The sequence below is a fragment of the Microcaecilia unicolor genome, chromosome 1 (assembly GCF_901765095.1).
Source record: "Microcaecilia unicolor chromosome 1, aMicUni1.1, whole genome shotgun sequence".
Classification (NCBI taxonomy): Eukaryota; Metazoa; Chordata; class Amphibia; order Gymnophiona; family Siphonopidae; genus Microcaecilia; species Microcaecilia unicolor.
The window spans coordinates 653,351,858-653,423,946 of NC_044031.1; the positions used below are offsets into that span (position 1 = coordinate 653,351,858).

Genomic DNA, 72,089 nt, shown 5'->3' on the forward strand with positions numbered 1-72,089 from the left:
GCACAAGGGTTTTTCTGTCTGTGATGAGAACCCCCTCCGATGTTAGAAGAGCACTACGGCTCTCAGTGTGAAGCCTTATATATATACCAGTAAAAAAAGGCCCGTTTCGTAAACAAATGAAACGGGCGCTAGCAAGGCTATAGAGAGAGTGAGAGTGTGTATATGTATGTGTGTGTGTGTGACACAGAGAAAGTGTGTGTGTGTGTCTCTGTGTGAAAGAGAGTGTGGACAGGTAGGGTGAAAATGAAGAGACAGCAGTGAAATTTTACATAGGAGAGCTGAACCATTTGAGGCATGTTTGTGTGTCTGTGTGAGAGAGTGTGTATATGTGTGTGGGTGCGTGTGATGTGAGATAGAGACAGTGTAAGTGTGTGTGTGTGCGTCTGTGTGAAAGAGAGTGTGAAAGGGTAGGATCAAAATGAAGAGACAGCATTATAATTGTACATAGCACAGCACAAACATTTGAGGCAGTTCTTGCCTTATCTCCCCTGCCGCCCCCTCCATACCCAACAATTCGTTCCTTGTCTTCTATCCCCTCTGTGTCCCGTGTGTATGTGTGTGAGAGAGAGAGGTGCTAGCAGTCCCTGTGATAGTGGCAGGTCAGTTGCTCATTATAGCCAGTTAAGAGTGAGAGTGTGTGTGTGTATGTGCTGGTTTTTTTCCTTCCCTCCTATGCCCTCCGTGTCCGTTGTTTGTGTGGAGAGCAGAGATCTATATGGTCCTTTTAGCTTTGCTGTTGACGTCGCATAGCAACTGTGTGCTGCTGGTTTTCATTGTTCCGCGATGTGTCTTATGTCACGTTCCATTGCTTAGTAACGGGTTCGCGATGCGATTGATTGAGTGTCATTGGTCCGCCCTCGACGTCATGACGTTTGACGTGGGGGGCGGGGCCAACACTCATGGGCGAATTCCTGGTTTCACCACCATGCATTTAGAACGTTGGGACTTGTGGAGGCTTCAGAACGTTGGAGGTGCGTTTTATTTAGAGAGATAGGCTGGAGGTTGGGGAATTCTGAGGCTGTTCCCTTATTGTATTTTCAAAATTAGAACAGATACACTCCACAGAATCTTTAGTGGGATAGATTCAAGCACTTTTTTCTGTGCCACAGCTATTTTGAGAGCTGTTTTCTTTTTTTGATTACTTGGTAGTATTGCTGCCTTTCTCTTTTGTGATAAATTATTAGAATCCTGGCATATGGGCTTCTATGTGTCACTTACATGCCCAGAATCCACCTACGTGCTGGTCTGTAAGGTAGGCATACAGATGGAGGCGTCTGGGCAGGACTCACACTTATTTCGTTTCTTAAGTACTGCCTTTAGTTTATAGCCTATAGTTTATAGTTTATTAGTATTTGTTAGACTGATCTAAATGACAAGCAGAGTGGTGTACAGTGTTAAAATTACGAAATGAGAAAAGCAGGAAGGAACTCCAATAAATAGTAGGACATCATTACACTCATGTCAAAGAGAAGAGAATGTTATGGGGAGGGAAACCCACACAAGGGGGGGGGGGGGGGGTAGGGAGTTAGAGAAAAGTAGGGGAAAGGTCTATTTTAACCAGGGCTTTTTTTGAGGGGGTACTTGGGGGTACTGAGTACCGGCACCTTTTCCATTGTCTGCTAAATTTGACCCATGGACCCCAAATTTTAATGATAGAGCTCAGGCTCTACATGCCAATTCTGCCTTGTCATAGATTATGTGACTGGTTGCAGGGGACCTGGCTATTGTAAGGTGGGTCTGTCAGTGATCACCCCACCCCTGAAGGGTGGCTTGGCATTTGAGTACCGGCACCTTTTTTGCTAGAAAAAAATGCACTGATTTTAACCCAACTGACAACAACTGACACACTGCTTTTCCATATGCCTCTTAAATAGCCAGGTCTTCAAGTCATTCTTAAAGGAGTCAAAGTGCTGAACATTCAGGTACAGGAGGTATTTTTCACTGTTGGAGGGCTCACAATCTGAATTTGTACCTGGAGCGTTAAGTGACTCCTGAGATCACAAGGAGCTGTAGTGGGATTTGAATCTGACTCCTTTGTTTCTCAGTCCACAGCACTAACCATTAGAATGCAATATGTTATATGTATCTCTGGTATTTAGGCATAAGCGGTCGATGACTCAAATATTTGGGGAGGCTAAAGTGGGGCGGGGTAATGCAGGGTGAAATGGGGTGTGGTGAGATAAATTTAAAACTTTGGGGTTCCGACACCTGAATCTAAGGGGGTGCTTATCTCTCTCTCTCTCTCCCCCCTCACCATGCAGCTTCTCTCCTCTCTCTCCCAGCCATCCAAGATCTCCTCTCTCTCTCTCTCTCTCTCCAACTCACCCTCCCCATCCCACCATACCATCCAGAATCTTCTGTATGTGTGTGTGTCTCTCTCTCCACCTGCCATGCAACATCTCCTCTCTTTATCTCCCCCATTCAGCATCACGCCTCTGTCTCTCCCCCTCCTCTGCCATGCAGCATCTCTTCTTTCTCCCCCTCCCCCAGCAATCCAGGATCTGGTCTGTCTATCTGTCTGTCTCCATCCAATGATGCCCTTCTGTCTCTCCCCCATCATCCATGATTGCCCTTCCCTTTCTCTCTCTTCACTCTACCATCACCCCTCAGCCTCTCTTCCTATTCAGCATTGCCTGTTTCTCTCTCTCTCTCCTCCCCCCGCTATCCTGCTTTGCCCCTCTGTCTCTTCCTTCCCCCCCAATTGCTCTTTTTATTCTCCCAGTTCATGCCTCTAACATTACCCTATCTGTCTCTTTTTCCTTTTCCCGGCTGCAAAAAGAAAAACAAACTGGGAACTTCCCTTTTCCGCTGCCTGTCTGCCCTTCCCACTGTCTTCCTGATTCCGTGGCATGAAAAACAAACTGGGAGTTTCCCCGACCTACTATATCTCCGATTCGGTGGCCTTCAATAAACAGAAACTTTGCGAGGGCCATAGTGCTCTGCAAGTCGCTGACAGACAGCTCTGCTGATCCCACCCTCTATGATGCAACTTCCTGTTCAGTCAGGAATGGCAGAGCTGTCAGCAGTGTGCAGAGCTCTATGGCTCTGAGCACAGTATATTTATTGACAACCATTGAATCGGAGAGGCAGTGGATTGGGCAGACAGGCAGCAGAGAGGGAAAGATCCCAATTTGTTTTTCATACTGCAGGCACAGATTGGGAAGCAGCGGCCCATGGCAAAAAAGTGATGGCAGGGAGGAGGGCACCTATAAATTTAGGCATTAGTTTTTAGCCCAACTCTATGGCTGGTGTAAGAGTTTGCACCTATCTGCATAAGCAAAATGATAAGGAGGATGGAACTCCTTTCATATGAGGAAAGGCTAAAGTGATTAGTGCTCTTCAGCTTGGAAAAGAGACGATGAGGGGAGATATAAATGAGGTCTACAAAATCCTGAGTGATGTAGAATGAGTAGAAGTAAATTGATTTTTTACTCAATCCAAAAGTACAAATACTAGGGTACATTTAAGGAAGTTACATGGAAATAACTTTTATAACAAATAGGAGAAAATATTTTTTCACTCGACTAATAGTTAAGCTCTGAAACTCTTTGCCGGAGGATGTAGTAACAGTGGTTAGCATATCTGGGTTTAAAAAAAGGTTTGGACAAGTTCCTGGAGAAAAAGTCCATAGTCAGACATGGGGAAGCAAATGCTTGCCCTGGGATTGGTAGCATGGAATGTTGCCACAATTTGGGATTCTGCCAGGTACTTGTGACCTGGCTTGGCCACTTTTGGAAACAGGATTCTGGGTTAGATGGACCATTGGTCTGATCCAGTATGTCTATTCTTATGTTTTTATGTTCTTAAGCATGTACATACCCAATTACACTAGTCAAACATATAAATGGCAAGTGACCGACTCACTTGCAAATGCTCAGTAAAGACTTCCCTCTCTGTCCCGCCCCCGTGTCAAGATGAGATGACGGAACATAGAGGGAAACTGCGCTGAGGAGGGAACCGGTGAGGTTGCTACCGTTCCCCCCACCGAAGTCGCCGCTACCGCTCCCCCCCCGGGGTTGCCGCCGCAACCCCCCGATGTCACCGCCGGACCCCCTGCACCTGGGCCGGGCCCTCTCTTCTCCATTGAACTTACAGCGCCGAAACTGAAGCAGGCAGATCAGCTCCCGTCGGCCTTCCTTCCCTGCCTGTGTCCCGCCCTCGCCGACGTTACGTCACACAAGGGCGGGACACAGGCAGGGAAGGAAGGCCGATGGGAGCTGATCTGTCTGCTGTGGTTTCGGCGCTGTAAGTTCAATGGAGAAGAGAGGGCCCGGCCCGGGTGGAGGGGGGGCAGCAGCGACCCCGGGGGGGGGGGGGTAGTGGTAGCAGCGACCTTGGGGGGGAAGGGGTGGCGGTGACCTCGGGGGGAGGGGTGGTGGCGACCTTGGGGGGGGAGGGCAGGAGAAATGCTGGACATGGGAGGTCTCAGAAGGAGGGGAGCCTTGGAGCTGGCTGGGAGGAGGGTGGGCCTTGGACCTGGGAGGGAAGAGGGGGAGGGGAGGGGACCTTGGAGCTGGGAGGGAAGCAGGGAGGATGCTGGACATGGGAGGTCAGAAGGAGGGGGCCTTGGAGCTGGGAGAGATGGACAGAGGGGGGCCTTTGAGCTGGCTGGGAGGGAGGGACGGAGGGGGCCCTTGGAACTGGGAGGGAGGGAGGGCAGGGGCCTTGGAGCTGGGAGGGGAGGTGGGCCTTGGAGCTGGGACAGAGGGACAGAGGGCCTTGGAGCTGGCAGGGAAGGAGGGAGGGCGGGGGGCCTTGCAGCTGGGAGGGGAGGGGGGAGGGAATTGGGCCTTGGAGCTGGGAGGGAGGGAGTTACACATCAAAATAAAACATACCAATACTCGCCCGTTTTAACAGGCTTAACGGCTAGTAGTCTATAAGGAAAGTAGGTGCCTACTTTCCTTTATAGAATAGACACCGCATAGGTGCAGTTACAGAACTGTCCTCTAAAAACTGTTTGAAACAACAATTCTATACAGGGCACCTACAATTACACTGGGAGAGCACCTGATAGGAGCTTGTTCTATAAAGGCATATAGGCGCCTATTTTCCTTTATAGAACACTAACCTAACTGGGTTATATACACGCCTATAATTTAGGCGTGGGCACTACTCTGACCATAGACCCAGTGTTCACTCTAAATTGAGTGAGAGTCCTCCAACTGCTTTGCTGCCAGTGTGTGTGTGTGTGTGGTGGTGGTGGGGGGGGGGGGGGGGGGGATGCTTCAATATTGTATTTTCAATCACTAGAGACAGGCAGGTTACCTAGTGTCCTGCAGAGTTTGCCTGTCCCTCACTATTGGAAATATGATAGTGAAACATCACCACCCACTGGCAGGAATGTAAGTGGAGGACGCCCGCTCAGCTTAGAGAGAACATTGGGTGTAACTGCATTACTGCGGGCACTTAAATGCCAGAGATATGTGAAGACTTTATAGTATTCTATAAGGTATGGGTGTCTGCGTTGAGCTCAGATATTCAATGCCGGTCCATTTCAAGTGACTGGCTTTGAATATCTAAATGTTTTTTTTAGCCAGTTTCAACTTAACTGGCCAAGCCGATATTCAGCGCTGGTCGGTTAAGTTGAAACCGGCCAAAGATAGGCCTGCTATTTCGGCGGCCGAATTTGGCAGCCAAACTTAACCAGCGATGCACTGAATATTAGCAGATAGCTGGTTATATCACGCGATATAACTGGTTATCCACTAAGCACTAACCGGCAATATTCAGTGGGAGATAACCGGCGATCTCCCACTGAATATTGCTGGATAACCGGTTAAGTGCCATTTAACCAGCCAGGAGCCTTTTAAAATATCGGGCAGGTTTGTGAGCAATGCATATAAGTACATAAGTACTTAAGTAATGCCACACTGGGAAAAGACCAAGGGTCCATCGAGCCCAGCATCCTGTCCACGACAGCGGCCAATCCAGGCCAAGGGCACCTGGCGAGCTTCCTAAACGTACAAACATTCTATACATGTTATTCCTGGAATTGTGGATTTTCTCAAGTCCATTTAGTAGTGGTTTATGGACTTGTCCTTTAGGAAACCGTCTAACCCCTTTTTAAACTCTGCCAAGCTAACCACCTTCACCACGTTCTGTGGCAACGAATTCCAGAGTTTAATTATGCGTTGGGTGAAGAAAACTTTTCTCCGATTTGTTTTAAATTGACTACACTGTAGTTTCATCGCATGCCCCCTAGTCCTAGTATTTTTGGAAAGGGTGAACAGACGCTTCACATCCACCTGTTCCACTCCACTCATTATTTTATATACCTCTATCGTGTCTCCCCTCAGCCGTCTCTTCTCCAAACTGAAAAGCCTTAGCCTCCTTAATCTTTCTTCATAGGGAAGTCGTCCCATCCTCACTATCATTTTAGTCGCCCTTCGCTGCACCTTTTCCAATTCTACTATATCTTTCTTAAGATGCGGCGACCAGAACTGAACACAATACTCAAGGTGCGGTTGCACCATGGAGCGATATAATGCTCCCCTTTAGTGTGTGCCGTAAGTGGAGGAGCCTAATGGTTAGAGTAACTAAGACCCAGGGGAACCTGGTTCAAAACTCACTGTGGCTCCTGGTGATTTTAGGCAAGTCACTTTTGGAGCCAGCTCTGTGGGTGCTTGAGCACCCCTTAATATTGAGGAAACTCCTTGTCTTTGTCCAGGGAGGGGTAATTTCCATTGGGTTTAGCAACCCCCAATCATTTTGAAAAGTTGGCTCCCAAGTGATAAGCTTAGATTGTGAATCTTCTGGGGACAGAAATCTACCTGCTGTGTTTGAATATACATCACTTCAATAGCTTTCATGCTTGCAAGAAGTCTTTAAAATGAATAATAAAACATTTCTACCTTGAGTTGTATGCTAGAAACCCCAAAGTGATAAAAGGAAAGAATTGCAAAGGATAGAGGAGAGCACAAAGAGTTTTGGTGATATTTTATGGCTTTTTAACCATTAGGCAAGACTAGGCAGCCACCTAGGGCAGCAGCTTCTGAGGGTGGCAAAGAGCAGCTGCAGTCAAAGCAAAACAATAGATCCTGACAATCACAGAGTGAAAGAACCATCAGCACAAACTTTGACGCTTTTATGCCTTTCTAAGATTGGTTAGAACTAGAAGAGGCTGTAGGGTGATCATAACTGTTCAGTTTAATTATCACAATCTGATGTGGAAGAGGAGTCAAATGGCCTCAATTGAGGGGCAAAACGTTAAAGGTTGTTTACCTAGGTTGCCCAATTCCCTTGCATCAGCCCTTTAATATTGTCTCTGCTTTGGTCACTGGATTGGACTTGTTTTATTCTAGGAGAATGACAACAATATACTCTCAGTCGTTTGCCCCCAGTCCAGGACTGTAATGCAATCAGTGACAATACTGAGCAGCAGAACCTAGGAACTGTGCCTTCTCTGGTTTGTAACTTTATTTTGCTGTGAGACCATTTTCTTTTCGTTGGTGTGTTACTTTAACTACACATCCCAATTGTCCGGGCAATAAAGCTTCCCGACTCTGAATTCGGCTGCTCTCTGCTCTCTATTCTGGCTCCCTCCCTTCGTCCCCTGGAGCTCCTCCTTTCTCCTGCTCTGATTTGTGTCTGGTGACGTTGCCCGATGAGTCATTTTGTTGTGTTTGCTGTATGACAACACGCAAAGCCACATTCAGCAGACACGAAGAGAGACAGAGACAGAGAGAAAACTTCCCCCTTCATCTCGTACCCTACCAAAAAAAAAAATCAAGCAAATCCCTCCAAATCCAGAGCTGCCCCTTTTGCTAGAAAGAGCCAGGGAAGATGGGCAAGCTGGCGAGGTCCCTGGCAGGGCAGAGGGAGCCCTGAACCCGCAGGAGGCAGCTGCGCTGTGTGACCCGCTTCCAAGGTGAGGGTCCCACTTCGTGCTATTTATAGCTCTGTTGTGTTCAATACAAAGGGATAACATGTCCCCTCTCCCCTCTCCCCTTCTCCGGTCTGCAGGCACCCGTGTGTCGCCAGAGCGGATTTCCACCTCCTGTACTGTGGCACTCCATGGCTTTCTGCCTGGCTCTCTCGTTCTTCTGGCATGTCTGTCTGGCTGTCAATAGCTTCTCTACCTCTGCACTGTATTTCCTTTTATGCTTGTGTGTACAGCATCTGATAACATGTTCATTTTAAATGACATTTATTAAATGCTTTGGAACAAAAGTAGTGTCTGTCTGCTAGTTTATCTGAACCCATCTGAGTGGCCCAGGCCAGTGGTCTACTAGTTAGAACATGTGACTAGTAGTCATGCAGTGTCCTGGCATGTGAGATTTTGACACCTCTGTCTGTGACCTTGGGCAAGTTGAATTATTTCCCCTCTATCTTTAGGGAACTACCTTGAAAGATAAACAGGTCAATTTTGAATAAAACGTCCGGGGAAATAATTTGAAATCTCCAACCTAGATCTTCAAATTAGTCCTAAATTCAGCAACGCTATACATATAGCTAACGCCACTGCATATACGAGCATAAGTTAGATGTGTAATTAAATGCAGAGATAATGAATATCAGGGCTTTTACATACAAGTTGCATGTTTCTAGAAAGTTGCACCACAACTTTGCGATTACCGTGCAAATTTGTGCATGCAAGATGTAGACTAAGGTCAGTTGGGTTTATAATTTAATTTAATATTGAGTTGATAATTGGTGTTAATTCAATAAATGCATGGGAAAAACATGTGGAATCAGATTAGATGGCAACACCAGTAACTGGGAAGTGAAACCAGTGCTGGGCAGATTTCTACAGTCTGTGCCCTGATTGTGGCTGGACAGATTCAACTTCAGAAGTTGGAGAACAAGGCCAGTGCTGGGCAGACTTCTGTGATCTGTGCCCTGATCATGGCTGGATTTTCAGGGGCTTTGATGACAACTTCAGAACAGGAGCGTAGCCAGACTTCGGCAGGAGGGGGGTCCAGAGCCTGAGGTGAGGGGGCACATTTTAGCCCCCCCCGCACTGCTGACCCCCCCCACCGCCATTGCTGCCACCCCCCGCCGCCGCCAGCACCACCACGAACAACTTTGACCCCCCCCCCCCGGCTGATGACCCTCTCGACCCCCGTCCCCGCCGTTGCCTACCTTTGCTGGCGGGGGACCCCAACCCCCGCCAGCCGAAGTCTTCTTCGTTGGTTTCCAAGTCTGACGTCCTGCACATTGTACGTGCAGGACGTCATATTCGGAAACCAATTGACGGAAGAAGACTTCGGCTGGCGGGGGTTGGGGTCCCCTGCCAGCAAAGGTAGCAGACAGCGATGGTGGGTTGACGGTGGGAGGGGGGTTGGGAGGGTCATCGGCAGGGGGGGTCCAGGGCCAAATCTACGGGGGCCCAGGCCCCCGTGGCCCCATAGCAGCTACGCCACTGCTTCAGAAGTTTTAGAACAAGGACAGTGTCGGGCAGACTTCTACAGTCTGTGCCCTTATCGTGGCTGGACAGATAGACCAGAGCCAGGCAGACTTCTACGGTCTGTATCCTGATTGTGGATGGACAAATTTGGATGGGCTGGAGTGGGTCTTCAATGACAACTTCAGAAAGTGGAGAACAAGGCCAGTGCTGGGCACAGACTTCTACGGTCTGTACCCTGAAAATGTCAAGGAGAAATCAAGATCAAGTATACATATGTAGTATCACATCATACCTTATACTATGAGTTTATCTTGTTGGGCAGACTGGATGGACTGTACAGATCTTTATCTGTTGTCATCTACTATGTTACTGTGAGTAATAATAGGCTATAATTGGCATCAATAAGCAGTTACATATGTAGTTGCCCTTTGTCACTATTCTATAAGTTGCACATTCAAATTCTAGAGTGTGCAATTTCAAGGGGAGGGGCATTTGTGAGTCAGGGGTGGGTCAGGCAGTTACTCACATTGGTTATAGAATACTAGCATTTACGCACCTGCCAACAGTTAGGCGCCGGCATTTATCCAGCTAGCTCGCACCTAAAGTTAGGTGTGTAAATGTACGGTGCATGCACAACTGCCATTATTGAATTCACGCTTAGTGCACACATTCCAGAGCCTAAATGTAGGTGCTCTATAGAGAATTACCCCCTGTTTATAAGGCTTGTATGTGTGACTTGGATACTCGGTTTTTCCGTGTCTGAGTCAAATGTACTAAGGGGCCCTTTTACCAAGCCGCATAAGCGTCTACGCGCACCCAGTGTGCACCAAAATGGAATTACCGCACGGCTACCGTGTGGCCCTTTTAGTAATTTCATTTTTGGGGTGTCTGCTATGCGCACCCGAAAAATATTTTTTATTTTCTGGTGCACGTCAGCTACGTGCGCCAAGTGGCATTTGGCATGCGTAGGTCATTACCGCCCGGTTACCGTGTGAGACTTTACTGCTAGGTCAATGGCTGGCGGTAAGGTCTCAGACCCAAAATGGACACACGGCAATTTTCATTTTGCCGCGTGTCCATTTTAGGCAAAAATTTAAAAAGGCATTTTTTTTGCAGGTGCGCTGAAAAATGATTTTGCGCACGCCCAAATCACACGTCTACACTACCGCAGGCCATTTTTCTGCGCACCTTAGTAAAAAAAAAAAAGGAGTCCATAATCTATGGGGGTCAATATTCAAAGAGTTTTACCTGGCCAGAAATGGCCCATGGATGGTTTATTTATTTATTTGTTGCATTTGTACCCCACATTTTCCCATCTATTTGCAGGCTTAATGTGGCTTTATATAGTACCGTCAAAGGCATTTGCCCAGTCAGTGCATAACTAATACAAAGTTGTATAGTGATCGTTTGAGGTATAAGTGGAGGGTCGGAATGGATGAAGATTGCGTGTTGTCCTGTTCGATCATAGTCATGCTGTGTTGGTAGGTGAAGAAGGTTACGTGGGGTCGTTGGGGTAGGCCTTTTTGAAGAGGTTGGTTTTTACTACTACTACTACTGCTTAACATTTCTGGAGCGCTACTAGGGTTACGCAGCGCTTAGTGATTTCCTGAAGTTCAATTGGTCGTGGATTGTTTTCACAGCTTTTGGGAGCCCATTCCATAGTTGTGCGCTTATGTAGGAGAAGCTGGCTGCGTTAGATTTTTTTGTATTTCAGTCCTTTGCAATTTGGGTAGTGTAGGCATGGCTAACCACTAATTTTCAGCCATACTTAACCGATTAGTGCTGATGAACATAACCGGTTAGTACCAAACTGAAAACTGGCTATTTTGGGAGCATTCCGGGGGGCAGAGTCGACATTGGCTGGTTAAGTGCCAGTATTCAGCACTTAACCAGTCAGGTTAGCTGCATAAATAAGACCGCATAAAAGTCTGTCCTATAACCCATAGCCGGTTAAATGCTGAACATTGCACTTAATCAGCTATAGGTTAGCCAGCTCCGCAAACCCAGAAATTCAATGCTATTGCCTAGATATGGCCCAGCATTGAATTTTCCAGGTTTTGCGCCATATGTATTTGTGGTCCTGCCCCTAGAATGCCTTAACCCTGCCCTCTCTGCTATACCCATAGCACTAATATATATATTTATATATGTATATAATGCTATTGATTTATACAGCTGTTTTTATGTTGTTTAGTATTGTTTTGTAGATTTATGTGAGCCGCTTAGGTATAAAGCTGGCTAAATTTTTTAAAAATAAATAAATGGAGACATTTGGTGTAGCACTGAACATCTAAGTGCTTTTTGAAAATCGACCTAAAGGATTTGTCTTAGTCTGACTTTCCAAGTTTTTTCTCCATATCATTTTTCTTTCTGTTATCTTGTGCTTTGTCTCGGATAAGAAGATTCATCCTGGCATGCTCTCTTTCTTTTTGCAGGTACCCATCTTATCTGCTGTGGCTGATCTTTGGGGGCTGTCACTGCGCAGCCCCATCATTTCTTGAATCACGGCACTGGACGGACTGCTGCGTTGCTTCACATGTGAACGCCTGTGCGGCGTATGTGCGCCTGAAGCCTCTGCACACCGGGGCATCGCACTGCAGCCCGTTATGCTCAGCTTTGACCCAGGGCCAGGGCTCGTGGCTGGCACAGCTACCACCTCCTCGCTGCCAGTCAGAACTTTTCGCTGTTACCTGCCACGCTATCTCCGCACATACAGCTGTGTGCACTGCCGGGCACATCTGGCTAAGCATGAAGAGCTGATCTCCAAGGTACACAGACATGCACTGGCATGGTTCCATAACACGCTCACATGTGTATATATTATGCCTCCACGTCGGCATATGTAACGCAGAGTTCTATTATCTGTAATGGTCTTGGAAAAAACTGGAGTTTTTGGAGGTTGTGAGACCTTTGAAAGGACCAACAAAAGATGCCAGAGTACCTGAGCTTCTGAGACTACATCTGAAGAGGGGACTTGGAGGCCTCAAAAACTCACTTAGAACAGTGGGCTGAGAACCAGGGAAGCCAGGGTTCAAATCCCACTGCCAGTCCTTCTAACCTTAGGCTAGTCAATTAACCCTCCTTTGTTTCAGGTACAAAACTAGATTGTAAGACCTCTGGGGACAGGAAAATACCTAGTCACCTTGAGCTACCAATGAAAAAGCATGAGCAAATATATATATCAAAAACATCTTTCCTCTTGGTTCTCGAAAGGTAATACAACCTACAAAGACTTCATTAATATATGTGCACATACCATGCCTTCTGATTTACATGTCACATGTTCACAAAGCTTGCTGTGTCATGTCCTCACTCGGTCACATATCAAGCCATTTTTTATTTATATAGAACATGCCTTTATGCAGTAATCCAGCACGCCTTTCCATAATGACCCAACACAATTTTATATATGGAACAAGCATGCATTTACATATTAACTCAGCATACTCTTCTATACTGGCACAGCATGGTTTTGACATCCTGACCTTTATGTACTGATCCAATGACTTCATGTACATTTTTATGACCTAGTCAATAGGTCTTTCTCTATCCTTCCTATATGCATTTGTGCACCGATCCAACACACCTACACAGTCTGACCTAGAGCATCGTTTCATACAGAGCCAACACACTGTAATGCCCTGACCCAACGCACCTATATATTCTGACCTAGCATTCCTTCACATACTGATCTAACACGCCTTCACATACCAACCCAGCACATCTATCAGTATTGACCTAACATGCCTTTATGTATGGTAGTAAGATATTAACTTTGGGGTAAATATTCAAGTCATGCGTGGCTGACTACCCTTTATGCGGTTAAGTCTGATATTCAGCATATAATCGCCTGAGTGAAACTGGAGTTTTATGCTGTCCGATTTGTCCAGTTAGCTTAGGCCATTAAGTACCGACTCCGCCCCCGGACTGCCCACTAAAGCGCTAAGGCTTTAGCAGTTAGGGCTGATATTCAGCAGCACTAACCAGCTAAGTGCTATGGATAGCCCCACCCAAGTGATTTAACTGACCAGGAACCTCTCCTGCCCAATGAAATCACTTTGAATATCAGCCCCACAGTAAATTATGGCAGATTAAGACCAGTGTGGCCCATCCAATGTGCCCAGTAAGGTGGTTTGGATCGGAAATGCTATTCCTGCTGTTGAATTTGAGTCTACGTGTTTGCAGCTTCATATTATGTCTTATAGCTTGGAAAAAGTTTGTTTGTTCATTAATGACTCAGATACTTTCATATACTGATCCAGTACACCGCTATGTACTGACCTGGCATGCCTTTATACAGTGACCCAACATGCCTTTTATAACAACCCAATGTGCCTTTATGTACTGATCCAACACACCTTTATACAATGACCCAACATACCTTTATGTACTGACCCAGTATGCCTTTATACAACTAGCCAATATGCCTTTTTGTACTGACACAGTACACCTCAGTGTACTGCCCTAGCATGCTTTATATACTGTCACACCATGCCTTTATATACAGACTCACCATACTGTCACATACCGACTCAGCACACCTTTATCTACTGATCAAGCATTGACCCAACACATCTTCATATCATGATCTAACGTGTTCACATACTCACCCCAGCATGCATTCACCGTCAACATTGCATGCCTTCACATGCTGACCCACCATGACCTTACTTATTGGCCCCACCCATCTTCACATATCTGCTGAGCGCAGCATCACACACTGACTGACTCTTTCTCTTGAATATTTTCCTAACTGATTCTTTTCCTTTCCCTCCGCCAGTCGTTCCAGGGCAGCCATGGACGCGCCTATCTCTTTAATTCCGTGTGAGTTTTTCCCTGCAATTTGTCATCCATTTTATGCAGTGCTTTTTTTTACCCCCCCTAGAAGGAAAGGTACTGGTTGCAGATGCAGGGTCATCCTTTGGGGGAGGGGGAATTGGGACAACTGTCCCCCCCTGTACTCCCACAGTAGCCCCAGCCCCTGCAAATGACTGCAGAGTGCTCAGTCATGGTACCATCCTTCTCTGTTTTCATCATCCATATTGATAGCAGGAGGCATTGGAGAGAGGCTCTCTTATGTGCTGGTGCCTCCTTTGCCATCTTCATGCATGAGAAACCACTGGAGAGGGGGGAAGTTGTGAGAAAGAGGCACCCCCTGGTGCTTTTCTTTTCTCTCTCCCTCCCTCAGCCATTGGTGCTATCCTCTCTCTTGTCTTTCTCTACCACTGGCATTTTTCCCTCTCTCTTTCCCCTCCCTCAATCTCTTTTCTCTGTTCTTCCACTTCTGTTTTATTTCAAATTCAGGAAACTTTATTGACATGACAAAATTTGTACATGGATTGCCAGAATAATACGTGTAGAAAATAATTGTATAACAGAGTGTCCAGGCTATGAAGGCACATAGGCACATATACTACTCCTATTTTATAAAGGCAATATATGCTCCAGGGGCATAACCCCGCCCACCCAGTTTGGGGTCAGGCCTACCCAGCAGCGGTGTCCCTAAAGTGCTTCCGCTTAATATGCTCCTATGTTCCTTCATAAAATTATGCCAAAGACATGTACATTTACACCTGCTCTGAGGCAGACATAAACTGTGTGGGTGCATCTACTGGGAAGAATAGGTGTATGTATGCATATTTTACAAAATATATGTAGAAGTGCTAACTCCGCTCCAGCTGTTCTATGCTCCCAAGAATGCCAACATGTATATCAAATAAGAGCAGAAAGGGCCAGATGCGGCAGAGGGAAGGCTCTGGAGTGCTGGTGTGAATCGCGGACAGCCCAAAAATGTAAGCTGGAAGCACTGCAGTGGTGGTGGTGGTGGAAGGGGAAGGGAACACAGTGATTCTGGACCTGCAAGAGAGAAGGGACAAGTGTGCTGGTCTTTCTGGGAGGAGGGGAGGGGCTCTACAGGGAAGGGAGAGGTGTGCTGGACTTTCAGGGAGGAGGGGCGCTGCAGGGAAGGGAGAGGTGTGCTGGACTTTCCGGAAGGAGGGGGGCTGCAGGGAAGGGAGAGGTGTGCTGGGCTTTCTGGAAGGAGGGGGGCTGCAGGGAAGAGAGAGGTGTGTTGGATTTGTGGACTTTCTGGGAGGAGGGGAGGGGCTCTACAGGGAAGGGAGAGGTGTGCTGGACTTTCAGGGAGGAGGGGCGCTGCAGGGAAGGGAGAGGTGTGCTGGACTTTCCGGAAGGAGGGGGGCTGCAGGGAAGGGAGAGGTGTGCTGGGCTTTCTGGAAGGAGGGGGGCTGCAGGGAAGAGAGAGGTGTGTTGGATTTGTGGACTTTCTGGGAGGAGGGGAGGGGCTCTACAGGGAAGGGAGAGGTGTGCTGGACTTTCAGGGAGGAGGGGCGCTGCAGGGAAGGGAGAGGTGTGCTGGACTTTCCGGAAGGAGGGGGGCTGCAGGGAAGGGAGAGGTGTGCTGGGCTTTCTGGAAGGAGGGGGGCTGTAGGGAAGGGAGAGGTGTGTTGAACCTATGAGAGGAGGGGGCTGCAGGGAAGGGAGAGGTATGCTGGAATTTCTGGGAGGAGGGGGGCTGTAGGGAAGGGTGTGCTGGACTTGTGGGAGGGGAGGGGGTTTGCAGGGAAGGGAGAGGTGTATTGGATTTGAGGGGAGGGGGCTGAAGAGGGTAGAGGTGTGCTGGAGTTGTGGGAGGAGGAGAAGGGGGGCTGGAAGGAAGAAAGGGAAGTGCTGGACACATGGGAGGAAGGGGGACCGGAGGAAAGGGATAGAGGTGCTGAACCCATGGGAAGAAGGGGGAAGGAAGGGAGAGAAGTGTTAGATGTGGGAGGAGGAGAGCTGAAGGGAAGGGAGAGAGGTGCTGGGTGTACAGGAGGGGAAGGGAAAGAGAGATGCCAGATCAAGGGGATGAAGGAAGAGAGGATCAAATACTGAACCCACAGGAAGAGGGAGGAGGGACAGGCAGGCAGGTAAGCAAGCCAGATGCTGGAAGCGGAGGTGGAGTGAGAAGGAGAGAAGCTGGATAAGGTAGGGTCAGAGAGGAGAGAGACACATTGGCATGGGGGAGGAAAAGAGGGGAGAAGCTGGACAGGAAAATATAGGGACACAGAGAAAGGGAGATGCTGAACATAGAGGAAGATAGATAGTAGACGGAGAGAGAAGAAATGCCAAATGGACAGGAGACCTTGGTGAGCGAGTTAAGATAAGACAGAGAAAAACAGGAACCAGAGCCTGGGACCAACATGATTTGAAAAATAAAATGACCAGACAACGAAAGATAGAAAAATAAATTTTATTTTTCTATTTTTTGATTAGAATATGTCAGATTTGAAAGGGGCATCCTGCCACAGCTGGTGTTAGACATGGCTGGGGCCCAGGGCAGAAATTTGGGAGGGGACACCAAAGCTTACTACCAGACTAACACCTTCTTCAGCTTATGGCAGGCTTGGGGCTCTCTCTGGTCAGGGGGCCAAGGGTATTTGCCCTAGTTTTACCCCCCTAACACCATCCCTGGCATATGCTATCTTTATATTTTGCACAGGGTAGGAAGAAGTGCATCTCTTCTATTTCTCTGGTGTTGTACTATGCGCAAGGTCTGGCTTCTTGGGGTTTCGATATAAAATATGTTTACTCTGTATTTGGCATTTGTGTTCTGTGTGTGTGACTGAGATATTCTGTTAGCATGAATTTTCCTCGTAGTATTCTGTGGTAATCTGGCTTGTTCAGTTTTCTCGATAGATGTATTGATATTTTAGGGCCCCACTGTAATATTTAGGGCCCTAAAATATCATGGGTAGGATCCTTGTTTTAGATGTTAGTGCTGACGTGGTAGATTTGCTGTAGGTTCTGAGTGACCTTTTGTTTGATAGATTTTTGTATTACTTTACAATATGCCTGTTTTGAGATAACAATAGAAAAAAATTTGTATGGTGAGTTTTATGGGAAAATGTCCTAACTCTGCTCTGCATCCACTGTTGGGGAAGGGCCAGGGTTCTGAATATTTGGAGGAAGCATATGTGTGTTGGGGGACCGTTGCTCAATGGGGATGACGAGTACAGCCTCTTGTAATTCCCCAAGCCCTCAATGTGGCCTGCAGTCACTGAAGCCTGTACTGTTACCCTCATTGACATTATTGGGAGTGGGGTAGGGGTGGGGTAGGGGTGGGGCGGGGTTGGGACATGGGTGTATCAGGTGGCAGGTTTTTCTTTAGTGCCCACCCATCCAACCTGTTGGCCTACACAAAAACTGCCTTCTGGCCACGCCACGCCATTGGCTGTATGAGACAGTGCCCTGCAGAGAACAACCTTCTGCCTCCTGCTCCATCCAGCTCTTCCCCTCCCAGGCAGCAGAGACCAGGAGAGGTGAGACTGAGGCTGCTGGTGGAGCAGAAAAGATTTATTCTGCTCCCGAATTCAGCCCCTCCTTTCCTATCAATTCCTAGCGATTGATCCAGAGAAAAAAATGGTGCTGCTACCTAGTTCTGTCAAGGGGCAGCAGAAAAAGAGCTCTGATTTTATGGCTGAACCGTACTCTGCATAGGTCAGGAGGGAACTGTAATGAGGATAAGATGGCTTGACGTACTGGGTCATTTTACTAAGGGGCAATGAAAAATGGCCTTGGCTGATGTAGGCGCGTGTATTGGACGCGCACAGGTCCATTTTTCAGCGTGCCTGTAAAAATGTGTTTTTTGGAGTGGGCCGAAAATGGATGTGCAGCAAAATAAAAATTGGCGCGCATCCATTTTGGGCCTGACACCTTACCGCCACCCATTGGCTTAGCGGTAAGTTCTTACGCATTAACCGGGTGGAAATTGTCAGCGCGCGTACAATGTCAATTACCACCCGGTTAGCGCTGTGTACCGTAAAATAAAATATATTTTCCGGTGTGCGTATTGGACGTGCGTAAAAAATGAAATTACCGCCCGGGCCACATGGTAGCCAGGCGGTAGTTCCAAATTGGCTTAGTTAAAGGGCACCTTAGTGGCATTACTCTGGACCTGAGAGTTTCATTCTGTCCTCCTTGTCCACAAAGGGGTGTTCTTTTGACAGTGATTCTCTCAAATCAAAATAAAAAAATCAATTCCGGAATGAGCTCCACAGACTGCAGCATAAAAACAATTTTGCAGTCATGTGTTTTATGAACAGAGAGTTGCTAGCTGGCTCCATGTTTCTGCACAGGCTGATTCAGTTCTGGTTTTAACCTTGTTGCACAAATGAAGATCCAACAACAACAACAACAAAAAGTAAAACTACAACTCCATGCATGCAATGTGAAAAAAGCAGGACAGGACTGGTCCGCTGGTAAAATTGTGAGTCAGTTTAGATAGCACAAATCTCTCATCATCCAAGAAACTGCCTTTCCTCCTGGATCTCCTGTTGAGTTTTCTGGCCTTGAGCAGTACTGTACTGGTATTCCACAGTTCTGCTAGGGCCACCCATACCACAGAAAAGGAGACAGGGACAGGGGACAGGAGAAAACCAAAATGCAGACCATTCCTGTGGCAGCAGGTTTCTTACAGGGCTTCTCTTTGGGCTTCAGATAGATAGCTTCCCATCTTGCTTTTACTTCAGTTGGATAATCAGAATATCCCTTTGTCTTTTGCTATCTTTCTTGTAATTTGTTTTGGTCTTAATTTCAGGCTAAAGGACAGTGAAATACACTGCGGTTTTTATGGGGGGGGGGGGGGGTGCTTTGCAGCTGACTGACCCTGGTTTGTTCTTACCAAGTAATTTCCAGGTTTCCAAATTTATTTTATACTTGATATACCACCAAAACATGGGCGTAGCCAGACCTCAAGGTGAGAGGGGCCAGAGCCCAAGGGAGGGTACATTTTGGTCCACTGCCCCACCGCTGCCCCCCCTCCGCCGCCTCACCACCCTGCCGCTCCCCACCCTCTGCCACCGCTATATATCTTGGCTGGCGGGGGTCCCCAACCCCTGCCAGTTGAAGCACCGCCGCTGCTGACATCTTGGCTGGCAGGGGTCCCCAACCCCCGCCAGCTAAAGCACAGCCGTTGCAAATACCTTGGCTCGTGGGGGTCCACAACCCCTCGCCAGCTGAAGCCTTCATCCAGCGCTGGTCTCTGGCACTGTGGTGCTGCCGCATTGCCTGCTGTGGTCTCTGTTCCCCTCATGTCCGGCACACTCCTTTTAGTGAAACTGAGCATGCTCAAGTCACTAAAAGGAGTGTACAAGATGTGAGGGGAAGAGAGAGCAGGGCAGGCAATGTGGCAGCGCCGGAGACCAGCACTGGATGAAGGCTTCAGCTGGTGGGGGTTGGGGACCCCTGCCTGCCAAACCAGGGGACCAGAGCAAATTTGGGGGGGGGGGGCAAGCCGCCGTGGCCCCACGTAGTTACGCCACTGATTGATAACTACCATTATAGTGGTTTACAATAAAATAAAATTGTGAAAAGAATTACAATTTAAAAGCACAATCAGATAAGCAAGGAAAGATAGACCACTGTTCATTTTGTATATTTACAGAATTCGATGATAACCCTACCAGGTAAACATCTCAGTATACCTGTAACCATCTCAGTGTACCTGAATGTAACTCACTATGAGCTACTACTGAAAATGGTGTGAACAAAATCCAAGTAAATAAATAAATCTATTAATTGGGAATCAAATGATTTCCTAAAAAAGTATCCCTTCCATATATTAGGAGTTACTGCCAAGGAAAAGGATCTAGGCCTCATGATCATTGAAGATACATAGAAACCCTCTGCTCAGTGTGCAGCGGCGGCTAAGCAAGCAAATAGACTGAGGAAGCTAGAAGAATGGTCTAAGGTTTGGCAATTAAAATTCAACGCGAAGAAATGCAAAGTGATGCACTTAGGGAATAGAAATCCTCGGGAGACGTATGTGTTAGGCGGGGAGAGTCTGATAGGAACGGACGGGGAGAGGGATCTTGGGGTGATAGTATCTGAGGATCTGAAGGCGACGAAACAGTGTGACAAGGCGGTGGTCGTAGCTAGAAGGTTGTTAGGCTGTATAGAGAGAGGTGTGACAAGCAGAAGAAAGGGGGTGTTGATGCCCCTGTATAAGTCGTTGGTGAGGCCCCACCTGGAGTATTGTGTTCAGTTTTGGAGGCCGTACCTTGTGAAGGATGTAAAAAGAATTGAAGCGGTGCAAAGAAAAGCTACGAGAATGGTAAGGGATTTGCATTACAAGACGTATGAGGAGAGACTTGATGACCTGAACATGTATACTCTGGAAGAAAGGCGAAACAGGGGTGATATGATACAGACGTTCAAATATTTGAAAAGTATTAATCCGCAAACGAACCTTTTTCGGAGATGCGAAGGAGGTAGAAAGAGAGGACATGAAATGAGATTGAAGGGGGGCAGACTCAAGAAAAATGTCAGGAAGTATTTTTTCACGGAGAAAGTAGTGGATGCTTGGAATGCCCTCCCGCGGGAGGTGGTGGAAATGAAAACGGTAACAGAATTCAAGCACGCGTGGGATAAACATAAAGGAATCCTGTTCAGAAGGAATAGATCCTAAGGAGCTTAGCCGAGATTGGGTGGCACAGCCGGTGGCGGGAGGCGGGGACAGTGCTGGGCAGACTTATACGGTCAGTGCCAGAGCCGGTGGTGGGAAGCGGGGCTGGTGGTTGGGAGGCGGGGATAGTGCTGGGCAGACGTACACGGTCTGTGCCCTGAAAAGGACAGGTACAAATCAAGGTAAGGTATACACAAAAAGTAGCACATATGAGTTTATCTTGTTGGGCAGACTGGATGGACCATGCAGGTCTTTTCTGCCATCATCTACTATGTTACTATGTTAGGAATTATTAGAAAAAGAATGGAAAACAAAAATGAGAATATTATAATGCCATTGTATAGATCCATAATGCAGCCGCACCTTGAATATGTTGTGCTATATGTTCTGGTCACTGCATCTCAAAAAAGTTATAGTGGAATTAGAAAAGGTACAGAGAAGGGTAACAAAAATAATAAAGGGGATGGGACGACTTCCCTATGAGGAAAGGCTTAAAGAGGCTAGGGCTTTTCAGCTTGAAGAAGAGATGGCTGAAGGGAGATATGATAGAAGTTATAAAATACTGAGTGGAGAGGAATAGATTGATGTGAATCACTTGTTCACTCCTTTCAGAATTACAAGGACTAGGGGACACACAATTAAGCTACTAAGTAGTAAATTTAAAACAAATCAGAGAAACTATTTCTTCACTCAGCATGTATTTATATATTTAAATCTGTTTATTAATTTACAAAGTAAACATGGAAGAAAACATTTTGCAGTACATAAAAATCTGCAGCAAACTCTTCAATACAAAGCAAAACGATACAGTGCAAAGGCAAAGGGCCCTCTCTCTGATGGCCCCATTCCTATACCTCCGGCATCTAGGAAGGCCCACTAAATGAGCATTTCCTGCTGCTGATCTGCGCTCAAGCAACCGATGTAATAGCTTGATGTAATGCATAAGAAAGCTGTCATATAAAAGTAGGTGCCTGTTAGCAACCTTGGTACATCGGACTATAATGCTGAGATTTCGATCAGATCTAGTTTACATCGCTTTCCAGAGCAGAGGGAACATTGTCTATCCCCCAACCTGGGCCTTGGAACTGCATTCCTAGGTTTATATACTTTGAACTTAATGTACTCCAATTCTCCCTTCCCTCCCCCCCCCCCACCCCCCACCCTCACCACCCATTCCCAGGTAGGCTCATCTGTAACGGGAGTAACCGCAGTAGACTCCAACAGATCCTGTGGTAGCTAGCTGGAGTTAACGAGCAGACTTCTCCCACGTGGGCTTAACATCTGTAAGTAAGGAGACCAAATTTGAAGGAAGCGCTGTCTACGTGTAACTGAGGTTTTGGACTCTCGAGCTTCCCAAGAGGCCAGGAGGTGGACCTGGTTCCTCCAGTGCCAATAGGCGGGTGCCTCCGGGGAAGTCCAATATTGCATAATGCATTTACGAGCCACCAAACACAGCTTCCTACCTAGAAGAATCGCCGGTGCTCTATTGGGGGCAAAAGCCCTGGGCTGGTCTATCAAAAATTGCCTCTCAGTACCCTGGACTTTAACACCTAATCGTATCAAAAAACCCCGGACACGTTGCCAGAATGTCCGTATCTTAGGACATTTCCAAAGGGCATGGTAAAACGTGCCTGGTCCCTCAGCGCATTTAGAACAGATACAGTGGGGGAAATAAGTATTTGATCCCTTGCTGATTTTGTAAGTTTGCCCACTGACAAAGACATGAGCAGCCCATAATTGAAGGGTAGGTTATTGGTAACAGTGAGAGATAGCACATCACAAATTAAATCCGGAAAATCACATTGTGGAAAGTATATGAATTTATTTGCATTCTGCAGAGGGAAATAAGTATTTGATCCCCCACCAACCAGTAAGAGATCTGGCCCCTACAGACCAGGTAGATGCTCCAAATCAACTCGTTACCTGCATGACAGACAGCTGTCGGCAATGGTCACCTGTATGAAAGACACCTGTCCACAGACTCAGTGAATCAGTCAGACTCTAACCTCTACAAAATGGCCAAGAGCAAGGAGCTGTCTAAGGATGTCAGGGACAAGATCATACACCTGCACAAGGCTGGAATGGGCTACAAAACCATCAGTAAGACGCTGGGCGAGAAGGAGACAACTGTTGGTGCCATAGTAAGAAAATGGAAGAAGTACAAAATGACTGTCAATCGACAAAGATCTGGGGCTCCACGCAAAATCTCACCTCGTGGGGTATCCTTGATCATGAGGAAGGTTAGAAATCAGCCTACAACTACAAGGGGGGAACTTGTCAATGATCTCAAGGCAGCTGGGACCACTGTCACCACGAAAACCATTGGTAACACATTACGACATAACGGATTGCAATCCTGCAGTGCCCGCAAGGTCCCCCTGCTCTGGAAGGCACATGTGACGGCCCGTCTGAAGTTTGCCAGTGAACACCTGGATGATGCCGAGAGTGATTGGGAGAAGGTGCTGTGGTCAGATGAGACAAAAATTGAGCTCTTTGGCATGAACTCAACTCGCCGTGTTTGGAGGAAGAGAAATGCTGCCTATGACCCAAAGAACACCGTCCCCACTGTCAAGCATGGAGGTGGAAATGTTATGTTTTGGGGGTGTTTCTCTGCTAAGGGCACAGGACTACTTCACCGCATCAATGGGAGAATGGATGGGGCCATGTACCGTACAATTCTGAGTGACAACCTCCTTCCCTCCGCCAGGGCCTTAAAAATGGGTCATGGCTGGGTCTTCCAGCACGACAATGACCCAAAACATACAGCCAAGGCAACAAAGGAGTGGCTCAGGAAGAAGCACATTAGGGTCATGGAGTGGCCTAGCCAGTCACCAGACCTTAATCCCATTGAAAACTTATGGAGGGAGCTGAAGATGCTAGTTGCCAAGCGACAGCCCAGAACTCTTAATGATTTAGAGATGATCTGCAAAGAGGAGTGGACCAAAATTCCTCCTGACATGTGTGCAAACCTCATCATCAACTACAGAAGACGTCTGACCGCTGTGCTTGCCAACAAGGGTTTTGCCACCAAGTATTAGGTCTTGTTTGCCAGAGGGATTAAATACTTATTTCCCTCTGCAGAATGCAAATAAATTCATATAATTTCCACAATGTGATTTTCCGGATTTAATTTGTGATGTGCTATCTCTCACTGTTACCAATAACCTACCCTTCAATTATGGGCTGCTCATGTCTTTGTCAGTGGGCAAACTTACAAAATCAGCAAGGGATCAAATACTTATTTCCCCCACTGTATCACTCTCTGACCTCTGCATGTGGGCCAGCTGTAACTCAGCATGTATTTAAACGCTGGAATTAATTGCCAGAGAATGTGGTAAAAGCATTTAGTTTAGCAAGGTTTAAAAAAGTTTTGGATAATTCCTAAAAGAAAAGTCCATAAGCCGTTATTAAGATGGACTTGGGGAAATCCACTGCTTATTTCTAGGATAAGCAGCATAAAATCTGTTTTACTATTTATTTATTTTATTTATTTGTTACATTTATATCCCTCATTTTCCCACCTATTTGTAGGCTCAATGTGGCTTACATAGTACCGGAGAGGTGTTACAGACTCCAGTGTAAACAAATACAAAGTGATGTTGTTTTAAGATAAAGTTCATGTGGCACAGCCACACTAGAGAATCGTACAACGGAAGAGTTGTGTTATGTCTATTACGTTCTTTAGTTTTGTTGTGTTGCAAAGATCAGGCATTTATGTTGGATCAGTAGGGTATGCCTTTTTAAACAGGTTAGTTTTTAGTGTTTTTCAGAAGCTTAGGTGGTCGTTTGTACTTTTCAAGGCTTTTGGTAATGTGTTCCACAGTTGTGTGCTTATGTAGGAAAAACTGGACGTGTAAGTTGATTTGTATTTGAGTCCTTTGCAGCTTGGGCAGTGCTGATTTAGGTACGTTCGTGTTGATTCGGATGTGTTTCTAGTTTGTAGGTCGATCAAGTCTGCCATGTATCCTGGAGCTTCACCGTAGATAAGTTTGTGAACCAGAGTGCAGATTTTGAAAGCAATGCGTTCTTTGATTGGGAGCCAGTGTAGTTTTTCGCGAAGGGGTTTTGCACTTTCATGTCATGTTTTTCTGAAGATAAGCCTAGCTGCTGTGTTTTGTTCGGTCTGAAGTTTCTTTAAGGTTTGTACTTTGCATCCCGCATAAATTCCATTGCAATAGTCTACATGGCTTAGTACCATTGATTGTATCAGGTTGCGAAATGTTCCCCTCAGGAAGAATTGTTTCATGCGTTTGAGTTTCCACATTGAGTGGAACATTTTCTTTGTTGTGGATGTCACTTGGCTCTCTAGTGTTAAGTTGCGGTCCATTGTAACGCCGAGGATTTTCAGGCTATCTGAGATAGGGAGGGTGTAATCTGGGGTGTTGATAATTGTGGGGTTATCCGCGCTGTGTAGGACTGAGAGGATGAGACAGTGTGTTTTTTCTTTGTTTAGTTTTAGTTGAAATGCATTTGCCCAAGAGTCCATGATGTTCAAGCTGATCTTGATTTTGTTGGTGATTTCTGTCAGTTTAGATTTGTAAGGAATTAATATTGTGACATCGTCTGCATAGATGAAAGGGTTAAGGCCTTGGTTGGATAAGGACTTGGCTAGTGAGGTCATCATTAGGTTGAAGAGTATCGGTGATATCGGTGATCCTTGTGGTACTCCGCAGTCTGCTTTCCACGGTGATGATACAGTGGTGGAAATAAGTATTTGATCCCTTGCTGATTTTGTAAGTTTGCCCACTGACAAAGACATGAGCAGCCCATAATTGAAGGGTAGGTTATTGGTAACAGTGAGAGATAGCACATCACAAATTAAATCCGGAAAATCACATTGTGGAAAGTATATGAATTTATTTGCATTCTGCAGAGGGAAATAAGTATTTAATCCCTCTGGCAAACAAGACCTAATACTTGGTGGCAAAACCCTTGTTGGCAAGCACAGCGGTCAGACGTCTTCTGTAGTTGATGATGAGGTTTGCACACATGTCAGGAGGAATTTTGGTCCACTCCTCTTTGCAGATCATCTCTAAATCATTAAGAGTTCTGGGCTGTCGCTTGGCAACTCGCAGCTTCAGCTCCCTCCATAAGTTTTCAGTGGGATTAAGGTCTGGTGACTGGCTAGGCCACTCCATGACCCTAATGTGCTTCTTCCTGAGCCACTCCTTTGTTGCCTTGGCTGTATGTTTTGGGTCATTGTCGTGCTGGAAGACCCAGCCACGACCCATTTTTAAGGCCCTGGCGGAGGGAAGGAGGTTGTCACTCAGAATTGTACGGTACATGGCCCCATCCATTCTCCCATTGATGCGGTGAAGTAGTCCTGTGCCCTTAGCAGAGAAACACCCCCAAAACATAACATTTCCACCTCCATGCTTGACAGTGGGGACGGTGTTCTTTGGGTCATAGGCAGCATTTCTCTTCCTACAAACACGGCGAGTTGAGTTCATGCCAAAGAGCTCAATTTTTGTCTCATCTGACCACAGCACCTTCTCCCAATCACTCTCGGCATCATCCAGGTGTTCACTGGCAAACTTCAGACGGGCCGTCACATGTGCCTTCCGGAGCAGGGGGACCTTGCGGGCACTGCAGGATTGCAATCCGTTATGTCGTAATGTGTTACCAATGGTTTTCGTGGTGACAGTGGTCCCAGCTGCCTTGAGATCATTGACAAGTTCCCCCCTTGTAGTTGTAGGCTGATTTCTAACCTTCCTCATGATCAAGGATACCCCACGAGGTGAGATTTTGCGTGGAGCCCCAGATCTTTGTCGATTGACAGTCATTTTGTACTTCTTCCATTTTCTTACTATGGCACCAACAGTTGTCTCCTTCTCGCCCAGCGTCTTACTGATGGTTTTGTAGCCCATTCCAGCCTTGTGCAGGTGTATGATCTTGTCCCTGACATCCTTAGACAGCTCCTTGCTCTTGGCCATTTTGTAGAGGTTAGAGTCTGACTGATTCACTGAGTCTGTGGACAGGTGTCTTTCATACAGGTGACCATTGCCGGCAGCTGTCTGTCATGCAGGTAACGAGTTGATTTGGAGCATCTACCTGGTCTGTAGGGGCCAGATCTCTTACTGGTTGGTGGGGGATCAAATACTTATTTCCCTCTGCAGAATGCAAATAAATTCATATACTTTCCACAATGTGATTTTCCGGATTTAATTTGTGATGTGCTATCTCTCACTGTTACCAATAACCTACCCTTCAATTATGGGCTGCTCATGTCTTTGTCAGTGGGCAAACTTACAAAATCAGCAAGGGATCAAATACTTATTTCCACCACTGTATGTTTGAGTTTGATTTTACTTGATATGTTCTTGTGGGATCTTGCCAGGTACTTGTGATCTGGATTGCCACTGTTGAGAACAGGATACTGGGTTTGATTGACTTTCGGTCTGTCTCAGTACGGCAATGCTTATGTTATGTTCAATTTTGATTTCAAGTTCTGGTAGGATAGTTCAAATCATACTGTCCGGTTGTTCTAAAGTTTAGGACCCAATACATTGAAGATTGAGGAGCGCATGGATTCAAAACAAATTTGGTATAAGAAGGAGCCATTAATAAATGATGCTGAGAGGAATGTAAAGAGTGAGTCTGTTGATATAGTGTCAACAGACATAATAAAAATAGAGGAAAGCTAAATTAAGGATCTTGTAGACCAAAGTTATGATTTTATATGATATTCTAGAAGATATTGGCAGCCAATGTTCATTTTTCAGTAGGGTTTAATGTGATCATATTATTTGGCATTTGAAATCAATTTTACTGCTGTGTTTTGAACAATTTGGAGTCTTTTGATGTGTTTTTGTCTGAAACCAGAGAAGAGAGTGTTACAATAGTCTAAATGACCTAGATTGAAAGCATGAAGTAGTTTCTTAAGAGAATTTTTATCCAGAACTAATTTTATTAAGCAAATTTTTTAAACTTGAAAAAAAACAGGACTCACTGACCAAGAAAGGGATCTCGGCATCGTTGTTGATGATACGTTGAAACCCAGTGCTGCAGTGGCTAAGAAAGCAAATAGAATGTTAGGTATTATTAGAAAAGGAATGGAAAACAAAAGTGAGGACGTTATAATGTATTTGTATGGATCCATAGTGCGACCAGACCTCGAATATTGTGTTCAATTCTGGTCGCTGCATCTCAAAAAAGATATAGTGGAATTTAGAAAAGGTACAGAGAAGGGCGACGAAAATGATAACGGTGATGGGATGACTTCCCTATGAGGAAAGGCTAGGGCTTTTCAGCTTGGAGAAAAGATGGCTGAGGGGAGATATGATAGAGGTCTATAAAATAATGAGTGGAGTGGAACAGGTAGACGTGAATCGTTTGTTTACTGTTTGCAAAAATACTAGGACTAAGGAGCATGCGATGAAGCTACAAAGCAGTAAATTTAATACGAATTGGGAAAAATGTTTCTTCACTCAACATGTAATTAAACTCTGGAATTTGTTGCTAGAGAATGTGGTAAAGGCAGTTAGCTTAGTGCGGTTTAAAAGAGGTCTGGACAGCTTCCTAAAGGAAAAGTCCATAGACCATTATTAAATTGACTTGGGGAAAATTCAGTGCTATTTCTGGGATAAGCAGTATAAAATGTATTGAACTTTTTCGGGATCTTGCCAGGTATTTGTGACCTGGATTGGTCACTGTTGGAAACAGGATGCTGGGCTTGATGGACCTTTGATCTGTCCCAGTGTTTCATCTGGTGTTGTATCTATACATTGTTGTTTGGGTATTGTAAGAGATTTAATAATATGAAAGAGTTTGGCAGAATTTGAAGCTGAATTTGTCAATTTTGAGTAATATGATTTCTTGTGTGAGTTAATTTTATTTTTGTAGAGAGATGTCATTTATTTGTAAGCCAAAAGGGTCTCTGAAGTAAATAGGTTTATCCAGGGCTTTTTTTGAGAGGGTACTTGGGGGTACTGAGTACCGGCACCTTTTCCATTGTATGCTAAAATTGACCCATGGTCCCCAAGTTTTAATGAAAGAGCTCAGGCTCTACACTTCAATTCTGCCTTTGTCATAGGTTCTGTGACTGGTTGCAGGGGACCTGGCTATTGTGGGGTGGGTCCTTCAGTGATCATCCCACCCCTGAATGGTGGCCTGGCATTTGAGTACCGGCACCTTTTTTGCTAGAAAAAATGCACTGGGTTTATCCCAGTGTGCTCCTTTATCTTAGCTGTTTTTTAAGGAGATGTAGTTCTGGGGCGTACCATGGTTGGTTGGTTGTTTTTATCATGAGAAAGTATCTTAATTGGAGCAAATTTATCTGGTGCCAAATGTGTAGCCATTTGCCATTGTGAATTCTTTTTTTTTTCCATGAAATTTTATTGAAGTTTAAAAGTTATAACAATGCAATAGTAAGCACACAAAACAGTGTGTAAATACAATTCAAGTACATTCAGAGGCATGTAATACAAAAAGGAAGACAGAGAGAGAAATGTTTGTTGTTAACATTATACAAGCCATCTACGTCTTGTTTCTAAGAATAATAGCAACCATGTTATTTAATGGGAACAAAAGACTTAATATGTTCTAGGTTGTGTGACTATGGCCATCTTACACGTCATAAAAGTTCCCAGGTATTTTCAGTGACAGGAGAGAGCAGAATTCCAAAGGAATAGATTCTCTGGGTCTCCTCCATGGCCCTTTTTGGGTAGGGTTACCCAGAGTATAGAGAGTCATCGGGATCTAGTAGTTCTTGTAGCTCCAGATTGACTGAGGAGACTGTGGTATGGAGATCTTGTGAGACTGCTGGTACAGAGTCCTCTTCTCCTTGTCAGCAATGGGCTGATGTTGGTGCAATGGCTGATTCTGATGCAGGGTGAATCTGCATTTTGCTTTACAGCTTGGCTATTGAGAGGGCTACATTCCTCAAGTACATCTACTTGGATGATGTGCAGCTACTCATACCCATTGAAACTGACTTACCTACAGCCTTGAATAAACTGATTACATGTCTAACATCAATTCAAGAATGGGCTAAACAGAACAAACTTTGCCTGAACCCAAGTAAAACCGAGCTTCTCTGGGTCCCTAACATAAGTGGATACATACCTGACATCAAAATCTCTTTTGGGAAGTACAAACTCCCCTTCAAATCACAAGTCAGGAACCTTGGAATATAATTAGATTCAGCACTTACTCTGATTCCCCAAATTCAAGCAACCTTCAAGTGCTGCTTCTGCTATTTGTGACAGCTATGCTGACTCTCTCCTTACATTGAGAAGGTAAATCTTATCCCACTTGTGCATGCCAAGATAACATCAAAACTGGATTACTGCAATGCATTATTCAGTGGTCTGACTACAAAGGGCCTGTACCAGCTCCAACTGATTCAGAACGCTGCAGCAACACTTATAGAAGGTTGCAAGTGACATGACCACATCACACCATTTTGCAAAAACTTTATTGGCTACCAGTACAATACAGGGCTAAATTTAAAATTCTATGTCTGATCTTCAAGGCCCTTAAAGGAAATGGCCCTGAGTACCTGAAGAATAAGGTTCCCTCAAGGACTATCACTAACCACACCCTCTCCAAAAGATATTACACAATGTGATACCCGCAAGCAAGCCTTCTCCAGAGCAGGGCCGCCAAGAGGGGGGGACAGGGGGGACAAAAGTCCCGGGGCCCCGGCCTCCAGGGGGGCCCGGCGCCGCCTGGCCCGCCCTCCGTCACTCCCGGAACTAAACTTAAGCCTCCTTTCACTTCACAGCAAGCAGCAGCAGGTCAGGCCACTCCTTCCTTCCATGTCCCGCCCTCGCGTAACGTCCGTGAGGGCGGGGCAGGAAAGGAAGGAGGAGAGGTCTGCCCTGCCGCTGCTTGCTGCGAAGTGAAAGGAGGCTTAAGGTTAGTTCCAAGGGCCCGGCCCGATAGCAGGTGGAGGGGGGCCTGGCGACCTCGGGTGGGTGGGCGGCGGGGGGGGGGCCCAGCGATCTCGGGTGGGCAGCGACTTCGGGTGGGGGGGCCGGGGGTGGCCTTGTCCCGGGCCCGGCTCTCGGCGGCCCTGCTCCAGAGTAGCCCCCACACTCTGGAATGCAGTGCCTGAAAGGCTCCGCTTAACACAAGACTATCTCTACTTCAGAAAGCAGGTAAAAGCTTGACTCTTGAACCAGGCCTTTAATGGAAGAAGTAACTAATTAGTCTCACTCACACACACAAGAAGTGACATGGGCTGCACATCCTGCAGCAGGACATGCTTATCCACTTCTACCCTAGCTGAAATAAAATTTAACCATCTCTCTGATCTCATATGCACCTTTCTTTAAATTAGTCACCTTATTTTCTAACTCCTCTTACTCTCTTACCTATCTATATGTTAACTATCTCCATCTCTCTGACCTCATGTGCAATTTTCTTTAAGTTAGTCACCTTACTTTCTAACACTTGTTGCTCTCTTACTTATCTATATTTTCCATCTTTGCTTATACCCTTCACTGACAATTAAAATGCTCAATTACTTATTGTGTTCATATTGTAAGCAGTATACTATGAGGAGCATAATCGAACGCGAATGCCTATCTCCATGGCCGTCTATGTCTGAAAATGGGTACGTGAAGAGGCAGGACAGACCGTATTTTCGAAAAAAAAATGGATGTTTTTCAGCTGGGCATTTGTTTTTTTTTTAGCGATAATGGAAACTAAAAACGCCCGGCTCAAAAACGTCCTAATCTGAGCCATTTGGTCGTGGGAGGGGCCAGGATTCGTAGTACACTCGCCCCCCTGACATGCCAGGACACCAACTGGACACACTAGAGGTCAGTGCGGTGGACTTCAGACAACGCTCCCACATGCATAGCTCCCTTACCACGGGTGCTGAGCCCCCAACCCCCCTCCCCCAAAACCCACTACCCACAAATGTACAACACTACCATAGCTCTTAGGGGTGAAGGGGGCACCTACATGTGGGTACAGTGGGTTTTGCAGGCCTCCCATTTACCAGCACAAGTGTTACAGGTGGGGGGGGGATGGGCCTGGGTCTGCCTGGCTGAAGTGCACTGCAGTACCCACTAAAAGTGCTCCAGGGACCTACATAAACGCAGGCCTCTAGGATTGGTTGCTGCTATATAACATTGGCACAGCAGTTGACACCTGAAGACTAATCTCTCAGAAAACGTCCTTTATTGGAGTAAGCATGCTTACTCACAATTAACTGCAGATCAGAGGTTGTGCCCCACTGGCAGCGAGTCTCCCTGGTACTGAGATGAGCAGTAGGTCAGAGCTGGCAGAATGCTGTACAATGCCCTCTTTCAGCCACATTCAAGGGAAGAACTAAGTTCTGTAACGTGGCTAACACGTGAAAGGGATCTAAAACTGGCTTACAAAAATGGCCACTACCTCATGGACTACTGGAAACAAAACAGGGCACACTCTGACCCAGTAAGCAGGGGGAAAAGCACCATGGGAGTAGAGCCTACCAACTACCAACATCATGAGCATTTGCCACAAGCTACTGGAATCACGGAGCCCAATACCCTACACCCACCACAATGCATTGCTGATGTGACTCTGCAGTGTGCATAACAGAAAAGGTGTCACACTCACCCGAGAGCCACATCAGAACCAGGGAAAGGCTGTCACAGGATAGAACACATTCTGCTGTCATAGAGGTGGGTACAGCATTTGAGGCTGGCATACAGGCTGGAAAAAAAGTTTGTAAAGTGGGTTATTTTTGGTGGGAGGGGGTTAGTGACCACTGGGGGAGTCCGGGGAGGTCATCCCCGATTCCCTCCAGTGGTCATCTGGTCAGTTGGGGCACTTTTTTGGGACCTGTTCGTGAAAAAAAATGGTCCAAAAAAAGTGACCCAAAATTGTGGTAAAAACGTCTTTTTTTTTTTTCGATTATCAGCTAAAGACACCCATCTCTCCTCGGCCGATAACCACGCCCCAGTCCTGCCTTCACCACGCCTCCAACACGCCCCCATCAACTTTACTCGTTTCCGCGACGGATTGCAGTTGGAAACGCCCAAAATCGGCTTTCGATTATACTGATTTGGGCGCCCATGGGAGAAAGACGCCCATCTCCCGATTTGGGTCGCAATATAGGCATTTTTCTCTTTCGATTATAAGCGGGTATGTATACTTTGTATTATTTGAATATTTTTACTGCTGTAATTGCCTATTGCTCATGTTTGATTTATTTTTACTGTACACCACCTTGTGTGAATTCCTTCAAAAAGGCAGTAAATAAATCCTAATAAATAAATATAAAGAAAGATTCTCTTGCAAGTTTTTATCCATAGAAAGAAGAGCATCAAATAAATCTTTTAAAGCATCCTGCTTACTACTCATAGAAACTGAAGAATGCTTCAAAGATTTTATAAGAACTCACTACCAGAGCAGGCACCGGATATTGCACCAAAATTGAGGATTTGGATTCACTACTACTACTACTACTATTTAGCATTTCTATAGCGCTACAAGGCGTACCCAGCGCTGCACAAACATAGAAGAAAGACAGTCCCTGCTCAAAGAGCTTACAATCTAATAGACAAAAAATAAATAAAGTAAGCAAATCAAATCAATTAATGTGAACGGGAAGGAAGAGAGGAGGGTAGGTGGAGGCGAGTGGTACAAGTGGTTACGAGTCAAAAGCAATGTTAAAGAGGTGGGCTTTCAGTCTAGATTTAAAGGTGGCCAAGGATGGGGCAAGACGTAGGGGCTCAGGAAGTTTATTCCAGGCGTAGGGTGCAGCGAGACAGAAGGCGCAAAGTCTGGAGTTGGCAGTAGTGGAGAAGGGAACAGATAAGAAGGATTTATCCATGGAGCGGAGTGCACGGGAAGGGGTGTAGGGAAGGACGACGTTAAAGCGAGTAACTTGGAAATATAAGAGTTGGAAGGATCATTAGCAGGAATATTAAAGTCACCAAGGATGAGAGAGGGGGAGGAAGGATCATGGAAGAAGGCAAGCCAGGCGTCAAAGTCACTGAGAAAGGATGAAAGGGACTTATCAGGGGGACGATAAATGACCGCTATTCGAAGAGGCAGAGGAGAGAAAAGGCGGATAGAGTGGACTTCAAAGGAGGAAAAACAGTGAGATTGAGGTGGAAGAAGGGGTTGAAATCTGGAGGAGGGAGAGAGAAGTAGTCCAACACCGCCCCCACGGCCAGCAGGGCGAGGAGTATGTGAAAATAGATAACCGCCATGGCACAGGGCTGCGACTGAAGCAGAGTCATCAGGGCAGAGCCAGGTTTCTGTTATGGCGAGCAGATGGAGGTGACGCGAGATAAAGAGGTCCTGGATATAGGGGAGTTTGTTACAGATAGAGCGGGCATTCCATAGGGCGCAAGAGAAGGGCAGAGAAGAGGAGGGGAGTAGAGGAATAGAGATGAGGTTAGAGAGGTCACGGTGAGATCTGTAGAGTTTGGATAATAGTTGGTGAGGAGGGCCAGGATTGGGATTGATGTCACCAGCTGAGAGTAAGAGAAGGAGTAAAAGAGAGCGGAGGAGAGTAGGAGAGGTGTGGCCACGAAGGCGTCGAAGGCGAGAGGTATTTAGGTGGAATGGGGAAGGCAAAATGGAGGGAAGAAAGAGACGGAGATTAAAAGCCAAGAGGGAGGAAGAGGGTAGGAGAGAAGGTGAGGTGATGAAGTCAATGGATGGGAAGTGAGTTCCTGTAGTGGAGAGAGGTAGGGGGTGAGGGAAAAGATTAGGAAGGGACAGAGCTAGGAAGAGAATGTGAATAGGGGCCATAAACGATTAAGGTACTTTAGCAACTGGAAAAATATTAGATACAAAGAGAAACAGACCTTGGACAACAGAGAATGTGCCTCCGATAACTGTACATCCTCAGAGTCTGACATCGATCCTGCTGGAGCGATGTCCACCGACTCTTGTTGAATGACGGGTTGTGTGGGCATGGGGTTCTGTCCCCCAATGAAAGGGAAACCTCTGGGGAGGGAGAGGCAATCACGGCTTCAGATGGAGGTAAAGTTGTTAATGTTGAAAGATGAAAATCCATAGGCCCCTTAACAATGACAGGAGCCGGAGCCTTCTTAACACCTCCGTTGCGCTTCCCCATTAGCAGCAGAGCAGAGTGCCACTCTCCATGTTCCTCAGTTGCTCCAAAGGGGTTGGGCCTACCCCTCTGGTCATGCCCCTCCGGGCATGCACCTACAATCACGAGCCTGCGGATGTGTCCCACAAAAGGGACACACTAATGAAGATGGAAAAGTCCTGCTCAGCTGACTCCAATTGGTTAGGGGTCCAGACCTCTTCCTTCATGGAATATCACAGGACACCGGAATGAGTTCCAAGTGTCCTGCGGAAGGAACGCTCTTATGAAGATGGAAAAGACCCACTCAGCTGACTCCAATGGGTTAGGCGTCCAGACCTCTGCCTGCAGGGAACCTTACAAGGCACTGGAACGAGTCCCAAGTGTCCTGCGGAAGGGACGCATTTATGAAGATGGAAAAGACCCACTCAGCTAACTCCAATGGGTTAGGTGTCCAGACCTCTGCCTGCAGGGAACCTCACAAGGCACCAGAATGAGCTCCAAGCGTCCTGTCGAAGGGACACACTTATGAAGATGGAAAAGACCCATTTAGTTGGTGCCAACAGGTTAGGCGTCCAGACCTCGGCTTGCAGGGAACCTCACAAGGCACTGGAATGAGTCCCTCAAGAGCTTCTTTTTTGGATGTTTTGGAATTCTTACAGAATGGCTTCAAAAAGGTTTGGTGCTGTCGTCTTTTAGAGTTCAATTAGCAGCAGTGGTGTGTTACCAAGGTTTGGTGCAAGGTTGGTTCTTAGGAGCACACTGGGATGTTGTAAGGTTTTCTAAAGGGGTGAAATTACTCAGACCACCTAGGTATCCAGTGGTGCCTCCTTGGGATCTGGTAGTGTCAGCCTTGGTTCATGCTCCTTTCAAATCAAAGCAGGATTCTACCTGGAAGGATCTTACCTTGAATATGCTTTTTCTGGTGGCCGTCTGTTCAGCATGAAGACTTCAGAGCTGCACGCTTTGACCCACTGGGAACTATTTTTAATCTTTTTGGAGGAAAATGTGGTTCTTAGACCAGTTCCTTATTGCCTTCCTAAAGTATTTACTCCATTTCACCTTAATTAATTGGTCTCCTTACCGGTCTTTAAACAGTCTGGTGATAGGATCATGGTGGTTGTCATCATAGGTTGGATGCAAGATGGATGCTCTGTTGTTATTTGTCAAAGACCAGTGAGTATAGGAAGTCAGACAGACTTTTTGTGCTCTTTGGTGAATCCAGGAAAGATGAAGTAATCTTGAAGTCTACTGTTGCACACTGGATTAAGGAGATGATTGCTTTAGTGCACATCTTGTGTGGCAAAGCAGTTCTCTCAATTCTTAAGACAAATCAGTACTCTGAATTCTCAAGGTTTATTTGACTCAAGGTCAGGTGTCATCTTGGGCATAACACATATTAATTCTGCCTCAAGAGATTTGCAAGGTTGCCGTTGCATTCTTTTGTCAAGCATTATAGGATAGATGAGAAGGCAAAGCATGATGCTGCTTTTGAAGCCTGTGTGTTCTCAGCAGGGGGTGCTAATTCCTTGAAGAGTATTTTAGTACATCCCAAATATCTGGAGGATTGCTAAGAAAGGTTAAATTAGGCCTTACTGCTAATTTTATTTCCTTGAATCATTCAGACCAGTCCATAACTCACCCAGTGTCTCAGTTGTAAATAGATACGCAGATATGTGTTTTTAAGGGATGTTGAACTTATTCACTTCTCTGTTCGTAGTTCCATTAATTGATACTTCAGATGTTTACAATAGGTCTGTCATTGGCTTTCTCCTGCTGTTTATGGGGATTCAGATTCACTGCTTTGTTAAGAACATACTGGCTGTTACTAGGCTGCACAGATGCTATATAGAGTGATGTCATAATTCAGCAGTTCTCTGGCAGGAGAGCTTATACCCAAGCGTCTGACTTGGTCTAGAGGGACTGTGAGTGCAACAGGGTAGATAAAGTTTGCCTAGACCTTGGCACAATATTGTATCATTTCGAAAAAGGATATGCAGTTTTAGGTTTAGCAGGCTGTATACAGTGATCCTAAACTTTTTTCAAGAGCTGGATACAATCTCTTTGTATTAAGAGTATGACCTAAGGTCTCGATAGTCAAAGCTGTTTAACCGGGCAAGAGAGGTTCCTGCCTGGTTTAATGGTGCTCAGCACCTTGGCTACTGATATCCAATGGCACTTAACTGGGCAGTGCTGCTGAATATTGGCTCTGACTGGCGTGGTACTGTCTGGTTAATGCTAGAGTGGTCTGTGGGTGGAGCCAGTATGTAGCTGGTTAGCAGCAATATTTATTTATTTATTTGTTGCATTTGTACCCCACATTTTCCCACCTATTTGCAGGCTCAATGTGGCTTACATAGTACCGTCAAAGGCGTTTGCTCAGTCAATTGATAACAAATACAGGTTGTATAGTGATCATATGAGGTATACGTGGAGGGTTGGAAGGGATGAAGATTGCTTGTTGTCCAGTACGATTATAGTCATGCCATGTTGCTGGGTGAAGAGGTTACGTGGGGTCATTGGGGTAGACTGTTTTGAAGCGGTTGGTTTTTAGTGATTTCCTGAAGTTCAAGATATCCAATATAGTTAGCATAGCAGAAAGGTTGTCCTAAGTTTAAGTAACTGCGCACTGGTCTCAATATCGAAAGGTAAGCAGTTAGCTTCCATATGGCCACTGTGATCCAGATATTGAAAGCCGCTGCCTGGACATGACCTATCATTTAATATCTGAGCTCAGTTCAGCCAGTGGCAAACCTCCATGGACTGAATATTGTCTCCTAGATATTTCACATAAATTTGTAATTATTTGCATATTTGTACTCTTAGGGGTAATTACATAAAGGATATTTTGGTGCATAAAGGCCTTTCTTAAAATTACCCAGGGGTTACGTTCATAAAGGTATGTATATGTGTATTTCAGCCATGTACATGTACACCGCCTTGGTTGAATCTCCTCATAAAGGCGGTTAATAAAACCCAATAAATAAATAAATAAATAAATACAGGTGTCTTTTGGGGTGAAAGTTAAGGACATAAGAATAGCCATGCTGAGTCAGACCAATGGTCCATCTAACCTACTATCCTGCTTCCAATAGTGGCCAATCCAGGTCACAAGTACCTGGCAGAATCCTAAACAATAGCAAGATTTCATACTACTAATCCTGGGGCAAGCAGTGGCTTCTCCTTGTCTGTCTCAATAGCAGACTATGGACTTTTCCTCCAGGAACTTGTCCAAACCTTTTTTTAAAACTCAGATACGCTAATCACTGTTACCACATCCTCTGGCAACGAGTTCCAGAGCTTAACTATTTGCTGAGTGAAAAAATATTTCCTCCTATTTGTTTTAAAAGTATTTCCATGTAATTTCATTGATTGTCCCCTGGTATTTGTACTTTTTGAAAGAGTGAAAAAATCAATTCACTTTTATCCGTTCTACACCACTCAGGATTTTGTAGACCTCAATCATATCCCCCCTCAACTGTCTCTTTTCCAAGCTGAAGAGGCCTAACCTCTTAGCCTTTCCTCATTTGGGAGGAGTTCCATCCCCTTTATTATTCTGGTTGCTGTTCTTTGAACAGTTTTTAATTCTACTATATCTTTTTTGAGATACGGTGACTAGAATTGAACACAATATTCAAGTTGAGGTTGCACCATGGAGCGATACAGAGGCATCATAATATTCTTGGTCTTATTTTGCATCCCTTTCCTAATAATTCCTAGCTTCCTGTTTGCTTTTTTGGCCACTGCCGCACACTGGGCAGAAGATTTCAGCGTATTGTTTACAATAACATCTAGATCTTTTTCTTGAGTGCTGACTCCTAAGGTGGACCCTAGCATCAGGTAACTATGATTTGGATTATTCTTTCCAATGTGCATCACTTTGCATTTGTCCACATTAAATTTCATCTGCCATCTGGATGCCCAGTCCTTCTGTTTCCTAAAGTCTTCCAGTTTCCTAAGGTCTTCCTGCAATTTTTCACAATCCGCATGTGTTTTGACAACTTTGAATAGTTTTGTGTCATCTGCAAATTTAATCACCTCACTCATTATTCCAATTTCCAGATCATTTATAAATTTGTTAAATAGCACAGGTCCCACTACAGATTCCTGCAGCACTCCACTATTCACCCTCATCCATTGAGAAAAATGACCATTTGACCCTGCCCTCTCCTTTCTGTCCAATAACCAGTTCCTAATCTGCAGAAGTTCATTGCCTCTTATCCCATGACTTTTTAATTCTCTCAGGAGTCTCTCATGAGGAACTTTGTCAAAAGCTTTCTGAAAATCTAGATACACTACATCAACCGGATCACCTTTATCTACGTTTATTCACGCCTTCAAGGAAGTAAAGGAAGTTGGTGAGGCAAGACTTCCCTTGGCTAAACCTATGCTGACCCTGTCCCATTAAACTATGTTTGTCTATGTGTACTGTAAGTTTTGCCCAGCACTGAAGTCAGACATACTGGTCTGTAATTTCCTGGATTACCCCTAAATCCTTTTTAAGGGTTGGTGTTACTTTGGCCACTCTTCAAGTACTATGAATGATTTTAATAACAGGTTACAGATCACTATCAGCAGATCAGCAATTTCATGTTCGAGTTCTTTCAGTACCCTGGGGTATATACCATCTGGTCCAGGTGATTTATCAAAATTTCTTTCAGTGCCTCTGCATTGTCAGCCTTGAAAGCCATTTCTGACTCAGATAGATCTATTACATCTTATTTACACCTTTTTAGTAGGTAGAGGGCTCACAATCTAATAATTTTTGTATCTGAGGCAATGGAGGGTTTAAGTGACTTTCCCAAGATCACAAGGAGCAGTAGAAGGATTTGAAATGGGCACCTTTGGATGCCAAGCCCAGTGCTCTAACCACTAGGCTACTCCTCCACTTCATCATCTTCTATAAAGACTGCAGCAAAGAATTAATTTAATCTACTACTAATAATAATCATTTCTATAGTGCTACTTGACATATGCAGTGCTGTACACTTTATGTGCAGGTACTTTCTCTGTCCCTAGGGGCTCATAATCTATGTTTTTGTACATGGGGCAATGGAGGGTTAAGTGACTTGCCCAAGGTCACAAGGAGCTGCAGTGGGAATTGAACTCAGGTTGCTAGGCTCAAAGCTCTATGTACTAACCATTAGGCTACTCCTCCACTCCTTGCTCTCCCTTGCTTGTTCATGATCTAACGGTCCCACGGATTTCCCCACAGGCTTTCTGCTTCTGATGTACCTGAAAAAAGAGTTACTATGAGTTTTTGTCTCCATGGCAAGTTTTTCTTCATATTCTCTTTTAACCTTCTGTATCAATGCTTTGCATATAGCTTGACACTGCTTATGATGCTTCTCATTTTCTTCATTCATATCCTTTTTTCCATTCTTTGAAGAATGTTCTTTTGGCTGTAATAGTCTCTTTCACGTCACCTTTTTAACCATGCTGGCTGTCATTTGCTCTTCTTTTTACCTTTGTTAATATTACTACTACTACTACTACTATTTAACATTTCTAAAGTGCTACCAGGGTTACGCAGCGCTGTACAATTCAAACATAGAAGGACGGTCCCTGCTCAAGGAGCTTACAATCTAAAAGACAGGTGTACAATCTATAGACAAGTGTCCAGTCAAAGACAAGTGTAGATTCCGAATAATAGGGCATACTATATTTCACGGACGGTTAGGTGCCGAAAGCAGCATTGAAGAGGTGAGCTTTAAGCAGAGATTTGAAGATGGGAGGGATATGTGGAATACACCTGGTCTGGGATTCCACAATGGTATTTTAAAACAATGTCCATGCCTGATTTAAAATCCTAACCTTTGTGGCCGATCCTTTTAGCTTCTTTTTAACCATTTTCTTCATTTTGTTGTAGTTGCCCTTTTGAAAATGAAATACTGCTACAGTAGATTTCCTTTGTGACTTCGCTTCAGGTATCAGGTCAGATTTGATCATGTTATGATCACTGTTTCCCAGCGGATCCAGCACCGTTACCTCTTGTACCATGCCCTGCATTCCACTAAGGACCAGATCTAAAATAGCACAAAGAAGCAGTCATTTATTCTATCTAGGAATTTTCTCTCCCTAGTGCTCCCTTATGTAACATTTAACCAGTCAATATTGGGGTAATTGAAATCATACATTATTATAATGTTGCCCAGTTTGCTAGCTTCCCTAATTTCTGTAAACATTTCTTCATCTGTCTATTTGTTCTGTACTGGTGGATGGTAGTACAGCCCTACCATTACACTCCTTCCCTTCACACATGGAATTTCTAACCACAAGGATTCCACATTGCTATCTGTTTCATGTAGGAGTGGGGGTAGAATCATGATGCACGTGCATACTTTATAAAATACACATGAGTGCTAACATTTATGCCTGCTCTTGGAAAATAGTGGTGCCTAATCCCACACAGTGTGTCAGGGTGCACCATATGGGGACAGTTTGCCAAGTAAGGGAATCATTGCTTTACCTAGCAGACTTCACAGTCAGTCTACCAAATAAGGTAATAATAACCTTATTTGGTAGACTGACCACATGTAATGTGTCCTGATGCATCACACAGGTTCCAGGTACCACCATTTTCCAAGATGGCAGTGTAGAAGCTCTGGAGATGGTCTTGGGGGTTCAGTTGAGTACCCAGGGTATTTTGTTTGTGGGGTGGGAAGTCCAAGGGAGTGACTAGAGCCACCAGGGACAGTTGTGGGGTCAGAAAGTGAATGATCTGGTGGGGCCCAATTGGGACAGGTTTTGTGGATTAGGGGGATTGGAAGTATTTGGGGGGGGGGGGGGAGGTCTAGGGGCCACCAGGGAACTTTTGCAGGGAGGGAAGGGAGGCTTGAGAAGTCTGGCCTATTTCTTAAATTTTTATATCTCCCTTTCTGTTAGTGGGTGAGCCAATTCCTACTTACATACTGACAAGGAAGGAGATATTTATTTATTTAGATGTAACTCACTTCTTTTCTGTAGTTGTTCATGGTGAGTTCATTCAGATATAGTGAGTAGTTGTCTGTCCCTGGAGGGCTCACAATCTGCCTCTTTTATCAAGCCACGCTAGGGGCTCCCAGTTCGGTATTGCCGACAAAGATCATTCACTTTGAATGGGCTTCGTCGACATTGTTGCATGGGAACCCCGCTAGCGCAACTTGATAAAAGAGACCCTAAAGTTGTACTTAAGGCAATGGAGGGGTTAAGTGACTTGCCCAAGAGCACAAGGAGCAGCAGCAGGATTTGAACTGGGCTCATTTGGATGTCAGGCTGGTGCTCTAACCACCAGGTTACTCCTCCACTCATGATACATCAAACAGCTGCATATTACCACATCAGTGTGTGCTGTTTTTTTCAGACCGTGCGCACTTTAATTTGCTTGCCATTAGTTTACTACTACTACTACTTATTTCTATAGCGCTACTAGACGTACGCAGCGCTACAGTGTACAGTGCTCTAAATTACTGCTAATTAGGACTCCATTAGCAGTAATTTAGAGCACTGTACACTGAGGCTTAGCACAGTGTTCTAATGCAGCATTGACTGCATCAGTCGGTCAGTCTCACAAAAAATCCACACGCTGAGTGTTGTTCCAAACCAGCAAAATAAACTTTACTGAAGCAAAAATCAAAGAAAGCAATAGGAACAGGTCCACAGTATAGAAGACAAAAACATTCTGTAAGACCACACAGTCTTCAAAGTTGAAGAGTAGAAACATTGAATTTTGACACAGTATTACTCTCAGACCTCTTGAGTAAGCTGAAGGAATGCTGGGATTTCTACGGGTTTCCCTTGGCCTTCAGATTCCACGGACACTCCTCCATTGCCTCAGGTACAAAGTTAAAAATCGTCGTTTTGATATTCAAAATGATTTAACTGGCAAGAAATGGCTCCTGGTCAGTTACACTGCCTGTTCGAGGCTAACCATTAACTTTTAGCGGCACTTAACCAGTTAATGCCACTGAAAATAACCAGTTGGCGCCAAACTGCAAACTGGCTATTTTGGGGGGTGTTCTGGGGGCGGAGTTGGTACTTGACCTATTAAATGCCAATATTTAGCGCTTAACCGGCCAGTATAACCGCATAAATAGGACCACTTAAAAGTCAGGCCTATTTTTATGCGGTGTCCCATAGCTGGTGAAGTGGTAAATATTGAGTTAGCCAGCTCTGCAAACCCAAAAATTCAATGCCAGTGCCTGGACATAGCCCAGCATTCAATTTCTGGGTTTAATGCTGTCAGTGGTCAGCAAAATGCTGATTGCCACTGGCTGAATATCGGGCCCTGTGAGCTCTCTGGGGACAGAGAAATACCTACTGTACCTGAATAGAACCTGCCTTGAACTAGTACTGGAAAGGCATCAGCTAAAATACTGCTGTGGCTAAGAAAGCAAATAGAATGTTAGGTATTATTAGGAAAGGAACAGAAAGCAAAATGAGGATGGTATAATGCCTTTGTATTGGTCCATGGTGCGACCGCACCTCGAATACTGTGTTCAATTCTGGTTGCTGCATCTCAAAAAAGATATAGTGGAATTGGAAAAGGTGCAGAGAAGGGCGACGAAAATGATAAAGGGGATGGGATCAGGGCCGTGCCAACACAGTAAGCGGGGTAAGCAACGCAGGGGGGCGCCGACCTCTGGAGGGTGCCTACCGTTTCCTGAGGTCAGCTCACTTGCAAAATGTTTTACCTGAAGCTATGATTCTCCTCTCTCCCCTGCCCTCCCCTCTTTGACCACAGTGCTCACTGAGGCAGGCAGACTCTGCTGAAGTTGTTTGAAAGAATACAACCAGTGCTATTTATGTCTTTGGTGTGGGACGAACTCCTCATTCAGGGAGAGCTTGAACAACATTCAAATTAAAGAGAACATCTAGGTTTGGTGGGAGGTTCCCATGCTTGGAACAAACTCCCTGAGCCCATACGCCGGGCCCCCTCCCTACCCATCTTCAAATCATTGCTCAAAGCCCACCTCTTCAATGTCGCCTTCGGCACCTAATCACTACACCTCTTCTCAGGAAATCTCAACTACCCCAACTTGACATTTCGTCCTTTAGATTGTAAGCTCTTCTGAGCAGGGACTGTCCTTATTTGTTAATTTGTACAGCGCTGCGTAACCCTAGTAGCGCTCTAGAAATGTTAAGTAGTAGTAGTAGTAGTAGTAGGTGTGCAAGTGAGACTGGGGAGAAATAAAAACTAAATAGTGTAATTGTTAAAATCTGTAAGTGGTTCAAAGTTTTTGGGGTTTTTTTTCTCTGAGCTTGTACACCAGAGGAGGGCATGACTGCAATGATGTTTGCATAATTATAGGTAACCGGATAGCTACAGCTAAAAGCCATTTCATTGGCTGATGGTTCCAACAGTAGTTTCAGAGGAAGTTTTTAGCTGTGTAGTGTAGAAGAGCTGGTAAGTGAAAATCAGATTGGGTTTTTTTTTGGTGTTTGTTTTTATATAAAAGATTCTCCTTGGATAGGAAGAGTCTGTGATATGTGAAAATATATTTTGCTTGAATGAAGCTGCTAAACTTTAAAGTCAGAGACTTATCAATGATCAGATAAAGAAAGTCACCAGACAACAAAGGTAGAGAAAAATCATTTTATTTTCATTTTAGTGCTTGGAATATGTCCACTTTGAGAATTTACATCTGCTATCTTATTATGCAATGTATAGCAATTTGTTTCTAAGAATATTGCTGACAATTCCTGTCAGTGTGGCAAGTGGTGAGCGATCATTTTCACAGTTAAAAATCATTAAAAAACTAGTAAAAAATGCCTGTTTCAAAAGGGAAGGAAACGGGCGCTAGCAAGGCCATCCCCCACCCTCCCTCCCTCACTGTTCCAGACTCTGCCATCCCTCCGTTTTCACCCCCCCTCTCCGCGTCCCAGTCGACCCCCCTTCTCGGCGAAAACCATCCCCCGCCACCGTCCAGTACCTGTGCTGACGGGGGTCCCCAACCCCCGTCAGCAGAAGTCCTGTGCTGGCCTTCAAGGTGTTGCTTCTTCAATGATTTTGTATCCAAGTTGCTCTGCGTGCGTCTGACATCAGACGCACGCAGAGGAACTTGAACCGAAGATCATTGAAGAAGCAACGGCACGAAGGCCAGCACAAGACTTCGACTGCCGGGGGTTGGGGTCCCCCGTCAGCACAGGTACTGGACGGCGGCGGGGGATGGTTTTCGCCGAGAAGGGGCGGTTTACTGGGTCGCAGAAGGGGGGGTGCAGTGGGCTGTAACACAGGCACATCCTGTTGGAGGTGAGAATTATTATATAGGATTATTTGCGATCAAGTATTTCACAAGAAAGGCTTGTAAGCCTTGCCATGATTGCTATTGAGAATGATATATGTGCCCAGTTAGATATCAAAGATTTAATTACTAATTTCGTGAACATGAAAGCACGAAAAGCTAAGTGGTTGTAAACCCTCTATTTGTTCAGTAATCCCACAAAGATGCACTCCATCTTTCAGCTCCTATTTCCTTTGCATCTTGTGCCACACGGGGGGCGGGGGGGGGGGGGCCCAACTTATAGTCTGCAGGGGGGCACCAGAGACCCTAGGCACGGCCCTGGATGGGATGACTTCCCTATGAGGAAAGGCTAAAGCGGGTAGGGCTCTTCAGCTTGGAGAAAAGGCGGCTGAGGGGAGATATGATAGAGGTCTATAAAATAATGAGTGGAGTTGAATGGGTAGACGTGAAGCGTCTGTTTACGCTTTCCAAAAATACTAGGACTAGGGGGCATGTGATGAAGCTACAATGTAGTAAATTTAAAACGAATCGGAGAAAAGTTTTCTTCACTCAACGTGTAATTAAACTCTGGAATTCGTTGCCAGAGAATGTGGTAAAGACGGTTAGCTTAGCGGAGTTTTAAAAAGGTTTGGACAGCTTCCTAAAGGAAAAGTCCATAGACCGTTATTAAATGGACTTGGGGAAAATCCACTATTTCTGGGATAAGCAGTATAAAATGTTTTGTACATTTTTGGGATCTTGCCGGGTATTTGTGACCTGGATTGGCCACTGTTGGAAACAGGATGCTGGGCTCGATGGACCTTTGGGCTTTCCCAGTATGGCAATACTTATGTACTTATGTAAAATAAAAAAATATTTCTCCTTCTAGTCCTTCTTGTAAACTCCAGCTCTGGAGCCTCTTCTCCCACAGAAATAATAGAAGAGAAAATGTCTTTTGCTCTTCTTTGCTTCTAGACAGACCAATTTGTCCCAGGGCTACCTGGCTTCTGGACTAGAGAATGACATGGGGACGGCGAAACACGGGTAACCTGAGGGGTGGGGTGGAGACAGAGACTGTGGCAATGGGGTGGGGATGGAGCAAGAACTTGCAGGGACGGGGACAAACTTTGTCCCCGTGTCATTCTCTGCGAGGCAGATGCTCAAAACTCCGACGCTGTTCTGAACAGCACCGGAGTTTTATTGCCTGATCAGCGCTGCAAAACAGCTCCCAAATGTTCAGCGCTAATGACATACAAATTTAGGCGTGATGTCAGTGCTGAACATTAGAGAGCTGTTTCCAGTTCTGCAGGAGAATTGCGCCTAGCATGTGCTCAAGGCACAATCCTCCCACAGAAGGGGTTTGACAGGTCCGGGTTTTTCTCCCGGACCTGTCAAACCTAATAGGCAGATTTGTCAGACCTCTCATCCTGCCAAACACAAGGGCCTGGAGGTCCAGTGGACCCACAGACTCCCTGACCACCCCTTTCACAGTCCCCCCCCCCCCACTGAAAATACCCTGGTGGTCCAGTGGGACCCTTGACAAGCCCAACATGACCCCCTCCTCAAGAAGGCTAGCCCTGGTGGTCTAGCTGTGGGCCCCCCCCCCCAATCCAACCCCTCCCCTCATACCTTAAAGTTGGAGGAGGAGAGACTAGCACTCCCTCTCTCCTCTGCGGGCGCCATCTGAAAACGGTGATGCACTGGGCGGGGTTTAAATACCATATAAGGGAGAAACTCTCTTACACAACTGGCAACTGAATTCAATGATTAAAAAACTGCAGAAGCTGCTTTTGGATTTAAATGAAGCACTGTTAAGTGACATCATTTCCATCTTGTCTGCCTTTGATGTGGCAACAAGAGTCTTGTCTGTTGATCAGACTCCTTCCATCTGTAACACCTTCCATCATGTACCCTGTTGCTCAAGCATCTTATTGTTACTGCAACAGATTCATCCACTGTCACTGGCATCAAGGATCATTTCCAACACTTAATTGACATTTTGTTTCCTGTTTATCCACTACATGGTGCTGGTTCTTTTCTATACCCACATCTGAAAGACAATCTGTTTATCTTCCCAGAGGATATAAAAACATAGGCAACTGAAGCTTTGAGAAGGCTGTATGAAAACCAGATCAAAATGGAAGGCTTGAGTCCATCAACATCAACAACTCAGGATTCTCCACAATCCACTTTCCCAGAAAGCATCACATCTGTGGAAGAGCTTCCCTCCAAAAGAATAAAAATGGATGTTAGCAGTTTTATGAGCAAATTTTATAGAACAATGCCTCCTTTGAAGGCTATTGTTAATGAATTGGACAGTTATTTGTGTTGAAGTGATGCAAACAACGATGTTTTGATTTTTTGGAAAAACAAACAAAAGTGCTGGCCAAAACTTGCTGTGCATTCCTGCTACCAGCACATCTTCTAAGAAGACATCTTCTATTGCAGGAAGGACTGTGGAAGACAGGAGAGCTAGACTGAATCCTGAGATTGTTGATGACTTATTATTCATCCACAGATTAAAAAATCATAACAGTGCTTCGTAGGACATATTTCTCCCCTGCTAGGGAGTGGGTTATATTTTGTCCCCTGGACATTTTAACATGGTGGATTAGGATTCCTTGATTTAAAAACACTAGTTGTACAGAATATTGTTCCTTTTTATACTTAATAAAAAGATTTACAAATAAAATCATAAAGTGAGGCTTGTGCAGATGAGAACAGGGCGGGGCAGGGATGGAGACAGATTGTGCGGGGACAGGCACAAATGTTGTCCTCATGTCATTCTCTATTCTAGATTACACCGAACAACTGAATTCCTCTTAGTCCACCTCCAACTTTTTTAGACAGTGGCTCCAGGAGCCTTGGAGCACAGTTTATGGCTGCTTCCCCTGCTTCTTGGAGTCTTGGAGAGTTTCCACACCTTGCTGCCTCCCTCACTCCAATCTAGATCATGATTCCTGGAGTCATCTTATGGCCACTGTTCATTGGCCCCAATTCATGGGGATGGGTTGTTACCTCACCCAACATTACATCATATTTTAGGAAACCTCCTGTTACTAGAAATGTTCTCTATTTTGCATATAGACGCAGAGATTGCCTTTAGTAAAAGACTAGAGGGCTCTTTATTGGCCATGTTGACAGTCAGAATCCTCCTGAGGTGCCTTACTTACTATTATACCAACACTAAAGGAGGTACGTTTGATGGGTACCAAGAAATGGAATTTTCTATGTTGAGATTCTGCTGTTCTGATTAAGCTTCCATTGGAAACTTGATTGGTGACCGTTTATAAGGCTTTTAGAAAATTATTAAAAGCTTGTTTTAGGAGGTGGTCAGTTAGTTAAATAGCTGATTTTTGCTGTGCAGTAGGGTTGGGACAAGTCATTAGAGGATTTATTATTTACAGTTTGGATTTGTTTTTTTTAATCTGTTTGGTGTGTTTGGTTTCTGTGATTTGAACTGTGATGTAAGTGTTTTGTGGAGGCTACTGTTTATTGTTTTGAGATGTTTCTTGCCTTTAGTACTGGATTGTATATGCGGGTCAGATGTAATAAATAAATTATGTGCTTTTACAACAAGATGGTTCTGGGAGGGGTAGTAGGGTCATTATGTTGTTGAGTTTAATTACCAAAATATTGGGGGACAGGAAATGGCCAATGGATCTTGAAGTTAATTGGGTAGGTGGCTAATACCGTAGCATTGGCCCTGGCTGCAGGGAGAGACATAGGTGCCAAGGGAGGTTACTTTGTAAAACATATTTGGTGTCTCTAGGGCTATGGGACTTTTAAAGAAGCCACAATAACATTCTCTGATTACTCTGAAAAATTCTGCAGTGTATGAGTTCTGGAAAAGTGCATGAGAAAGCAGCACAGAATTAGTGGAGTAGGGAATGAAGGGGAGAAGCTCAAGACTGGTAGAGCTGGGAGTGAGAGGCAGAAGCTCAGAATTAGTGGAATAGGGAGTGAGAGGGAGAAGCTTTGGATAAGTGGAGTAGAGATTGAGAGGGAGAAATTCAGGATCGATGGAGTAGGGAATGAGAGGGAGAAGCTTAGTACTACTACTACTACTAATCATTTCTGTAGCGCTACTAGATGTACGCAGGTACTTTCTCTGTCCCTAGAGGGCTCACAATCTCTGTTTTTGTACCTGGGGAATCGAACCCAGGTCGCTAATCTCAAAGCCCACTGCACTAACCATTAGGCTACTCCTCCGCTTAGGATCAATAGAACAGGGATTGAGAGGGAGATATTCAGGATTAGTGGAATAGGAAGTGAGAGGGAGAAACTCAGGATTGATGGAGTAGGGGGAGAGAGGGAGAATCTCAGTATCAGTGCCAGTTCTTTGAGTGCAAGGAATCACAATTCTCTGGCCCTGTGGAGAAAGGGACTTGATGGGGCTAAGAATAAAAATGTAGTAGTTTAGCCTATCAGAAGAAATGCACAAGTAGCTTGACCCTCTTGCATAATTTTTCAAACAAATCTTAGTCTGGAGCACGGCAGGGGCGGGTGTGCACATACATGTATGCTTTGGCCAGTGTGGACGAGCTGCTGGAAGTAAAGGAATCTTGGTTTGAGGCTAAATTTACACTGCCATATAACACAGAGGCTTGTATTAATAGACATGAACCTCAATCTCTCTCCCCCAGGGTGAATATTGGCTGCAGACCAGCTGAGGAGCGGCTCTTGCTAACCGGACTTCACTCTGTGGCTGACATTTTCTGTGAGAACTGCAAGACGACACTGGGCTGGAAATATGTAAATATCTCATGTGTGATCATCCAGATCATCTCTTCCATTCTTCAGCCATAATTGGGTTGGATGAGTGTGAGTGTAAGTGTGAATGTTTCTGACTGGCTGACCCTATGCTTGACTGTGTAAGTGTGAGAATGAGCGTGGCTGGATAAGTGTGACTATGACTGTAATAACAGTGAAAAAAGTGAGACTGAATAATTGTAGGTATAGTTTACAGTTGGTTTGTTAAAAGATTTGACATACCGCTATATGAAAAATTCCGGCACAGTGGTTTAAAATAACTATCCATAAATTAATACTACAAGTGTGAGAGTAAAAAAAGGACAGAAAGCATAGATTCCCAACATGGCTTTCAGAGACTAATCCTTCCTAAAATCCAGGCTGGGAGACAGGAGAAGGAACTGGATCATACAAGTCTGCCCATTTAGTCTGAGAACAGAGCAGGCACTGGGAAGGTGACAGAGGCAGGAAGCCATAGGACAGTATCTACCAAGGAGATTTTATGACAGAAGTCATAAGGTCAAAAAGTTGAAGCCGTCTCCCCTGCGCAGCTGTCATATTGTGTTGACGCTGTTGAAAACAATAGCAAACGTGTGAGGTTTATGACTGCTTATGTGTTTCTTTTTATTTGACAGCTTTTTAATTTATTTGAAAGGTTCCCATATGTGACCTGAAGTTTTTTTTTTTTTTTAATACCTCTGGGGAGTTCCCCACAACTAGGCCTCAAGGCTCAGGCAGAGTTGGGACCTTTCTTAAAGCTGCCCCCTACAAAAAGTGAGCCTCCCATGGCTCCAAAAAGAAGTCTGCTGCTTTGGAGCGCCCATACCCACGAACTGTGGTTCATACCCAAAGACCCACCCCCGCACCAAGAGGTTAAAAAAAAACCTCCAGTTACATATGGAAAGCTTTCAAATTAAAAAAAAAACCCAAACACATTGGCAGTCATAAACTTCACGTTTGCTTCTGTTTTCAATCGCATCTGCAAATGTTTGGGGTCACACAGTATGGTGACAAGCTCCACCCACTGCCTTCAGCCCACAGAATGGTCGAGATAGGCTCATGACATCTCCTATCATAAAACCTCTTCGATATCTGCTTGTTGCAGCTGCTAACTCCACACCTCCTGCCTCTGATTGGCTCATTCTGATGGTCAGGACCAATCAACAGTCACAGGTGGAGAAACTTTTTCTCCAACTCCTAAGGTAACAGGGGAGTCCTCCCCCCCCCCCCTCCCCAAGAAATATCAATGCAAGGGAGTGTTGTGTGGAGGAGGCCAGTAAAAAACAGAGAGAGCCAGTTAACAAGGATGAGGGCCAGTTTTGCCAACCTCGCTTATTTCCATGGTGGTCTGGTCTGGCCCCTAGTCACCACAAAGCCCTGGTGGTGTAATGGGATTCCCCTCCACCCCCCTAAGACCCCTGTAATAACTTTGACGTTGAAGGCAGGAAGACTGCCTCCTTCCTCCTGCCTCTGGGCCCGTCCACTTCAAAATGGCGGCACCCAGCCCCTGTCTGGTGCATCCTGTGCATTGCTGGAATGCATCTGTGCATCACTCAGAATGCTCATTTTTAATACTGAAGAGCTGCCTGTAATACATTTGCATAGGGTTATCGGTAACTGCTACAGTGAACGGTAAAAGTACGCAGAACCCTTTTGTGCATTAGATGCTAAATAACATTTGCTTTAGACCAGCTACAACTGGTCTAAAGCAAATGTTGCCAGCATGGTAACATCAACCCCTGAGTCTTCTTCAGCCTGTGGTTCTCTCACTTGGTCTTGATGTGTTGGGAACCTGCAATGTAACTGTTGTAATGTCTTCAGATGTTGCTAAAAAGCAAGGAACATTACATTGAGGATTAATAAAATGACATGAGGTTTCAGCCTTCTATACTGGGTGGGTAGGGGTTGAAGAAGTGGAGGCTTGGGCGTCATCTCTGACTCATTTTCTTCTCTGTGTCTTTGCAGGAGCGAGCTTTTGAGATCAGTCAGAAATACAAGGAGGGGAAATATATCATCGAGGTTGTGCACATGGTGAAGGAGAATGGTTGGGAGTAAGGGACAGAGATTTCCAGTAGGCCGGGATTCATCTTTCCTGCCGGCAATGCATGCGTCTCTACGTACCCTCCCTTCCTCCCCAACTTCCTGAGACCCTGCTGCCATTCCATGGGATGAGCATCACTGTGACACTGCACTGGAGAGACAGATAGCAAGATGTACTCTGGCTAATATTAACAATGAACCATCACAGTACCAGCTCCTACCAACCCACATTCCCCGGAAACCTGCAAGAGAGATGCCCCATCCATTCATCTCCATGGGACGCACTGGAACAGCAAAACCTTATCACATCTGTATAGTTATTAACAGAACTGAAAGACATTGCAAATAGCGCTGATAGGTTGAGTCCGGTTTGCCGAGGCTGGGAGTGTGAATCCTAGCATGGTGTGACAGAGCTTGGATCCTATGGGGCTTGAGGGAGACACTGTGTGTCTTGGAGCTACTGTACTGGTTCTGGTTGCTGTTTCACCCAGGTCAACCTGAAGAGGCTGATTCAGTCCGACTTTTATCCCAGTGCAAGGAGATCTAATCTGGCTTTTCTTAGGGAAGTGAGAACTACAAATCCGTTCATGAAATGGGGCCAAACTGGGCCTGGATTAGCCTGTTTGGCTTTTCCTCTGTGAGCCAGCAACTGTTCTGCTGGTGTGAGAAACCCTCTGGGTTCAGAGGCTGAAGCGCAGACCCGACACTAGTGCTGTCACAGAACTAAGCTGTGCAGTCTCTGCTCTGGTGACAGCGATGTGGCCTGTTCTGAGGCCCAGTGTACTAGATTGAGCACCTTGCTCTGAGAAGAGTATTTTCATGGTCCGAGTCGCAGAATTTTTTTTGAACAAAGGCTGACAAAGCAGTTTCAAGTCGGAAGCTGCGTATTCTTCAGAACTAATCCACTATGGGACTTGTACATTTTAACAGGCGTGACTGTCTGGGGTTGGTTGGAGTGTTAAACTATGTGCCAGGAATTTGCATAGTAATGAGATTACACAGAGAGACCGACACACATGCAGATGCCCACACTAGGGTACGTTGAACACTCTGGGGTCAATATTCAAAAACATATCCACCTCATAAAGATAAGTGAAAAGATTTATCCACTTATCTTAATGCCCAGTATTCAGTAGGCCTGTTCAATTAGGTTGGACTTCTGAATGTGCAGCCCTGAACGTAAACAGATAACTTTTCCATTTAGGGGTTAACGCCTGGATTCTATATTTATCGCGCCTAGTGTTCCATGCCAAAATCCAAGTGTATTCTTGCATAACTTAATTGGCTTAATAAGCCAATTAGCTTAGATAACAGCACTTAACGAGCAACAAGGAGCACTAATTGGCAATAATTAGAATTTATGCGCACAACTCACTAAGCGTATTCTGTAAACGCAGAGTGCCTAAATTCTAGTGCTTGTAGCCAAAAAGGGGCGTGGTTATAGGTGGGGAAATGGGCATTTCGTGGGCATTCCAAAATTTATGTGCACTGTTATAGAATATGCCCCTTCTCGCCTAAATCTACGCTCCGGTATTTATGCCCCATTTCCCTTGGTGTAAATGGATGTGTGTAGTTTTAAGCGCTATGATGTCAACTAAGTGTATTCTATATACCACGCCTAAATTTAGATGCCTCTTATAGAATACACTTAGGTGGGAATTTTGTTCAGCGCGGAATTTTCAGGCACCCTATATAGAATCTGATCCTAACTGTGTAACGGTACCCAGGTTAAGGAAGTAGGAAGGCGCTATTTTATGTGTTTGTATAAAATACTAGCACAAATCCGAGTAACAATACTTCCTTCATTAAAGGTACAGAAGTAACATATGCTCGAAAGGAGGTGTAACTGTTTGCACATATTTTCCGTGCATACGTCTACAGGGTGAGGCAAAAGAAAGTAACCTCCTACAGTTTTTTTTTGCAGTTTTCTCAGCAACCGCTTTGAATTTCAACAAGAAATTTTACGTACTTATTTAGTCACCATGCTATTACTATTAAACAACATTTAATTGTCTTGTTATGTTAACATTACTGCCATTTTAGCAATACTGTGTAGCAATTTTTGCACGTTAAAAATGGTTCAAGCTAAAATGCAGTAAAATAATGTCTTTCAAACAATACAGTTATCAGTGTGTCAGAATTTTGCAATCACTGTGAGTGTTCAAAGTGTCCACCCCCAGCTTTGACACAGGCCTTCAGTTGGGAAGTTCTTAACAGCCTTTGCTCCGAAACCTTGTTCACACAGTGTCTGGATTCTTATTTTGTCCGCTATCAACACCTTATTCATGATTGCTGTTCCGATCCAAAATGCTTTTAAAGAAATTATCTGTAAATTATCATATTATAAAATTCAAATTATTGTTTACAAAAGTCTACATCACTGTGATGTCATTAACAGTAAGCTGGTACCCCTTCTTTTTTTTTTCTTCAAATAATGGTAGTTTTACATTGCAGACATTTTTGAATGCACAAGAATTGCTGGGTGGTCACGCTAAAAAGTCTGTAACTTGGCTGGGTTTAAAGATAATCTCATTCCACTTGGCACATAAATGTAGATAGTAACAGCAAATAAAACTGTAACATTTCACATTGAAATTCCAAGCAATAGCTGAGAAAATAGCACAAAACTCTAGGGGTTACGGTTTTTTGCCTCACCCTGTATATTTAATAAAATATATAGCTGTAAATTGCCTGAACTCCACTCCTGAGCAACCCTACTAAAGTACATGCATACATTTTGGAATGACCTAGTTAAAAAAATATATTTATGAATTTTCGAATATAATAACAAGATAAATCTTGACATGAAATATGGCAGGTGAATACATGAGATTACTTAACGAAGGAAAATACAATTAAGTAAAAAAAAAAAAAAAGAAAAACAAAATATAGTACATCCCAAATTAAAGTCCAAAGTATCACAGGGGTAAGAATGAACACTAATGCCACAAAGAAAACATTAATCAAGAAGAAATGGAAAAAAAAACTGACTTCTTATCATCTATACATTAATTTTAGGGCAAATAACATTCAAGAACAAGGTAGACCAAATAGCATGGAGTAGAAGCTTCTAATGGTAACTTATCAGAAAAAAAACAACTATGAGACCTAAAAAAGCCATATTTCACATCCCTAAACTTTAGAGCACATTTGCAAGGATATTTCAGTATGAAAGTTGCCCCTACTGAGATAACTTTCGGGCGCAATAGAAGAAATTGTTTCCTCTTCTTTTGTGTTGCTCAAGCAACATCTGGAAAAAATCCAAATCTTTAATCCACACAATAAATTATCCCTACATTGAAAAAAACGTTCTTAATATAACATCTCTATCAAGATCTTATACTAACGTCACAATCATTCTTGGTGTCACCTGTTTCTCAATAGATGCCTCAAGAAAAGTAGTCAAACCAATAGCTTGATCTGAAGAAATTGGTTCTAAGGATACCAAGGCCTCTGACTGCACTGGCATTTTAGATTTAACAGGAATATAAAAAAAACCTTAACAACAGATGGAATACAGTAGATCCTTCATGTAATTTCAGTATTTCCATCACATGCTTTCTATGCATCTCCCTTGCTGATATGTTTTTAACTTTGTGAAATTTAATAAAATGAAGATTCCTTTTCTTAGCCAAACTTTCCAAAGTTTCAGTTTTACTATGAAGCAAAGCAATATCTTTCATTAGAGGCCGATTCCACAGCTATTTACAACTTTCCAACATTAGTTTTAAGAGTCTGAACCTCTGATTTTTTGAAAATCCAGTCTAGTGGTTAAAAAAACAGTCTGTTTTTGATAAGAGAATTGTGATGTCAAAGTCTTACCCAACTCCTCTGTTATGCCCCAGATAGAATTGAGGGAAATAGTTGCAGGTCTATGAAGGAAAAAACTGAATCCTGTAGAAGCAACTTACTACTACTCCACATCAGTCTGGATTGCTGATGTACCAGGAGCTTCTCTCACTCCCACCGTAGCTGCCACTGCTCCAGACGCTGGTGACTCCTCATCTGACAGTGGCGGGCCTCCCGCTAGGGTAAAATCTCATTTCAGCCAAATTGGGAGGAGCTTGGCCTTCGCCTGGGCTTAGAGATGTTTCCAACACCAAGGAAAGCGTCTCAGCTGCCGGCATCGCAGATGCTCCCAGTGGAGTAGCCATCTGGGCACTAGTAGATGATAAAGAACACTGGACATGACGGTCCATTGGACCCAAATTTAATGAAGTAGCCCAACCAAGAACCAGTCTTGCTACTACCCTTCCTTTTCTACTCTATAAACGAGAGAAGAAAAAAGAAAGTAAACTCTCCACAAGAGGAAAGATGCTCAGCTCCTACTGCTGTCAAACAACATCAGCCATCTTGCTCTGTCTCCTCTACACAACATGACCTAGTTTTATAAGAGCAGTTGAGAAGTAGAAACATTGAAAAAAGTGAAGAACCAGTATGGCAAAATAGCATTTATTGGTCAACAGTAGACCTGATAGCATTTATTGGTCAACAGTAGACCTGACACAGCCATGTTTCGGCAGTTGCCTGCATCAGGGGTAGAACTTAAGCTTTGCACACAGAAAGGACTCAACTTGCGAGATGATTAAACAAGACCACAGTTTTAACAGTAAAGATCAACAGCTCAGTCAGCAGTTACACAAACTGTCCATTTATGTGTCTAAAACAGTGGGGGGTTGATATTCAAAGCGAAATGTCTCCTGGTCAGCTATAGTCAAGGATAACCGCTAATTATCAGTGACACTTCACTGGTTAGTGCCGCTTAAAATAATCAGAGCTGAACTGAAAACCGGCTATTTTGGGGACGTTCCAGGAGTGGAGTTGGCCAGTTAAGTGCCAATATTCAGCACTTAACTGGCCAGGTTATTTGCATAAATAGGACTGTAAATACTACTAAAGCACTTTACCCATGTCAACACATTTTTTATATAGTTCAACACATCTTTTTTAAGATAGTTAATTAAGTAATCTAGACTTCAGATTTCCGGTGTGTTTATTATATTGCATAAACAACACCTCTCCGCTGTATATTTATATTAACAGCGGGAATCCTCATTAGTCTTGACTACTAAAATCTTTTCACTCTCTCTTATTAACTTAGCACTTATCTTTTGGCTTTTTCACTGGTTAGCTCTACAGTGCGCTTCTGTTTCGTAATTTCTTCATCTGGAGCAATAACTTGAATATGCCAGTTCTTGTGCCCTACAATTGAACATTTTTTGTTAGTTTTTCAGCTGTGTTAACATCATCTTGTTATATCTATATACTTTCTCTAGTACTCACAGTTATGTCTTTTAGCTATAGAGCTTCTCCGTCTTTTTTCTCTCAAATGTGCCGCACAATGGCGCCGATCACATGATTTTATAACGTCAGACGCCTTGAAGGCTGTTACTTCCTGAGTCCTCTCAGAATGTTCGAGAAATCTTTGGATTTCTGATCTTATTTCAGGATGTTATAAGAACACATTCCACTCAATTCTATTGTTTAGCCCTGTAGGATTTAACGACTGTATAAAAGTCAGTCCTATCTTTATGCGGTAACCCATAGTCAGTTAAGTAACTGGCTATGTGTTAGCCAGCTCTGGAAACCTGGAAATTCAATGCTGATGTCTGGCATGGTCTGGCATTGAATTTCTGGGTTTAACCTGGCAGTGGTCAGCAAAATGCTTATTGCCGTTGGCTGAATATTGGGCCCAGTGTTTTTAGCATAAAAATGGATTGTAAAATTACCCCCTTAATATTAGGGCTGCTGTTTGTGCATTCCTCCTTAATGGATGTTTATCTGGATAATGACTGAATATCACTGCTCTGTGGATACATTTAGGTCCAATCTCTAGAACAACCCTGGGTGTTTCTTTTACTAAACAGATTAATTTTGGTGTTTGTTGACTTATCTCTCCGAAATTGATACGTCAGCTGACAATTAAAATAAAAATCATTTTTGCGGTTAGCATCGGGTGCTGATTGCATAATTGTTTTGGAATATTGACCCAGTTGTGTTTGTGTAGGGTGAGACACTATCAGGCTTATTTTCGAAAGAGAAGGGTGCCCATCTTTCAACACAAATTGGGAGAGGGGCGTCCTCCCGGGGTCGCCCAAATCGGCATAATCGAAAGCCGATTTTGGGCGTCCTCAACTGCTTTCCGTTGCGGGGATGACCAAAGTTCACGGGGGCTTGTCGGAAGCATTAGCGAAGGAGGGACTAGGGCATGCCTAACACATAGGCATCTTTGACCGATAATGGAAAAAAGAAGGGCGTCCCTGACAAGTACTTGGGCGACTTTACTTGGTCCATTTTTTCTTACAACCAAACCTTAAAAAGGTGTCCGAACTGACCAGATGACCACCGGAGGGAATTGGGGATGACCTCCCCTTACTCCCCCAGTGGTCACTAACCTCTCCCACCCTCAAAAAAAGTTTTTTAAAATATTTTTTGCCAGCCTCTATGCCAGCCTCAAATGTCATACCCAGCTCCCTGACAGCAGTATGCAGGTCCCTGGAGCAGTTTTAGTGGGTGCAGTGCACTTCAGGCAGGCGGACCCAGGCCCATCCCCCCACACCTGTTACACTTGTGGTGGCAGAAACCCACTGTACCTACATGTAGGTGCCCCCCTTCACCACTTAGGGCTATGGTAGTGTTGTACAGTTCTGGGGAGTGGGTTTTGGGGGCTCAGCACCCAAGGTAAGGGAGCTATGCACCCGGGAGCAATTTATGAAGTCCACTGCAATGCCCCCAAGGATGCCCGGTTGGTGTCTTGGCATGTCAGGGAGACCAGTGCACTATGAATGCTGGCTCCTCTCATGACCAAATGGCTTGGATTTGGTCGTTTCTGAGATGGGCGTCCTCGGTTTCTATTATCGGCGAAAATCGGGGACGACCATCTCTAAGGTCAACCTAAATTTTGCGATTTGGGCATCCCCAACCGTATTATCGAAACGAAAGGTGGATGCCCATCTTGTTTCGATAATACGGGTTTCCCCGCCCCTTCGCCGGGACGCCCCTTTCAATTATGCCCCTCCACGTAGTTAAGTGATGTATTGTTAGACACAACCTCCGGCATGTCCCGACATAGACCAATTCTCACACCGCTACACGGTCTGTCTTTGACTATCATGTGAATCTAAGTTTCTCATGGTCATACAATCCAACTACCCTTGACTAAACTGCATGGATCATCTCATTGGGATTCTGATACTGGAGTTCCTTGCTTATTGTGTAGTAATAGAGCGATCTGTTCTGCAGTTATTCAATGAGACTGCCAGTGATGGAGCAGGCCTTGCACAGCTCTCAGAGGACCTGGGCCTTGGAAGGAGACTTGAGGTCAGTTTTATTTTCTCACAGACCCACACAACTTTGCCATCATGCCCTCCCTATTTGCAGTGGGCTACCTGCAGTGCTGATGTCCAGCAGAAGGGAGCAATACAATCCCACAATACACCAGAAAGAAAGGAAGTTGGCCTGCCCAAAAATCTCCTTTCAGAAACTGGGTCTCTTGGCAGCTCTGCTCTTGGTTGTCCCCAAATCAAAGTCCCTAAGGCTGCCCCTACCCCAGGATATACTACAGTGAGTGATCCATGACTCAAGTGCTGCGACATCCATGCTAGTACAAGATGTCCATCTGTCATTGTTCCTAAATTTCTGCTGACTTGTTTCTTTTAAATAAATTTCCTTAAGTTGGAAGCTGATAGTGCATGCATTGTTGTAACAGTCTAGCTCAGTGGTCTTTGCTAATTATTAAGTCAGGACTTCTTTGAGTCCAAAACTGCTACAGGAGAGCCGAAAAATATCTTCCCACATAGTGCCACAACACTGACCAATGTGGGCCAATGACATCCATCCCCATCAAACTCTTGAATGCCCCCTTACCTAGGCTTATGCTACCAGTCTCTCTCTCCCTCCTCTTCTCCCCACTTCACCAGGTTCAGCATCTCTCCTCCTCCCACTAGGGCCAGCATCTTTCCTTTTCCCTTCCCTGCCCCACCAGGTGTAGTATCTCTCCTTTTCTCTTTCTTCCGCCTCCCACACCAGGCCCAGCATATTTCCATCTCCCTTCTCTTCCCCCTCCCCCAACAGGTCCAGCATCTTTCCTTCTGCCTTTCCTTCACCCTCATCAGGTTCAGCATTGTTCCTTCTCCCCCACACGTTCCAGTATCTTTCCTTCTCCCTTCCCTTCACCCCTTCCCCACCAGGTCCAACATCTTTCCGTCTATCTTCCCTTCCCCCTCACCAGGTCCAGCATCTCTCCTACTCCCCTCTCTTCCCTCTCCCCCACCAGTTCTGGTATCTTTCCTCCGTTTCCTTCCCCTTCCACACCAGAACCAGCATCTCTCCTTCTTCCCTCCCTGGCCCCTCACCACCCCACCAATTGCTACACAGGTTGCAAATATAAATAAAACACATTGGCACAATATTCAGCTGGCAATTGTCAGCATTATCCCTGTAAATTCAATGCTGGGCTGTTTTACTGTTCTGGCATCTTGCCAGGTACTTGTGACCTGGATGGGCCACTGTTGAAAACAGGATACTGGGCTCGATGGACCTTCAGTCTGTCCTAGTATGGCAATGCTTATCTTCTTATATTAGAAAGCATTATAATAATAATTGAAGGTAGTTAATTCTATAAGTTGGTACCTCCAGTTATTTTTATTTATTTAGATTTTGCTCACACCTTTTTCAATAGTAGCTCAAGGTGAGTTACATTCAGGTACACTGGATATTTCTCTGTCCCAGGAGGGCTCACAATCTAAGTTTGTACCTGAGACAATGGAGGGTTAAGTGACTTGCCCAAGATCACAAGGAGCAGCAGCAGTGGGATTTGAGCCAGCCACCTCTGGATTGCAAGACCGGTGCTCTAACCACCAGGCCACTCCTCCACTCCATTAGATGTGCTAATACTGTGTGCCAATTCTAGAATGGCATCTGTGTGCCAAGATACTAGCATAAGCCAGCATTAACACGCCTACATTTAAGGGCAACTATTTACGCCAGGTCTGTGCGCCTAAATGTGGCATTTTAGCCCATAACTTAACTGTATTCTCTAAGTTATGCATGTTAAGTGGGAGCCATGCCAGTGCCCCGCCCATTCTCCTCAGGGAATGCCCCCCTGTATTTACATGATAGGGCTTTTATACCCTGGAGGACAGGAGTGATGATACAGTCATTCAAATATTTGAAAGGTATTCATTTACAAATAAACCTTTTTACCAGAGATGGGAAGGTGGTAGAATTAGAGGACATGAATTCAGGTTGCAGGGGGGGTCGACTCAGGAATGTCAGGAAGTGTTTTTTCACGGAGAGGGTGGTAGATACCTGGAATTCCCTCGCGTGGGAGGTGGTGGAGATGAAAATGGTAAAGAAATTCAAAAAATGTGTGGGATAAATACAAAGGAATCCTGTATAGAAGGCATGGAACCAAACAAGCTTAGCGGTGGTTAGATGGCAACACCAGTAATTGAGAACAAAGCCAGTGCTGGGCAGACTTCTATGATCTGTGCCCTGATCATGGCTGGACAAATTCAGCTTCAGTAGCTGGAGAACAAGGACAGTGCCAAGCAAGCTTCTACAGTCTGGGACCTGAAAATGGCAAGAACAAATCATGATCAAATACATGGCTGGAGGTTGGGAGGCGGGGATAGTGCTGGGCAGACTTATACAGTCTGTGCCAGAGCCGGTGGTTGGGAGGCGGGGCTGGTGGTTGGGAGGCGGGGATAGTGCTGGGCAGACTTATACGGTCTGTGCCCTGAAGAGCATAGGTACAAATCAAAGTAGGGTATACACAAAAAGTAGCACACGTGAGTTGTCTTGTTGGGCAGACTGGATGGACCGTGCAGGTCTTTTTCTGCCGTCATCTACTATGTTATGTTACTATATGCACTATCACATCATACCTTATATATGAGTTTATCTTGTTGGGCAGACTGGATGGACCGTGCAGGACTTTATCTGCCATCATCTACTATGTTACTATCCAGCTTATTTTCGAAGGAGAAGGGCGGCCATCTTCCGACACAAATCAGGAGATAGGCGGCCTTCTCCTAAGGGCGCCCCAACCGGCATAATCGAAAGCCAATTTTGGGCGGCTTCAACTGCTTTCCGTCGCAGGGACAGCCAAAGTTCAAGGGGGCGTGTCAGCAGTGTACCGAAAGCGGGACGGGAGCGTGGTTAAGAGATGGCCGTTGGCTGATAATGGAAAAAAGAAGGGTGGCCCTGACGAGCATTTGGCCGACTTTACTTGGTCCCTTTTTGTTCACGACCAAGCCTTGAAAAGGTGCCCGAACTGACCAGGTGTCCACCGCAAGGAATCGGGGATCATCTCCCCTTACTCCCCCAGTGGTCACCAACTCCCACCCACCCCCCCAAAAAATTAAAAAACATTTTTTTGCCAGCCTCTATGCCAGCCTCAAGTGTCATACCCAGCTCCATCACAGCACTATGTAGGTCCCTGGAGCAGTTTTTAGTGGGTACTGCAGTGCACTTCAGGCAGGTGGACCCAGGCCCATCCCCCCCCCCCCCCCATCTGTTACACTTGTGGTGGTAAATGGGAGCCCTCCAAAACCCACCCGAAACCCACAGGGAGGGAAGGAAGCCCGAAGGGAAGCGCTCTGCTTCTGCCTGCAGCGCTTTCACATGGAGTTGAGACACGCTGTGATTTCAATGCAGGAGGGCCGGCCCGGTGGCGGACGGCGGCCTAAGGGGGGGGGGGGTGGCGGCAGCGGCGACCTTGGGGGGGGGGCGGGGGCCTTGCCCCGGGCCCAGCCCAGTCTTGGTGGCCCTGCTTGGGATATTACAAAATAATGCCTTAGAATGCACTTCATGATGGATTTCTAAGTAGTCTCCCCAACAGCTGCCCTGCATCAACATAAACCACAGACATACTTAATGGAAAAACTGATATTTTTAAATATAGTTACATTATGCCATATCAAACTTGGCCAGACATGAGTCTACTATAATGGCAAACATCTCAATGCACATGACAGGATCCTTCAATATAATTACAGCAATGACATAACAATGTATTCAAATTCTGGTAGCACCTCAATAATAGCAACAAAAATTCTTCACTGCCAGGTACTTTGTAAAGTAATACTAAATCCTGCAAAGAGGCTTCTCCGATCCTATGCTGCAAATCTTAACACCAGTTCCTATAACAGTACCTTTACAAAGGCAGCAGTGAATATGCACAACAGCATTACACATCCCATTGCAAAAAGCCAGACAAGTCAGATTCATAGATCCCCACTCAAACCATATGCCAGCAAGTCTCACCTACTCGGTCATATGCAGAACACAGAGCAACCCTCATCAATTACAGAATAAAGGACCAAAAATAAGAAATTATTTTAACCCAGCATCAGCCAATCCCTTTCCTATCCCCCCCCCCCCCCCCCCATCTATCCCCATAGACTGGCATCAGTTTTGCCCTTCCCTACCCCCTATCCATCCCTGTATCCTGGTATCAGCCCTTCCCTTCCCCACTGTCCATCCCATAGCTAGGCATCAGCCCTACCCTATCCCTCCCTGTACCTAGTGTCAGCCGTGTCCTACACCCTACCCATCCCCCACGGTCTGGCATCCCCCCCCCCCCCCCGAGGGACACCAGCATTATATAAGACCTTTTTTTTAAATGTCCTGGGCACTGCAGAACCCACCTCCACCTAGAAACCCACCTACATTAAATTTAAAACTTTTTTTTTTAATTTTAACCAAGGCACTGCACTGCAAAGACCAACCCCACCCAAAAACCCACCAAGGCACCAACATGACAAATGCACAACATGGGTAGGCTCTTCACTGCCTAGGGAAATAAAAAGGTATATTTAATGATTAAACATACCAATTTTTTGCCCTATGCAGTGATGAGCCCACCCTCACCCAGTACCCCACCACCAGCCAGCATTAGACTGTGACTTCGGTGGTGGCAGGCACTGGTGCAGACTCAGAGAGCATTATGCTTTGCTCTATGCGTGCTGTTGTGGGGCCGCAGGAAAGTGCCGATTGATTGATCCAGCGAGGGGACAGTGAGGAACATGACATGGCAGCCAGCAGATTTTCCCATGCAGCACTGCAGCGCTGTAGTGTGCACTGTGGGAGGAGGAGCACAAAGCAACAGAGTCCAGAGTGAAACCAGACGGGGAGTGAGCAATGGAGTAGCAGTGCCGGCATGCAGTGCTACAATGGCCGCCGCCTACGCATACCCATTTCCGGATCAGGACCGAGCCTCCACAAAAAAAAAATAAAAAAAAATTTGGTAGGTAGGAGGAGGAGGACCGAAGAGTTGCCAGCTGCCTGGGTGGGCCTGAGCCAAGATAGGCCACCCGTTGCTACACCCCTGATTTGAACATTGGCAAGCAAAATGTCTGTCCCAAAATGCCTAGCACCAACCTGGGGTTAACCCTGCGGCCACCTGGAGGCTCTGTCCCCAGCACTGCTCAGGCCCACCTGCAGTGGCGTACCAAGGGGGGGGGCAGTGGGGGCGGTCCACCCCGGGTGCACGCTGCTGGGGGGGGGGGGTGCCGCCCGCCTGTCAGCTCCGCTCATTCCGTGCTCCCTCTGCCCCAGAACAGGTTACTTCCTGTTCCGGGGCAGAGGGAACATGGAACGAGCGAAGCCGACAGGCGCACGGCACCCCCCTCCAGCAGGTAAAAATGCACCCGGGGGGGGTGTCCTTTCACCAGGGGGGTGGGGGTCGCGCTGCACCCGGGGAGGGGGCGCATCGGCGATCTGCCCCGAGTGTCAGCCACCCTAGGAACGTCACTGCCCGCCTGCACTTGTGCTCTAAACTAGCACCCTCCTCCCACTGACTGGGTCCCGCTTGCCTCTGGGCGAATCTCCCACCCACAAGTTATTTCCCCTGTGGTTTCTAAGGAAACTGGGACCACAATCCCAGGAACTCCACAGCTCTTAGAAAACACCACAGACCCAAAACACAAACCACCAAGAGTCTTAGTCAGTCCAGGACAACAGAGCTAATAAACTAATTAGTTTATTATCAGAAGGAAAATAGAACAGTGAACGGTGGAAACAATAGATCAAAATAGCAAATAACAAGCAACTGAATAAGGATCAACAGTAAAGTATCTAACTATTATTACCTGAGTAGCACTGCAGGTTACTTTCTCTCATGGCTTCCCTCTCTTCCTGTGGAAGATAAGCTGAAAGGGAAGCAACTGCAGCCTTAAAGCAGAGAACAGGCTCCACCTGCTGGCCAATTAAGGGAAACACATCTCATTAAAAAAAAATAATACAGATCACAGACATAGAGTTACCATATGTCCTGTTTTACCTGGACATGCCCTCTTTTTGAGGACATGGCCGGGCAACCAGGTGGGTTTTGCCAGCCTGCCCATTTGTCCAGATTTGTGGACAAATGGGCAGGCTAGTGGGTGGAAAGGCCTCAAGGTGTCCTATCCTACTCTCCCCTCCTTTACCTTAGTGTAGTGCTCTGGTGGTCTAGGGACCTCTTTCCTGCCCGACGCGTCTGCAGAATGTTTTTCTCCTGGCGCCAATTCAAAATGGCTCCTGAAAGTTCTAGTTTCTCTGTACAGCAAGCCCCCTTACCATAGGATATGATCTTTATGAGTCTCATCGGTTGGTTGACCAGCCTTCAGCCGCAGGGCTTCCAGGTCAGGATCAGAGTGTTGTGCTTCCTGAAAAGCATGTCTCTGTCCTATATCAATATCCATAGCTGGAAGGGTCTCTGCTGTTGACTCTGTCACATCAGGGTCAACAGCAGGGGCGTAGCTATGGGTGGGCCTGGGTGGGCCCAGGCCCACCCAATCTCGGCTCAGGCCCACCTAATTTTACGTGCCAAAAGTGGACACCAGCTCAGCAGCCGCTATCAAAGCCTTAGTTTTTTCAGCCACAGCAGCCCACTCAACCACCACCTACCTGCTTTCTTTTGGCCGTCGGCACTCTCACTGGCAGGCGGCAGCTCCTTGGACAGTCCCAGTCGTCCCCTCTTCGTCCCGCCGACGCTGCATGCCTGCATTACCGCTATCCCCCAAGAGGCGCCGCTCTTCAATCTCGTGGCGCACTAAAGTTTAGCGGCTGCTCTGGGGTTGCACGCGCCATGCTGCTGTACTACTTCCTGCTCCCCCTGGCATGGGTGGCCTGCAGCGCACAGCACGATGGCACCGCACACAGTGCCGCATGGGAAAGCTGCCGGCTTGAATGTGTCACGGCATGGGTGCGGCTGCCAGTCTGTGCTTGCAGTGGGCCCGGTCTATGATTGTCAGTGGGTCAATCACAGCAGCAGCAGTAGAACTTCCCCCACGGCTCCACAACACTGCTACAGGAGCCAGGTAAATACATGTATTTTTAAAATGTGTAATTGTACTCGTAAATGCTGGCTGGTGGTGGTGGGCTTCTCGGTGGGTTAAGCACTTCACTGCCTAGGGCAAAAAGGTATATTTAATGATTAAAATATACCTTTTTTTGCCGTAGGCAGTAAAGAGCCCACCCCCACCTAGAAGCCTCCACCAGCCAGCATTTTGATTACTCTTGATTACCCTAGCATTTTGCCTTGGGCAAAAAAAGGTATATTTTAATCATTAAATATACCTTTGTAATCAAAATGATGGCTCTGGTGGTGGGCTTCTGGGTGGGGGTGGACTCTTCACTGACTAGGGCAAAAAAAAAAAGGTATATTTAATCATTAAACATATCTCTTTTGCCCTAGGCAATGGAGCCCATCCCCACCCAGAAATTCACCAATAATAAATTTTAATAGTGCCCAGGTTAATTTTTAAAAAGTTGTCTATTTCTCTCATTTTGGTGGGTTTTTGGGTGGGGATTGTCTCTGCAGTGCCTAAGGTAAAATAAGAAAAAAAAAGTGTAGGTGGTTTGATATGGCATAATGTAACTATATTTTAAAATAATGTTTTTTTCACATTAAGGGTATATTTACTAAGGTGCGTTAGCGTTTTTAACGTGCCTGTAAATTTAAGCCACATTAAATGCTAACACACCTATACATTTCTATGGGCACATTAGTGTTTAACACATGTAAAACATTTACGTGCGTTGAAAACACTAATATGCTCATAGCACTGCTTAGTAAACCTAGCCCTAAGTATGTATGTGGTTTATGTTGGTGCAGGCAAGAAACACTACTTGTATATAGTGCCCACCCATATTAGCTCTGGGCCCACCCAAAATTTCAGGTCTGGCTACGCCACTGGTCAACAGTCTGATCAATAGGTGTGTCAGATACGACAAGCTGTTCCATACTCACAGTCACAGTCACCTCAGAAACTGGTTCTGTTGAAACACTAGAGAGCCTCCACCTGGTGCTTGGTCAGTTGGTTCCACCTGGACTGGTTCAGGATCTGGATCTGGTGAGGTGATCTCTGCTGCTTCCGTTTTTTGGGGCTGCCCATGTCTGACTACAGGTCACCATAGCGGAAATGCTGACTCCACTATCAAGGGTTATGTTCATTGGACCCATGTTGATTCTACACAGCATTGGTAACAGCATGCTCTTCATTATTCCTACTTCTCTTTATCCAGGCTTGGTATCCCAATCCAGGTATACTTGAGCAATGGGTACAGTCTCTCTGGATCCATTGGCTAACACTACAACTGCAGTGCGCCCTGGTAGAATAGCATCTTCTGGCACCAGCTAGGTCATAATAAAGTCATGCTAGAGCTAGTGTCCACAAGTCCAGCTATCTGGGTTTGATTCACTGTTACTGGGGTGCTATAGTGTCATGGAAATCCATCTGCTTCCTTGCTTGATGACAGACCAGTAACATTTTGCGCTTCGGCTACTGCATAAGCTTCCTTCACAGGACTTGAGCTACCCGTGAAAGCCACCAGCTTTGGTACAGGAACTGGATTGCTTTTAGTGCAGGCTTGGGGTTATCTGGGCAATCCACTTTGAAATGTCCTGTACTCCCGCACTGGTAACAAGGTTGTTCATGCTTGACAGACACCTACATGATCAGACCACAATATAACCTTGTATTTTTATCAACCGACATGGCGAACACCATTACAGTACTTTGTAAGCCACATTGAGCTTGCAAATAGGTGGGAAAATGTGGGGTACAAATGTAACAAATAAATAAAGTCTTTAGGTTTGGGGGGAACACTGGAGGGTTTGCTGACTGTCTCTGAGGTTGCAGTGATATTTGGTTTAGGGTCTTGGCTGCCCTTAGATCCTGGCTGCTGCAGATATGGATGGCTTCTCTTCACCAACTAGGGACAGTTAGCCACAGTGCTTTTTTGTGCCAGTACGCACCGGTACAGCATACCGGCCCCTTTTTTCTGAGGTCTGGCTCACCTGCCCACTCCCTTCCATTCGTGCACCCGTGCTTCCTGAGTTGAAATGTTTTGTTTACCCAAAGCCGCGGCAAACCGGCAGTGAAAGCAGCAGGCAGGCAGGCTTGCCTCCTCGTCACTTCCCTTCCCTCTCAGCACCCGCCTTCCTCTGATGTAATTTCCTTTTCATAGGGCTACTGGGCTAGATGGACCATTGGTCTGACCCAGTATGGGTACTCTTATTTTCTTATGTTCTTATGAGTATGGGGCTGGTGATCTTGAACATGTTCCCTCACCTATGGACGATAACACTGAAGAAACTGCTCCAGGACCAGGGCTTTTTTTGTGCTGGTACGCACCGGTAAGGCATACCGACACCTTTTTTTTCCCTGGCGAGTCCTGCACCCTTCCTCTCACTCCCCTACTTACTGTTTTTTTATGGACTCAGCAGCACGAATGGTGCAACGATTGAAAGAGGCTGGCAGCATTGGAACTTCCCTCTGTGAGTCCCGCCTACTTTGTTTCAACTTCCTGTTTGCGCATAGGCAGGACTTGCAGAGGCAAGCTCCGACGCTGCCAGCCTTTCTCAATCGCTGCATCATTTGCGCTGCTGAGTCCGACACTGGCAGCCTTTCTTTATCGCTTTGCTGGCAGGCAGGCAGTGGAGAAGGAGGATGGGCTAGGGGAAGAAGAATCGCTGAACATGGATGAGAGGGGAGGGCAGGGGGGAGAGGAGAATTGTTGGACATGGATGGGAGGGGAGGGGAGAGAGGAGAATCGCTGGACATGGATGGGAGGGGAGGGCAGGGAAGAGAGAATTGCTGGACATGGATGAGATGGGAGGGAAGGGTAGAGAGGAGAATCGCTGGACATGGATGGCAGGGGAGGACAGGGGACAGAGGAGAATCACTGGACATGGGAGGGCAGGGAAGAGAGGAGACATGCTGGACATGGATGGAGGGGAGGGAAGACAGGAAGGAGATGCACATGGATGGGAGGGGAGGGCAGGGAAGAGAGGAGAAATGCTGGAAATGGATGGAGAGGAGAGCAGGAGATAGAGAAGAATTGCTGGACATGGATGGATGGAGGGGTTGGCGGGGAGAGAGGAGACATGCTGGACTTGGATGGAGGAGAGGGGAGAGAGAATTATTGCTTTATATGAATACAGGGGAGGGAAGAGAGAGGAGAAATGCTGGACATGGATGTGGGGAGGAGAGAGGAGACGTGCTGGACATGGATGGAGGGGAGGAAAGAAAAAAAGAAGACGATGCACATGGATGGAGAGGAGGGAAAGAGAAGAGAGGAGAAAAACTGCACGTGGATGGAGGAAATATGCAAAAGCTGGATCCACGTTATACCTCCTCCAGTCAATTCTATGGAGGAGGACCCAGCTTTTACTTATGGATGTAGAGCAAGAAATGAAGAAGAAAGGAGGAAAGTAAAGAAATAAATGGAAAGGAAGCCCTGGAAACAGAGTTAAGAGAACAGAATCAGAGACTGGGACTAATATAGATAGAAAAACAAAGTCACCAGACAACAAAGGCAGAAAAAATCATTTTATTTTCATTTTAGTGTTTGGAATATGTCCAATTTGAGAATTTACATCTGCTGTTTTATTTTGCACTGGGTATACTGGAGGTGTAACAGCTTACAGAAATTATTTATAATGAAAAAAAAATCACGTTATTTTTTTCTCCTATACTAGTATAATATTTTCAATGATGTCTGTTTATATGTACCATGGCTGGTATAAGGGGTGTAGCTACCATAGGGGTGGAGCCATATGTGGTGACCCCGCCCATAATGAGTACCAGCACCTTTTTTTCTACAAAAAAAACATTGTCCAGGACCATCGGGTTTTGGCAGTCCTCCAGGGTTTTAACCTCAGTTCCATTGAGGTAAAGCTGGTGCTGGTATCTTAACTAGATCACAAACTTGCTGTGAGTATTATCCACCCCCTTTTGCAAATTCCAGAACTTTAGTCTGTAGGTCTCAGGGGTAATGGCATAACAGTTCAACAAAGCTTTAGCACCTCCTCAAACTGGGAGCATGTCTCCATAGACAGTCCTTGGAATGCTTTAAATGCTCTACCATTGAGCACCAAATAGCGTACCCTTCCTCAGGAATCTCATTGATGCAGCAAATCTTTTCAAAGGCAGTTAGATATCCATCAGTGTCCCCTCGGGTATCACCAAATTACGCAAACAAGTTGGGCCCAATCCGGGTTGTGGATTCTGCCTCTTGCCTTGGCACAGGGGTTGGGGCTGGAGCTTTGGATATGAGCCATTTCCATCTCCAACTTCATTTTCTGCAGCTGGAATTCACGCTCTTCCTGCCTCTGTTCCTGTTCCTCTAGCCACTTGCCGCTGTCACTCTACCATGTAAATCTGCCGGATTTCAGCTGGTGTGGCATATGGCTCTACCAACTCATGGGCCTCTGCCCACAAAGAGTCTGGTCTCCCCCCAGGAAAACTTTGTACAGGCAGGTCCTGCAGCTCTGCCTCACTGAGGTCATCTGGTCACTCCTGAGAAAATGAGAAAGTCATGGGACAGGAGGTAATGTCCTATTGTGGATTAAAGACAGAAAACAATGTCTGCAATGACCTGTTCCTTGCCAAATCCAAAGGTCACTACTCCATCCTCATCCTCCTCGACCTATCCGCCGCTTTTGACACTGTCAATCATAATTTACTTCTTACCCCACTGTCCTCATTTGGGTTCCAGGGCTCCATCCTCTCCTGGTTCTCCTCTTATCTCTCCCACCGTACGTTCAGAGTACATTGTCATGGCTCTTTCTCCACCCCCATCCCGCTCTCTGTTGGAGTTCCTCAGGGATCTGTCCTTGGACCCCTTCTTTTTTCAATTTACACCTCTTCCCTGGGCTCCCTGATCTCATCTCATGGCTTCCAATATCATCTTTATGCTGATGACACCCAGCTTTATCTCTCCACACCAGACATCACTGCGGAAACCCAGGCCAAAGTATTGGCCTGCTTATCCGACATTGCTGCCTGGATGTCCAACCACCACCTGAAATTGAACATGGCCAAGACCGAGCTTATTGTCTTCTCACCCAAACCCACTTCTCCTCTCCCTCCACTCTCTATCTCAGTTGATAACACCCTCATCGTCCCTGTCTCATCTCCCCGCAACCTCGGAGTCATCTTTGACTCCTCCCTCTCCTTCTCTGCCCATATCCAGCAGATAGCCAAGACCTGTCGCTTCTTCCTCTATAACATTAGCAAAATTCGCCCTTTCCTCTCTGAGCACACCACTCGAACTCTCATCCACTCTCTCATTACCTCTCGCCTTGACTACTGCAACCTACTCCTTACTGACCTCCCACTTTGCCATCTATCCCCTCTTCAGTCCATTCAGAACTCTGCTGCACATCTTATCTTCCGCCTGGACCGATATACTCACATCACCCCTCTCCTCAAATCACTCCATTGGCTTCCGATCAGGTACCGCATACAGTTCAAGCTTCTCCTACTAACCTACAAATGCACTCGATCTGCAGCCCCTCCTTACCTCTCTACCCTCATCTCCCCTTACGTTCCTACCCGTAACCTCCGCTCTCAAGACAAATCCCTCCTTTCAGTACCCTTCTCCACCACCGCCAACTCCAGGCTCCGCCCTTTCTGCCTCGCCTCACCCCATGCTTGGAATAAACTCCCTGAGCCCATACGCCAGGCACCCTCCCTGCCCATCTTCAAATCCTTGCTCAAAGCCCACTTCTTCAATGTCACCTTCGGCACCTAACCACTATTCAAGAAATCTCAACTACCCCAACTTGACATTTCGTCCTTTAGATTGTAAGCTCCTTTGAGCAGGGACTGTCCCTTTTTGTTAAACTGTACAGCGCTGCGTAACCCTAGTAGTGCTCTAGAAATGTTAAGTAGTAGTAGTAGTAGTAAAACAGAGAGTAGGGTTAAATGGTCACTAGTCTGAATGGAAAAGGTGTTATCTGCCTTTGAGTATCAGGCTGAATGTTTCTTGATGCCATAAATGACTGCTTTATGG

General features: G+C 45.6%; 1 protein-coding gene across 1 annotated transcript; it reads left to right on the plus strand.

Annotated features, from left to right (window-relative positions):
• Positions 1 to 7,636: 7,636 nt before the first annotated feature.
• YPEL4 (yippee like 4) lies at positions 7,637 to 53,114 on the plus strand. The gene is made up of 5 exons (XM_030186205.1): positions 7,637 to 7,867; positions 11,782 to 12,114; positions 14,127 to 14,170; positions 49,658 to 49,766; positions 51,729 to 53,114. Exons 2-5 carry the CDS (start codon positions 11,953 to 11,955, stop codon positions 51,816 to 51,818), a joined length of 405 nt encoding a protein of 134 aa, XP_030042065.1. The 5' UTR covers positions 7,637 to 7,867; positions 11,782 to 11,952; the 3' UTR covers positions 51,819 to 53,114.
• The last annotated feature ends 18,975 nt before the right edge of the window (positions 53,115 to 72,089 follow it).

Bases quoted from the DNA above. Each gene is read 5' to 3' on its own strand.
- YPEL4 (XM_030186205.1), top strand. From the start codon at position 11,953: ATGCTCAGCTTTGACCCAGGGCCAGGGCTCGTGGCTGGCACAGCTACC. The intron at 14,171-49,657 runs GTGAGTTTTTCC...TCTCTCCCCCAG, and splicing joins GCCTATCTCTTTAATTCCGT to GGTGAATATTGGCTGCAGAC. The intron at 49,767-51,728 runs GTAAATATCTCA...GTGTCTTTGCAG, and splicing joins CGACACTGGGCTGGAAATAT to GAGCGAGCTTTTGAGATCAG.